Here is a 72,089-nt window from a genome sequence, read left to right as displayed (position 1 = left end):
CAGGCGGTTAAGCCAAGGCCCTCCCACACCTTCTACCCGCGAGACTTGACGACAGACAGTAGAAGGTGCCTGGTTTAAATGTCTTGGTGCAATTCCCTGGCCACTACAGCCAGAGACAAGACAATGAGTGAGATGCTTCTTGGACCGAGCCAAAGTGCTAGAGGAGATTCTGCCAGCACCTGACAAGGAGCTTCCCCACCAACGACAAGGTCTTGCATCTCCTAGGGGAAGACTATATTAGTTAAAAACTAAGAAACTCATATCAAATTTAAGTTTTGCGATACTTTTTATCGTTGACTTATACTTTTTACAAAATCTGAACACATTTTAAAAGAAAAAAAGTTTTTGATAATATTTGTGTAGATTGACTACAAGTTGTATAACATAAATTTCTACGACCGGTCTACCTAGTGGTCTGCAACATCGCCTTGTGGTGCAAACGTGGGCCTGTTAATCTGTGGCGTGACGCCAAGAAAAACAGAAGCATGGCTGGAATTTAGTAATTAAAAAGTCTTTTTAGATACAGTAGTAGGTATTAAAAGTTTTGTGTTTAAATGGGCTTTGCCTTTAACAGTTAAAATTATATCGTAAATTGTAACTTTCCGTAAATTCTTTATCTGTCATTAATCATGAATACAATAGCATTATTATTATTGATAATGTTTTATTTAATTTTAACATTACTACTTTTTCAGTGAATCTTTAAATCTGTTGTTTTTTGTTAAGTTCGTTATTTAAACATATGTATGTAATACACTCATATTAACACTAATCATATTTTTACGTTTTTATTCATCATTTTCAATGCCCCCCCGGTTGCATCTTTGTAAAGGACTGTGAATTTTTTGAAAATGTCCACTACCTCAAGTCGGACAGTGATTCTTGGTTTTGGTTATAAAGGGAACATATAAATTGTTCAATTTTAGAAAAAAACTGATTCTTTAATCTCTTCGGTTTCACCCAAAGATGTGAAGTTTTTCAGAGTGGCTCAGCTGTCGGCTACTGGAATTGTTTCCAAAATGTGGTTTTGAGTATCCTCTTAAGAACCCGTTACATCACCATAGACAATGCATGCAAACCAGGAAGCGCTGCAGCTTTTAGAGAACCTAGTTTATTGTAGATGGCCTGCAGTAGGAAGCTCGAGGAGTTTGAACCTGTTTGCTGAGGCGGATCATATCCAGGAGAAAAATCTTATTTTAGTTGCCCCCTTACCAGACGCTTGTATTACATGAAATAACATTATTGGCGCATCCACCTCTTCATTGGCTGCTTTTTAAAAATGGCATGTCCCCGGGGTTTTTTGTTGGTAAGCTTAATCTCTGATCTATATGAACAAACTACTGTGACTTGAATGGAAGTGTTTTCCCACTTTAGTTTTTTTAGAAGTATGGTAAAGCTTATCTTTTATAGTTGTATGCGATAATATTGTTTTTTGTTAAGGTTTTTTACACTAGTTCTGTCATGGACATTGTATTTTACTGGATCTACACCCTTTTGTCTTCTAGTCCGTTCAAAAGACTTCAAGGAATTTTCATTGTAGGAACCAAAAACTACATGAATTTCATTAAACATTCCATACTTGAAAAAAATTCTGGTTACAAATGCGTCTGCAAAATTTGAAAGAAATTTCATATTGTTTAAGGATATCATTTGGACTTCTGCCATTCCGTCTATGATTGCAACAGAAGATGTTAAATTTAAGACATCACACACATAATCCAGAAGGTGTTTCTATATCATCTTCTATAATTTCGGCCAAATGGGACATTACTTTTTGCAGAACACTTAATTAATGATCCATCAGAATAAAATAGACAACGAGGAAGAGCAGATAACTCATAGGTTCCGATTATACTTTTTAAATCAACATCGTCCCGACTACGACAGACAAGGACACATCTAGTAAAAATATTTTGATGCTTGTCTGTAATTCTGACCATTTGGTATTGACTTTAACTTTTTCATAGAACACTACATAGTTTCAATTTTACTGTCTTTACCGGATCCCAAAAACCAGCCTCATTTGTTTTAATTCTGCTCTTAAAAAATATATCAGCCTCGGTCTTTCCTATCTCGGGCATATCTTGAACGTCATGACGAACGTCCTCACTAGCTATGCGATTGGTAATTAATCAAATTGTTATCTTCGCACTGGAAAGGATTGACGTAGTTCTCAAAAGTTTCTTTCGTTGATTTAGATGACACTTGCCTTTCAGAGGTGGATTTATTATATTACTGGTGCCTTTCCTTATTGTATCGGAAAGAGTGCCTATAACCATGTCATATATTTGATTAAGATGTGGAGCACATAAAAAGTACTTGACCAATGCCTCAGGATTAAGCGTAATTCCAGTATGTCCTCCAGAAACTGTTAGTTTCCGATTTTCTTGTTCTAAAGCTTCATCAGCACCTAGAGAACAAAATCCGTTCCCGTATTTATACCATTAAAGGCCAGAAGATAGGTATTCCCAAGTAACAGGATCTTCTTTTTTACTGACACTGATTTCTGCAAGATGGTGACATATCATGGATGCGTAATTCCTTAAGTCAAGTGCAAAGAAATATTTTTGAAACTCGTTTAAGGTAGCAAGTCGTAGCTCCCAATTCCTACTTCGCACAGCACTTATAAATGAGAGCATTGTGAGAGCCGTATTTAAGTACTGAACTGCAAAGGTAAAAGTTGAGTTGTTCTCAGAAATATAAGCATTGCATTTAGAATATTTCTCGTATAAACTTGATTCATCAACACATTAGATTTTCAAAATTATCCAACAAAAACTTGTCATATGTAAAAATTTTAAAACAATTATCCAACTTAATTTGTCATATGTAATTTTTAATGTGTACTTTACAAAATATTACTACCAATTACTACTCTTCAATATATTCGAAAAAAAAAAAAAAAAATTTGTTTTTAATAAAATCAGAAATACCCACTTCAAAAGACGAGCAGTGTATGTTCTCATCTGGTTTTTTAAAAATTGATCTCATATTTAGAATTTTTAGAAGCCTGAAGTTATGAAACACGACACCAATATCAATATTTTACGTCTATAACAACTTTTTCGAAATTGGACCCCGCCTAACTAGGGGAGGGGGTATTTCTTCGCTCTGACATGGATGCGGGGCTGGTACCAAAAAAATCGTCGTCACAGATGATACTTCCCATTTTGGTATCTCACATTGCCTCTTTGAAATTGCAAGCGATCTATGTATTTTGACAAATTGGCCCTTGACTAATATATGATGAGTTGAAGGCTGTAGACGAGCTATAACTCAAAAAATTATGAAATATAAATTTGGGAACTTTTTTTAATTCATTATATTTTTTTCTACAAAAAAAATATGTTTCTGTTGAAACTTTGGCATAAAATGGTATCAAATTTATGATTTCAGTCTAATGTTGAAAATTTAATAACTAATTTCTAACTATCTTGTCAATATGGTTTATTTTTGTCAATGGTGACATGTATTGTTTATTTATATTCTAAATATCTTGAAAACCATTACTCCTAGTGTATGATTTTTTTTAAGAGATTTTTTTTTACCTAAAGAACGGCGAAAATGTATATTTTTTCACTAATTAGTTTTCTACAGCTACGGATGAGAAGTTACTACTCTTCAAACCAGTTAAAAATATGTAGGTGGCGCCGCCTACAAGTAGGAGCCATATTGGCATGGAAATAAAATTTCCCATGTCAAAAAACAATCAGACACCAATATTCATAGAAATATCGACGTGAGTTTAGATAATATTTGGAAAATATCGAAATAAAAATGATTCTTCTACATCCTGTATCTTCGAAACGAAGCATTTTAGAACATACATTTATAGGAACTTTTATTCTTATATGTAGAATGTGCTGGCCGAAGTTTGCCGAATACAATTCAGTCTACCCTGGAGAACGATAATAATTTTAGTATTTCATGTTCTTTTTATATAAAAAACTAAAATGGCTATTTTAAGCGATATTTTTAATTATTTAAATTGATATTTTTCCTCACATAAGCTGACTTTTTCAGTATCTCAAGAGCTACTTGACTCCTATCACTAACTTTTCATATAAATAGCCGTAGAAAATAAATCTTAATTTGTTGTTTCAGTATTCTCAAAACAATGAAAGGTGTTGTGTTGGTTAGTTTTTTTGTAGTTGCCGTCAGTGCCCACTCTTTGCTTGAGCAGGATGGGATCAAATTCCAGTCTTTCAAGGTAAGGCTATTTCAATAAAAAATATAAATATAAAAAATAACTATTCCCGGAAATAGGTGTCCAAAGCCGTGAGCAGTCTTGAGCATGCCTGTGCATTCGCAACATCTGAAATTATGCGTAATAGCTAGTGTTTCCGCAACCGGAGTTGTTTTTCAGAACCAGGAATTTCCGTATCGCTTTTAGGAACCGGGATTTCCCGTTTTTTTCGGTACTTTCGGTATTAACTAATTTTTGTTCAATGATGGTGCAGTTCATTAATTAGAATGCAAGGGGTGCTTTTTCAAATTAAAATCGATAAAAAATATTGAGATTTTTAATAAAAGTTATATCAAATTATTGTAAAATACACAAGCAAAGAAAAAATTATAGGTAACTTAAAATTCACATCAAACAAAATAAACCAAATATCTATTAAAATATAACATAAAATTTAACTCATACATTGAACAACATTATGACATAAATGACATTATATCAAACTTCAAAATTAACAAGTACTACCTGATGATAACAATTACTTAGTAAGGTAAAACCAAAAAGCTTCAAACTTTGTGTATGATTATTTTTAAATTTGTTTTAAATTTTTACTTATAGTATGTTAATTCATGTTATGTTCTTTAAAATCGAAGAAGCGATTGCCATATATTACTAATCTCTACAGATGTATGACCAATACATTTATTTTTATTAGATTGTATTAAAAACCCTCTTTAATTTTTCTTTTAGAGGCTATCGCTTCTTTCACTGTAATTTTTGCGTTGTTACAATCTACTCTGTGTACCCTGTGTCCCTGGGACTGGATAAAGTGCTGACAAATTTTAGATTTGTGAAAATCACCCTTTCTTAAATCGCCTTTATATTCTTCAATTCGAACATTTAAGGGTCTAGATCTTTCACCATTATAAAATTTACCACATTCACATGGTATTTTGTATATTAGATTTATTGTTTACTGTCCAGTGTTCATTGGTTTAGTGTCGGTTAAAATTGATATAAATGTATTTTGTATTTTAAAAGATGTCCGTTGTCATATTGTTTTCCTATCCTTCTTATTTTTTCCGAAACGCCTTGTACGTTGTATTAAACCAAAACAGAGATATATTTAAATTTAATATCAAACCACAGTATATGTGTAACAAAAGATGTTATAAAAAGTTAAATATATATATATATATATATATATATATATATATATATATATATATATATATATATATATATATATATATATATATATATATATATATATATATATATATATTGTGATATTAAATTTAAATATATCTCTGTTTTGGTTTAATACAACGTACAAGGCGTTTCGGAAAAAATAAGAAGGATAGGAAAACAATATGACAACGGACATCTTTAAAATACAAAATACATTTATATCAATTTTGTTTTTTTGAATACGTTAAAATATATATATATATATATATATATATATATATATATATATATATATATATATATATATATATATATATATATATATATATTTTAACTTTTTATAACATCTTTTGTTACACATATACTGTGGTTTGATATTAAATTTAAATATATCTCTGTTTTGGTTTACTGCAGACATCTAAAATTAGTTTATTTTGAAATTTTAACACTGAAACATCAGGAAATGGTAAACGATTATCTCTCTCTACTTCCAACGTACATTTTATGGTTTGTTCGCGAGAATTTATATAATTCTATGTAAAAAATGTCTCTTTCAGAAACGTTATGTTGCCATATTGCAAAAATATCATCAACATACTGCAGCCATATTACAGGCTTTTTTGAAAATATATTTATTGTATTATTTTCAAAATCTTCAATAAAAATATTAATAAAATAACATATTTAAAATTCAATAATTGCTAATAAAAATTATAGGAACTTCAAAACTAGTAATAAAGTTTAATTAATAAATATTTAAAAATTTAAAGTATGACTAATTTGTACGCATAGTTGGAGCATGGCAAAACCTACCAAAATCCAGCCGAGGAAACCGCTCGCTTTGCTATCTTCAGAGACAACCTTCGTTCTATTGAAAGACATAATGCTCGTTACGAACAAGGCCTTGAAACCTATACACAAGGTACATCCCTTTATATTCCAATTATTATAACTTATTACATAAAATCATTTCAAAATTATATTAACTTAAATATTTGTTTTAAACAGGTATCAACAAATTCGCTGACATGACCCACGCTGAATTTAAGGCCATGCTTAAACTGCAGTACCGCGGTAAACCTGCCATGAAATCCACCAAAAATTTCGAACTTCCCAAAGAAGCTACCGTACCCGACTCCATTGACTGGAGAGAGAAGAACGCCGTAACCGAAATCAAAAATCAGGGATTTTGTGGAGCATGCTGGGCTTTTGCCGTTGTAAGTACACTTAAAAAAAATTGGACTTGGCATATTTGAACTTCAAATTTTGAAGTGAAATTTCTTCTTACATCCGTCTGTCTGCTGTCCGTCTGAGGACTCCATTCGGGTATCTCCATCCATGTGCCGAGTTTGATTCCAATCGACCCATAATTAAGAAAAATCCTGATGATTTAGTCGATTTAGAGGCAACGGTTCGAAACGTCGAGGGCGTCATCCTGTAGCCCGTCCCCAATTATGCCGAAATCGACCCACATTTTTCTTCAATATCAAATCGTGAGTCCCACCCTGATGAAGATGTAAACGAAATGTCATATCCAACTTTGTAGGGTGGGAGGGTATGCACCGTCGCTCGCACAGCTTACCCACCAAATTTGATCGCGATCGGACGACTTCAACTTTTGACGTTCCTTACTTCAAAACTAACTGTCACAGTGACACGTGTCGTACGCGGTCAAGTTGACCTTGGTCCAATCTATCGACATACCAAATTTCATTTAAATTTTAATGGTACAATTTGGACTCTTCGAGCACCATCTACATTCAGAGTTTCAGCCCTCTAACTCACATATGGCCCGAGATACGACGCTCCAAGATCGTTACAACTTTTCCTCCCGCGTTTCGTGTGTCATGTCCTTGCAGGGTTGGCAAGTTTTGAATATAACGGTCGAAACCAATGCTTTTAACCAGGTTTTAACCGTCCTGGTCAAAACAATTTTGGACAGAGTGGACAAAACTGCACAGAGTGGACAAAATCACGTTGCATATATAAATATTTTAACAAAATAAAAATGTAAAACAGTAACAAAACAAGAAGGTAATTTAAAAACCACAAAACAAAAGTAAGAAGTAATTTAAAGTCTTAAAAGACCAACTTAGTTGTTTTCTTCATTACCACTATAATCGTTACAGTCTTCATAATGAGATTTAGAAGGTTTCGAAATTTTCAACATTCTGTACACTGACACCAACTCTTCGCATTTTTTCATGCCTTATAACTTATTTCTTAATTTTGACTGTATAAAGCTAAAGTTGGAAAATATTCTTCTATTCCATTTGAATTGATGTCTGAAGACACAGATATATTACCAAAAATTTGGTATCTATTGCCTTTTAGTTAGACTTTGGCGCATCTCCTTTATTCTTCTTTCCAAATTATTCAGCAGATAGCTGTTTAACCACCGCCCTGATCAAAACTAAGAAAAGGTGTTTTTTGCCAATCCTGCGGCCATGTCGGCACGTATGTCAAGGCTTACAATTTTTACTCCCATCGCGCGTCAAGAAGTTTCACTTCAAAAAAAAAAAATAGTTATTAATCGCGTTTAGTTAGCTCAGTTTCTTTAGTGAAAACAGATTTATATTAACCCTTAACCGACGTCGTGAGGTCTCTGAACCCCGTTCGTTGGGTCCTAAATATGATTTAATGTTTTTAACCATTTTCTCCCCCGTCATTTTTTATTTACCCCGTACAGCACCTTCCTGTTATGGAGTAATCTATCATATCTCAAAAGAGCGTCACTTAAATTAATGCAGCGACAATCCAACTGTCATCCTCGGGTCCAAAAGACCGCATGACGTAGTTATTGTAACGTTTTTCCATATTTTGATAGCATCGTCAAAACGTCTTTAAAGAACTATAGGATAATGAGGAAAATACTAATTTTTAATAGTCAAGACGGAGGTAGACTCTGCAAAAATATAGAACAAAAGCACTGCGAGCGCTCATAGATACTGAAGCTTCGGAAGGAAGATGATAAATCAATCCGAATGAAGGTTGATTCTCACTATTCCTTCCATATCAGCTCACTTCCGTTTTCACAATCCACACACTGTCCGTTCCGTTTCCCTTCCATTCCATAGCCTTTCATTCCATACATTTTTTTTACCGGACGGATTGAAGCCTATCGGAAACAGCGTTGTCAAGTTCTTACATTTGTACCAGCTCTGTTAAAATTTTGCTGATATTTATTTATTCTTTAGCCTCTTAATTAAATATAATATTACCTTTTTTAAAAGATACAAATCTTTAAAATAAAAGTTTCGTAATGATATAAATTGTACAATAAAAAGTATGGAACTGATACGGTAGAACGGCAGCTTACGTCTAGCTTACAGTGTTACTTATATAACAGTGGATTTGCCATTAAATTTCCATTTCAAAATACCATAATGTCATATACTATACCCAGTGGTTTTTGGAATATAACCGTTTTTATACTAAATTTACTGCTTATACAAAGCCCTCTCAAAATTATTGTAAATTCGAAGAATTTTAATTTTTTTTTAAGTACTGTTATAATAGAATATTCTTTAAAATTCAGTCTTTCAAAATTTGCCATCTTGTTTGATATATACCGGGTGCGTCTCAAAAGTGGCTCACCCCTATAACCTTTATATGTTTTCAGATAAAAAATCGAGATTTGGTATGTTAGTATATAACATAAAATAGGATTGATTGACGTATTCAATTGTTTTCGGTCACTTCCTGTTTCACCGGAAATGACTACAACTTTTGATTTTTAAACTACACCCTCGGTATGTTGTTACTTAATTCGCTAGAAAATCACACCTTGAATAGAATGACATATCATATGTCAACTTTTGACATTTTCGAAAATGGTTTATTTAAAATAGCAACATGCGATTCATAAAGACAATTTGACCCCAAATAACAAGTGTGCTGTACCAAATTATTCGTAAAAAATTGCTTTTTTGAATATGCTAATGAGCCACCCTCGTTCCATTTGAAAACATTGAGATATGATTAAAAATACGATTTGGACATGTTTTAATCGACCAGGACAAGACACTAAAAACGTTAGACGATCAAATCTATTTTTCCAAGGCATCTTGATTAAAAATTATTTTTTCAACACAGCCATGGCACTCTAGATTGAAATTTAAAATACAATTTTGTTTTAAGCGAAAATGTCAAAAGTTGACATGATATGACATTCTAGCCAGAGTGTCATTTTCTATCGAATAAAGTAAAAAAATACCGAGGGTGCCTTTTAGAAATCAAAAGTTGTAGTCATTTCCGTTGAAACAGGAAGTGGCCGTAAACAATTGAATACGTCAATCAATCCTAATTTATGTCATATACAAACACACCAAATTTCGTTTTTTTTATATGAAAAAATAAAATAGTTATAGGGTGAGCCACTTTTGAGACGCACCCGGTATAGGGTGAGTCAAAACTAAATGTATTTTTCTCCACTATTTTCAATAAAATACCTTGTATTTTAAGAAATGTCTATACTTTGTATTTTGTATCACATTCGAACATTTTGTATCGTATATCAACTTTGTATTTTGAACTCATTCGAACGAGTTTTGTTTAATCTTTTTTGTTTTATTCTAAGCTGAAAATATATGTTGTCTCATATATTTGTAGGAAATTCAATTCTCTACAAAAAAAATATCTAACAATTTTTTGTAAACCTCACCGTTCGAAAGTTATTAAAGGCTCTTCTTCTTAAAATGCCGTGCAGATTCCTGGTGTACATCTTTTTCTTCCTCATCAGATTGGAAAGATCCTCATTGGAAGTCCTGTATGCCTGTCCAATGACGACTATTTCTCAGCCAGGATAGCTTCCTTCGGCCTATTCCCCTTTTGCCCCCTCGATTTTACCCTGGAGAATTAGACGCTAAAAGTGATAGCGTTCTCCACGTAGTATATGTGTCCCAAATAGGCTATTTTCCTCTTCTTGATGATTTCGAAGAGTTCACGTTCTTCTAGACCAGCTCTTCTGAGAATGTCTTCATTCCTCATCAATTAAAGGTTTATTCAAATCAATATTAAGGTAATCAAAACAATCAAATAATTTATTTGACGAAAAATTGTTATTATTAGCTATTCCACGCTAGTTTATATGTGCAGAATTATTGCACAAGTAAATCAAAAATATCAATAACTCACAGCCATCTTATCTAAAAGCTACAGAAATTCATTTTCAGTGCCGTTTCTTAAGATGACACGATTGAACGCAAAATTATATGGTTAAATTAAATTAAATAAAATAATAATACTCTTTTAAACTAGGTTTATTTATGTTAAAAAATTAATAACCCCAACTAGCATTGTACAACTGATTTACTTAAATATTAATACATTTAAGTGGCTCCGGGCAGTAATCCGGGCGCCTGGATAATCCGGGTGCTTGCCGAAAGTGTCCGGACTACTGAAGTTATACTGTACTTATGTTTACACACTTCTAAAATTCAATAAAATTTCAGACAGGAACAACCGAAGGTGCCTATGCCATCAAGACAGGAAACCTTACCTCCCTTTCTGAACAACAACTCATTGACTGCGCCCTTGAAATGAATATAGGTTGCCAAGGTGGGCAGTTGGAAGAAAACTTTCCCTACATTGAGGAATATGGTCTTGAATCCGAAGCAGATTATCCATTCGAAGGTATATACAGGCCCTGAACCGAATTATAACCTAGAAACCTCCTCATTATACAGGGTGGTCCAAACTGTATTCATTATATAAGTAGAAAAGTTCCTATAAATGTATGTCCTAAAATGCTTAGTTTCATACAGGATGTGGAAGTTTTATTTTTATTTCGATTTTTCAAACTGAACATTGAATACGAAAAATCAAATGCAATAAAATAATATAAAATTGTTAATATAAATATAATATAATATAAACAATGAAATCATTTTCCCGGAAGATGGATTGGCAATGGTAGAGCAGTATAATGTCCAGCGAGTTTCCTGGACCTATCGCCAAGGGGCTACCTTATTTGACGTCATTTGTAAAAAAGTTAAATTAATTCATCTCAACATTTACCATAAAGAGTACAAAATGCATTCGGAAGTGTAAGAAGAAAGTTCAAAGAGCTATAAATAAAATTGAGCGAAAAATAAATTTGTTCAATAGGGAGAGTGGTAATTCTTTCGAACATGTAGAACATTAGAAACTAGTTTGTAGAAGTTGATTTATTTATAATAACTACGATTAATATTATGTATATCATTAGATCGCACACTGAGATTCACAATAAAAAAGTTAAAAATAATATCTTTAAATTTCTGACCTGGATATTATTTATTTGAATCTTCCAATGGGCTCGATTTTTCTTATTCAATGTTAGTTAGCGCTAAGCATTATTGTTGCGATGAATATATTAAGATTAAATAATTTAAGAAACTAGAGTCGGACTTATTATTTTAAATAATAATTAAATAGTTTTGTTGCTGTAAAGGTATCCAAAACAAAAAAGTATAAAGTGTGGCATATCATTGTATTCAGGAGACCGAGTTCTTTCAAAACCTGAAATAAAAAATGCAGGTCCGTATTTAAAAAAAATTAATTGGCCTCTGTGTCTCACAAATTATCAGCTAATTTGAAAATTTAAAAATACTGTCGGAATGCCCTAGTAAAGTGGCTATGAGAATGTACAATTAGTTTTTTGATTTTCTAAAAAGTAACGACAGGAAAAAATAAAATTGATTTTCAAAAAAATCCGTTTTTTTCCGAAAAACTCAGCAATCCATGAAATTTTTAAATCTTTTTTGATGGCATCTTGGTGAACATCCATATACGCAACTTTTGTCCCAATTTAACCATGTTCGTATCTATTACGGTTACCGAGATACCAATGCTCGTACCTCGAATTTGTAGCACCCTTTATACTATTCATTTTTCCATAGCTGTAAAAAGTGCCTTATATCTATCAAAAATACTAGATAAAATAGTACTTTAACCGCAAGGGTAAATTAAATGATACTTTAACAGCGAGGATAGGCTAAAAACTCTATTTCTTCTCGCACGTTTTTTAATGCTTCCATTTTTGAAAATTTTTGTATTCCTCTTCATCAGTTATTCGAGATTTAAATGGAAGTAGGTAGTTTGGATATGGCGTTTGTCGCCTCAGCCTGAATATCTGTTGGTAATTTACTTATTTCGTTTTGAGCCATTCCTGGCTCCAATTCAATGAGCAATCGAGATGAAAGAGAATTAAAAAATATTGACTCAAAACTGACAACTAAAGAGACAGCTTTATTTATTTGTCGAATTACATAGAAACCAACGCCAACGTAATAAATTCCTTGAAATAATAATTTCTAAATATTTTTTAAAATGTATCTCGCTATGGAAAAAAATATTGTTTTATACACGACGATAAAATTGTATTACCTTCTTATAAAATACAATTTTATCGTCTTGTATAAAAAAATAACTATTAGTGATCAATTTATTAAAAAAAATATACTTTTTACTAACATCTACATGAGCCACACTAAAGAATATAAAAACCTCTGCAAAAGTACAAAAGAAATACTCAGATGTTTTAAGAACATGATGTGATGCATAACATTAAACTTAGACTAAAATAAAAATAATTTATAGGTACTGACGGCACTTGCAGATATGACTCTACTAAAGTTGTAACCTACGTTAGCTCTTATGTCGCCTTCAATGGTAGTGAAGACAAATTGAAAGAAGCTGTTGGTACTGCAGGTCCAGTAGCTGTTGGTATAGACGCTGATTACATCCAACTCTACGAAAGTGGTGAGTTTATACAGTGTGTCCCAATATTCCGTGGACACAGAACTACTACTTATTTTTTGAATCAAAATAAATAATTGCACACAATTTACTTCTATACAAAAATGCTTCGTTTGTCCGCTAGAGGGCATCAAAATAAAAGGATGGAGGACTACAGTGGCGGATACAGAGGAGGGCATAAGGGGCCCGCCCCCCCTAAAATCTGCAAACTGTGTTAAATATTAGATTTTTGGGTTAAAACTGGCGCCCTAAAAAGCATATTCTATTTTACTTTTTATTTGCCCCCCCCCTAAAATAAATTCCTGTATCCGCCCCTGGAGAACTATGTTTTGCTAAGTGGCTTTAACATTTGACTTTTACAAAAATCAAGACAAAGTACTGGAAGGGTGAAAACTACCCCCAGTCCTACCGACATACTTTCTTTTCGTAAAATGGTCCATCTAGTATTTACTACATTTTTTGTTTCTTGTAAAAAACGCCATATCGTAGTTTTTGAGAAAAAAAAATGGAGAATTTATTTTCAAAGCATACCTACAAAATACCTATACAAGGAGTCAATGGACATAGAAAAACTACGTATCTTTTGAATCAAAATAAATAATTGCTCATAATTTACATTTATACAAAAGTGCTTCGTTTGTCCTTAGAGGGCATGAAGAAAAAATAAACCTAGATAACTGGTACTATAAATAATCGCTTCATAATCTTCAGTAAATTTTGAATATCTTTTGTTAAAACCATTTTTCCCTATCTGCCAAAATAAAGTGGTGGGGAAGGTTAGATGTGTTTTATTTAAATATTAAAAACTCCGGATTGTATAAAGGGAATCCAACAAACGGGGGCTCGTTTAAAAGAGGGTTTCTTACTCTGTAGTATACCGTATAAACAATAATAATAAGCTTTAGGATGTAGACGCTAGGGGGCGCGATCTTACAATTTAACAAATATTGTGGGTTTTTTTTCATAAAAATTACATGCGATAGTACCTATATGAAATTTTAGCTGATGATAATGAGCAATAAAATCTTAAAAAGTCAGCGAAAACCGCATCTTGATATTCTCTTTCAAACCGAAGATATTAGGAAAATTATAATAAATACGAAAAAATAAGCCCTTAATTACCCTATTTTTATAACACGGTTTCAATAGCCCATAGTATTATTACCATTCTAATAAAAAATAAGATAGAAACGATTAGCTTATTCTAAAATAGACAATACACCAGAATGCCATAATACCAGATATATTAATATCAAATGATTAAGATCAGTGACAGTGAATATGAAACGACGCGACGCCTCACTGGAGTGATGGTAGGCTTTGGAAAAAATTGCTTTTGACGTAATAGTTAAACGTCAAAGTGTTATTATATTAACATTTTGATAGTCTTAGCAGCTTTTTTTATCTTTTGAAGAAAGGCATTTTTAGAAAAACAATCAAAAGTTGATATAACATTTTGATGTATAAACTATCCCTTTAAAAGCAACTTTTTTCCAGAGCCTGCCATGAATTCACTGAGGCGTCATTTCTGTCATTGATGTCTTAATTATTAGATATTAACACACTTAGTATTATAGTATTCTGGTACATTGTCGATTTTTTGAATAAAATAGTCTTTATCTTGTTTTTTTATTAGAATGGTCATAATCAAGAATCAAGAGGGCTACCGTATTAGAAAAATAAGGTAATTAAGGGCTTATTTTTTCGTATTTATTATAATTTTGCTAATAACTTTGGTTTGGTTAAGCTTGTATTGCTCTTTAGTATCAGCTAAAATTACATATACTATCGCATTTAACTTTTTTGAAAAAACGCGTAATGTTTGTTAAGTTGTAAGACAGCGCCCCCTAGCGTCTACGGTCAAAAACTTATTTTTATTGTTTATATTGTATAATATGATACGCTTTTTTAAACGAGCTCTCACTGGTTGGATTCCGATCATCCAGAGAGAGTCCGGAGTTATTAACATTTAAATAATAACAGATCTATCTTTCCCCCACCACTTTATTTTAGCAGATAAGCAAAAATGGTTCCAACAAAAAGATCCAAAATTTACTGAAGATTGTGGAACTGTTATTTATAATACACCTTATCTAGGCAAAACTTCGTAAAAATTCCATTTTCTTATTTTCAATAGCAGTTGCGCCCTCTAGCGACCGTGCTACAAACTTGAAGATAATTTCCGGCAATTTTTCATGGTCTTTTAAGCTATAAATATTTTTTTCCGCAAGTCCTACGACTAATACTTTTCGAGATACAGCCGAGAGCTATTCTTAGTGGGACACCCTGTAGATTATTTATTTTCCTAAATATTTTCATTATTTTTTATTAAGAGGTTATTCGTTTTCCAGGAATATTCAGCGACTCCGATTGTAACCCTAAAGCCTTAGACCATGCCGTCTTAGTTGTTGGATACGGAACTGAAAATGGTACTGACTACTGGCTCATCAAAAATTCATGGGGCGCTTCTTGGGGTGAATCTGGATATTTCAGATTCTTGCGTGGAGTTAACCAATGTGGCATTCAAGCCGATAACACATACCCCATCATATAAATTGTTTTTATATTTAACATATTTTGTAAATTTTGTACAAAATAAATTGTTAATCATTATGTGACATGCAATTAATAAATATTTTAATATTAGTTTTACGTCTTAATTTGTATTAAAAAACATTATTTACATATTACGAAAGACGGAAAAAAAAACAGTTAACGAGGAAGTAGTGGTTAACGCCATAAGTCAGGAAACATACTTTGAAAATTTGTATGATAACAACGAAAATAATGATGAATTAGAAATCGAGAACCCACCATCTCTATACGATCAAGAGGAAAACATTACACTAGAAGGATTACAAACAGCCATAAACAAATTGAAGAACAGAAAATCGCTAGGTATAGATAATATTCCAAATGAATTGCTTAAGTACGGAGGTCCAGAAATCGATAAAGAACTAACACGGCTATACGAAAAAATAAAACGAACTGGATTAATACCTGAAGAATGGAAAATCAACATAACTCTACCTATATATAAAGAAGGCTCAAAATGGGAAGAGTTATAGAGGCACCTATAACGATACTTAGTAATGTACTAAAACTATTAACAAAAATACTAGTAATTAAAATAAGTACTAAGGTAGGAATCTCCGAAGAGCAGCAACGTTTCCGCCCAAATAGATCGACGGTAGATGCAATATTCATATTACGCCAACTGATGAGAAATCCGTAGAATTCAATAAACCCAAGTATAAATGCTTCGTAGATCTAAAGCAAGCACTTGATAGAGTAAAACTTAAAGATGTGATTTATTGATTAAACCAAAATGGTGTTAAGTACCACACAAACTTAGTAAAGCAGCTCAATATAAATAATAAAACAAGTATACCAACAAAATGTGGCTCAACAAGAGAACTCGAAGTCTTATAATATGGACAGGGAGCCTTATGGAAAAATAAATACATGAGTACAGAGAGTAAGACCCGAATTTATAAGACCTGTACAAGAGCCATACTGACTTACGCTGCTGACAGAGCAGAACAAGAGCAGAAACATCAGAAACAAAAAATACGGCTCAACAGAATACGCAACGCAGACACGCTAAGAGAGTTGGAAGTACAGAACGTTGTCAGATGGGTAAGAGCAAGGCGCCGCTGTTGTAGAGACCACGTAGACAGGATGGGTCCAGATCGAATAGCCAAATGGACCAAAAGACAAGACGCCAAGTAGGTAGGCCCACAAAGCCTTGGTATGACAGCTGGACATCAACACCACAAGAGGACAATAATTGACAGGACCTCATTCTATTACAAGATGAAGAAGAAAAGTTAATCAACTTTAATCTTAATTTTTGTAAACCTGTTGTTATCTCTCTACATTACTAATTTAATATTAGTTCTGATTTATTATTATTTACCTATCATGTCATGTGTCTTCATTTTACACCTACTTCCAAAAATGTGTAACAGTCAAATTTCCTCGCTACCACCTCTATGTGCTAGCTCATGAATTATAGGAAATAACTAATTTTGACCTTCACGTTTACTATAATTTTATCGTTAAATATTATTTTATTTTTGTATTTTATGATTATGCAACCGGATATACACCTTGATAATATACAGCTACACAGCAATGTCATTCGATGCCGCCATTAGCAGTAGGATGCCGCTATTAGCAGTAGGATCACTTGTCACTGTCAGGTCAAATCAGTTATTCATTCTTTTGTTTTTATTTTAGAATCTTAATAATATCTAATTAAAAATTGTTCGAAATATGGGTTTATTTGTGGGTTTACTCTGTTAAGTTCGTGCATTGACCGGATATAGGATTCGGCATTGGAAAATTGTTCTAGAACATTGTTTTTTTTATTTATGCAAATATGTGAGAGGAACTTGACTAATGTATATTTCTCTATCTATATCCTGCAGGGAGATTTCCGGTCGTGACGTGATTTTGTTAAAGGAAATCCAATTCTGGTGACTTCTCTCGTATCCGCCGTGTGTGCATCACGCTTGGAGATTTGGCTGCCGCTCCAGAGGCGTTCTACCTGTGGGTTGTTAATATGTCTTCGTAGGAAGAAATTAGAGTTTCTGGGAACGAACTATGGTCAGAGGTGGTTGGATTTGGTTGTAATAGGATGAACCGCAGACCGTATTCCGTATGGGATTAAAATAGCCAAATCTTATTTGGTCGTTCGTAATTGTAGAGTAAGAAGCCGTTCCAGAGCCGTACAGCACCGAACATTCCTACTAGTTCCTCCCTATTGCCCGTGTAGAGTTTACCCGTTGGATATCATAAACTCTCGTTGAGGTAAACTTCAGATCTAATTAGTCCTTTTTGTACAAAAGCTATCTGCATATTTAACTCATATATGTTGTGATAGTCCTTGTTCTATATTGAGGCTCTTTTCTAAGACAACCAATATTATTTAGGGTTTTTTTTTTGTTCACCATTTGAACACCTGTCCTGCATCTATCCGTCTATTAACAACCGTAAGGCAGTTTAAATAAGTTTAGATTGTTGTTATATCTCCCCAGCAATGTATTTTAGATTAAGTTAGATAAGGGGGATGACGTCTTAGTTTTAGTCATTCACTTCTCATATTCATTCGCTTTAATATTCATTCATTTCAATTTATATATAATATTTAAATAAATTTTTATTTTATATAATATATAATTATAGGATATTTTAATAAATTGTTTAAATATATTTACTTGCTTTATTTACAGTCGAGTCTCATAGTTAGTTAAAGTCACTAAAGTTAAAAAGTAGTTAGTAATATTTCAAGTTCATGGTAGTACTCGGCAGTTCGAGGTTAGTGTTGGATTTTTGCTTGAAATTCTATCTTTTGATCTTTGGACCCCTACCACCCCGCTGTTAAAATTAAAAAGCTAGTTGCCTCTATGTAACACATCCTGCCTTAAGTAAACTTTGTGTTTTATTGCACTTCGAATTTAAAAAGACGCCTCAAATGATCCCCATATTTTCCAACCGTGAATTACTGTTGTTTGAAACTAAAAGAATTTCGCACTTCCAACAAACCAAACCAAACCGTACTTTTTCTTGATTTTTGTTAAAGCCAAATGTTAAAGCACTTAGCAAAACAGACACCCAAAATCTCATTCAAATTAAGTTAGAATAAGAATAACGGTTAGAAGTTAGAATAACGGTTCTTAAAATATCCGAAAAAATGTGTTTAATTTTTTAAAGTTTAAAGCCCCCTAGCGGACAAACAAAGCACTTTTGTATAGAGGTAAATTGTGTCCAATAAACTTGTTTTGTTTCCAAAAATACGTAGTAGTTCTATGTCCACGAAATATTGGGACACCCTGTACAACATTTATTTATTCGTCTTGCAGAAGGAAATAAATTGCCTGACATTATTTGACAATAATTAATGCTACTACCACTGCCATTACTCGCTGACGAATATTTGACACGCACCAGAAGATAGTTACGCAAGGCGTTTTCTTTCATGTGATTTTCTGTGACTGAAAAACCCGATACGTGATGTTATCTCTCTTCCGCACTCCGGACATTCAAAAATCTCATTATTTTGTTGCCTCTTTACTTTTTGGTTGTCGTTGTTAACTGAGTTTACAATTCTTCTCCATTGCATTCTATTGTACGCTGCTTCTTCCCACTGATTCTACATGCTTTTCCCGTTTAAGTTTTCATGAAAAATATCCTTGTATCTTTTGAGTTGTCCATCCGGTTTCCTCTTACCCTATACAAGCTCACCGCAAAGAAGATATTTTGGTAGGCGGTTTTCTTGCATCTTGCATACGTGGCCAGCCCATCTTAAGCGGGATTTAGTAATCATACTTCAGCGCTCTCGCAGCTAGCTTTTTCAAGAACTGCTACGTTTGAGACATGGTGGTACCATTTGATTCTTAACAGTTGTCTAAGGTGTCTCTGTTGCAACTTGTTTAATGCATTCGTGTGCCGGTGGCGGCGCGCGGCGCGGCGGTACAGCACCCAGGTTACGCTTCTATAATGGGAATTATTAATGCTGCTATAACTAAATAAAACAAAGAAAAAATATAATTTAAAACTAAATAGAAAGAATTTATTGTTTCTCTATATATAAGTAGCTCTGTTTATTGTTATAAATCAACAACTTTAACATATCATAATTAAGAATTAATAAATAATTTCTTAAATTCGTACAATTCTAAATATAAAAAATACACAAATTATCTTTAACTTAAACTGATGCTATTCTCGGGAAAGTGTTTTCTGCGATGATACCGCATTGATTAACACCGCGCAAAAATCTGATGTAGCCAGATTCACCCCAAGAACTGCCCCACGAGTTTTTGAGGATCCAGTAGTCAGTACCATTTTCAATACCGTATCCAACGGCCAAAACGGCATGATCCAATTTGTTAGGGTTGCAGGTGGTGTCATCATAGATTCCTAGAAAAATAGTAATGTAGTATTAGTAATTAAATAGTGAAATATTCGCATTCAATTAAGTTTCAGTCACATCCTGTTTCACCGGAAAAAAAACTTTAAGTTTTAAATGGTACCTTCGGTATTTTTGACTTTATTATGTAGAAAATGACAATATGAATAGAATGACATATCATATGTCCACTTTTGACATTTTCGCTCAGAAAATAGTATTTTACATTTCAAACTAGAGTGCGACGATATCAATTAAATGTTTAGTTACGTAATCAAGGGCGCGAAGTGTACAATATAGCTTAATTGTCATTGCAAAAAACTCATCGCAACCTTATTAGAACATTTTGAACGGTAAAGCTATAATAATGGCCCTTTATGTCCCTTAAGTGCTATTAAGGAGGTGATTTTTGTTGATGTAAATAATAACTGTTTATATAAATATATTTTTCGTATTTTTGGGATTTTGGTTCTAGGTTTAATTTGAAATTATACTATTTAAGTTAACGTTTTTTATTTTATTTTACGCCAATTTTTTATTTGAGGCATCATTTATTAATTTCAAGTGAACTAACATTTATTAAGGTTGATTCCCACTATACTTTCCATATCAGCTCCCTTGTAGAGGAGAGTAGAGAGAGATAGTATATTATCAGCTTGTAGAAGAGAGAAGAGAGAGATACGAAGGGACATCAAAACTAGAGGCAAGAGGCATACTGATGAATGAATGGCAAAAGGAGTGGGATCTAGATAGATATGGCAGATGGACACATGATCTCATATCAGACATTACTACCTGGTTAGACAGAAGCTTTGGAGAGACGGACTATTTTCTAACTCAGGCATTGACAGTGCACGGATGCTTTAACAACTATTTATATAAAAGGGAAAGATCCACCTCAAATTTGTGCATGTATTGCAAGGAAGTTAATAGTGTCGAACACACACTATTCCTCTGCAATGAAAGGAAGCAGTTTAGAGAGTCATTCCAACGGGACAGTGGCGGACAAGTCTTTAATGCTAAAAATATGATGCAAGGCCTGCTAAGCGGTGAAACATCATGGAAAATTACATATAGACGCATTCGAAAAATAATACAAATCAAAGAAAATAGAATGCGGAAAAGAAAATAATATATACCGCATAGACAGCCTACCAGCTGAAGTAATGCGTAAGCGTTTTCCAGCTGGATAGAGCTTTAGAATGCGAGGAGGGTTTTTTTTCGTCCGTAGGAATCCGACACTACCCAACGGTGTCATTTGCAAGATTTTTCCCTCCTCCTCAAAAAAAAAAAAATATCAGCTCCCTTCCGTTTACATAAAATATATCAGAAAAAACTCAAAATTTAAGTGAGGATGCGGTTTTTTCCTTAACTTGGTCAGTCACGACTAACCTGCTATTTTTAAAATATATCATGTAAATGAATAGGACAATGCACACTATCTATTCCGTTTGTACCAGCTTTGTTAACATTATGTATTGCCCTTTTCAAACGATACAAATTTTTAAAATAAAACTTTCGTAATGATATAAGTTGTACAATAAAAAGTATGTTACTGATACGGGACGGAAGCTTACGATACGGAATGGAAGATTTTTATTGTATTGACGCTTTACAATACAATAAAAAATACCGAACGAATATGGAATGGAAACGGAATAGTGACAATCAACCTTTAAGTGCGTATTTATTTTACTACTATGAGTTCACGAAATCAAATGTTAATGTTCCTTCGTGACCTCTGGATTATACGCATAAAAATTTGCACAAAGGATCATTTAAAAGACATGAGTTAATTATTTGGACAAAGTGAATTTATGAAATTCATACCCTTAGGGAGTAGAATAGGGAATGAAAGTTTGGCTGTACGAAAATGCATTACTATAACTTCTAAAATTATAAAATTTTATAAAAGGGTTTATTTACTGACATCAGTAATACGAACGAAATATTTCTTCTTCAAAACATCCTTCTAGGAATAAAAAATTACGTATAAAGCGTGTATTAGTGCTCTTGAAAAATAAAAAAATTAGTGGAGTATATCAAGAAAAGCGACAATTGAAAACTTCAATTATTTAATTGAAAACTTTATATGTCAGGGCTATTTATTTTAGTAATACAGTTTATATTATGGGACCATAGGTAGAGGGTACATAAACATTGCACTATTTATGTTTTTCCAGAGATTTTCTTTTTTCAGATTTAGCAAAATGTCTTCTTTGGTTTTAGTCAAAAATAACAAAATCGATTATTTGAAAGGATATACAGGAAGAGTCTTAGGTAAGTGCAATTATTTTTAGCGGTAGTATAATATTTTGACCCCAGAAAAACAATTATGAAATTTTTTGCGATATTTTTTTTGGAAAATTTGGAATTTTTTGAAAAACTTTTTTTTAGTTTTTATTTAAAAACCAAAATTTCTTAATAATATGGTAACATAGGTAGTAGAATAAATTTACCAGACAGAAAAACCCGAAAAGCTCCAGTGGTTCCCAAAATTTAAGCAAATTAAAGCAAATTTTTTTTTTAATTTTTGAAAGTAAAATAACTCGGATATTTTGGAGTTATTAAAAAACGGTAAAGAGAAAATATGCTTCTTTTATCGAGATCTACCAGCTCTGAAAATACTTACACTTATTCAAGACTCGCACTGTATAATACCCAGAAAATCGACAATTTCTAACTTTCATATGAAATACGAGTAGCTCTAAAACTCTTAAAAACATAGTTTAAATAGTGCATTTGTAAGGTTCACTAGCTCTGTCTATTATAAAGAGTCAAACAATCATTTAAACCAATGAATGAACGATTCGAGGTGTAACGCGAACGTAGTCGCGGGAAAAAGCTAATAACTGTTTATACAGGGTGCCGCACCTCATTCGCCTCGGTTGATTATACGAAAACGGAAAGATGTAGAAACAAAATATTTTATGGGTATATGCCGGGAGGGAATGTGCACAATTTAAAATTATTTTGAAATGTACAGGGTGTTTCAGAACTAAGATCCATACCAAAGTTATATTTTTTCTTATGGAACACCCGGTATTTTATTTCGTTTTTGGATTCTTGGGCCCAAAAAAAGGTATTTATTATACGGGTTAATTATCCTGTATAATTTACGATTTTCATATTTATAGCAAATTAAGTACAGACCATCTAAAGTAAGTACTTAATATAGTTTTGATTTCAGAACAGTTCTTGTATTTTTAATAATTTTTTTAAGAATGGGCTGAAAAATATATATTTTTGATTTATTTTTTAATATCTCTGAAACTATCGAAATATATTTATTCATATCTTAGGGTTATGTAAAGTGATCTGAAAGGAAACCAAAAATGTAATAATATACAGGGTGTTCCATTTAAAAAAATCATCAATGTCCACTCACACTTTTTTGAGCCACCCTATAGAAGTTAAAATATTTTCCTGAAATACATCCTGATGCATACTTTAGGTTTGCACTTAAACAAAATGCTCAAGTTTTTTATTCTAGGAGCTACAGATGCCCGACGCTCTATTGCCGGACCCTGTATGAACATAATATCGGAAAATTATTAAGACATTTTCCGATCATAAAAAAAAACGATTAAAAAGTTCGAAAACCTAATTTACAAAGATCTATCTGTCAACCTTCAACGCTGGTGTCACACGATTAGCTGACAAACAATTGAAACGTCAGTCTGTAAATCGTAATATAAACAAGATGAAACTTAGAGAAAAATCAACTATAATCAGGTAAAACCAATTGATTACACACAGGAAAAATACATAATAAAATCCTTAACCCATATGTATATTGCAGACCCAACATTCCCACTTGTTGCGTTGAAAATAGACCAAAGATAATCACATCAAGTCTATGTTCAAGAATCCCCCGAAGAAATATGCCAAGAATTATCCTAACACAAGCATAAGTCTAAATAAAGAATGAGTAACCACTGTATAAAGAAAGGTAGGTTTTAAACAGACAAATTGATATTTTATTAATGAGGTTTTATATTACAGTTATCGGAGACAACTCCATCCCAAGAAATTGTTGTGGTGAAGAGACTTAATAGATAAGATATTATTAGATGTTATATGTACAGTTAAGAAGTAAGCTAATTAAACGTTATTATTCTAGTTATTCAAGTAAGTTTTAGTTTTATTCCTAAAAATAAGCAAAATAAGTAAATTTTAAACCGTAACAATTTATAACCAAATATATGTTTTTACAAGACTTTGACAGTTAAAACAACAAATTACAACATATTATATATTGAATATTATATGACTTGAAACACCACGGCACTGGAATTAAGTTTTATGTGACCTTGAACAGATTAGTTCACATGGTAGCGACCGATGAATCACTCCCAAACATTCGTGGCGTTTACTATAGTACCCTTGGTATTTCTTTACTTTATTTGATAGAAAATTACCTTCTCCATAGAATTACATATACCTATGTCAACCTTTGATACCTTTGCATAAAAAACTACTATTTTAAATTTCTACCTAAAGTACCATGATGTTCACAACGACAGTGACTGGAAATACAAAGTTTGTGGTACCAAATTATTCGTAAATATATGCTTTTGCCAAATATCCTAATAAGCCACCTACATTCCATTTGAAAACGAGTTTTGATTAAAAATACGATGTGAGCATCTTTAACCGACAGGGAAAAGACACATTTGACATTGTTACAGTTACATCGAAAATATTTGACGACCAAATCTATTTAGAAGCCTTGAATCCTTAATTAGAAATTAGTATTTTCTTTAACAAAACCATGGAACTCTAAGCGAGAATGTCAAAAGTTAACATATGATATGTCATTCTATTCAGAGTATCATTTTCTATGGAATAAAGTAAAACAAAAATACGAGGCTGCCGTTCCAAAATCAAAAGTTGTAATTTTCGGTGGAACTTAACTACACGGTACTTACTTAAAGTACTAGTTTTTTATTTGAAAATGCCAAAAGTTGGCATATGATATGCCATCCTATTTAGAATGTCACTTCCTATGAAATAAAAAAAATTACTGAAGTTGCCATTTAAAAATCAAAAGTTGTAGTCATCTGCGGAGAGACAGAAAGTGATTGAAACTAACTGAATACGTTAATCAGTACAGATTTCATTCATATACCAAATCTCATTTTTTTTGAAAAAATAAAAACTTTGGGGGATGAGCTACTTTTGAAAAACACCCGGCATAATATACTACCTTTGCTTATAGAAATATAAGTAAAATATCGATTTAATATAAAATAAATTGACTATGTTGGTAAATATTGTGTTAATAGGATAGATTATGAAGTAATTACCACTGGCGTAGAATTGTATGTAATCTCCATCGATAGCAACTGCTACTGGTCCATCAGTAGCTACAGATACTTTCAATGCGTCTTCGCTACCACTGAAATAGACATAGGATTCAATGTGGGTTGCAATTTTGGAAGAGTTATATTGGCAGGTACTATTGGCACCTACAATAAAAACATCACTTTTAGTCTTAAATATTAGTACCGCATAACGTCCTAACTAAATCTAAGTTTACCGAATGACGTTTATCCAGTAAACCTTGACAAAATTATTCTTAACAAAATCAACAAAAAGAGGAAATTATGATATTAAAAGTACCGCATTAAAAACAGGGTTGTTCACCACATACGACACGGAGTATTGTGGCTAAATTTTTAGGAATTGTAAGTTTTGGGTTCATTGAAGGACTATTAGAGCTACAATTTAAAAATATTTTTACAAGATACAGAGTGTTCCAAATAAGTAAAAAATACTATAGTTGTATTTTGTAAAAATATTATAGATTTATTATATATTATTCTATTTTTAGATTCTACGATTGAAATAAAGGTAAATTTGATTAAGGTTTATCACACTTAAACCTTACCGTTTTTGAAATATTCTCAATTTTATGAAATTGCAGTAAAGATTTTAAGGCTTCATTTCTCCAAGAGTATCAAATTTTTTAATACTAAATATTTACCCAAATTTATTTATTGACCGCATATTATGTTGCAATAATAAACAAAATACTACCTTATACAGATTGTCTAAAAATTTATATTAAATAATTACTAGCTTTAAACGGCAATAACTTGTTTAATTTAAATGGAACACCCTGTATATCTTACGGGAATTAGATGCACAATTTAATTGTCTATCAAAGTGTATTAAACCATTATTTACCTATCTCTTCAAGTTTTCGTAGACAATGCATTTTTTATAATTTAGACCTTATTTATCACTATACCCATGGAATATTGACATTTTAGATAATTTTTAAAAATTTTAATTATAAGAAAATGCATTTTGTTTGAATCGTATGTTGACAAAAATATTTTCAAAATATGCCATTACCAATTACCCCTACATTATGTAAAAAAAAATGAAATGAAATTCGCAAACCCAAAACCTAATATTGAGCTTTTTCGGAAGTCTGAATCACCCTTACCAGGTACTGGTAAGTACTATATCTATACCTTCGTATGGATAATCTGATTCATATTGCAAACCATATGCTTCAATGTAGGAGAACGTATCAGTCAAATATCCACCTTGGCAGCCCAAATTGCCAAAGTCTCCTGTACAGTCGACTAGTTGTTGTTCGGAGTATTTGCTTAGATTTCCAGTTTTGATAGCATAGGCAGCTTCAGTAGCTCCAACCTAGAATTAGATTGATAAATTCGTCAATAATATCTAATTTAACAAATAATTTGTAGAACTGATTAACACAAATTTAACCAAACGAAGATCAAAATTGAAAATACAGAGTGGCGCCTCTCATATGACGCGGAGGCTCTAAAGAGAACGACTTTTATGTTTTTAGCCTTCAAAATAATGTTCAGTAATTTACGGAATGCTCTACATATGATGCTATATAATAATGACGTCACCAATCTCTTTCATCTGGTTGTCAAGTGAAAGTAAGAGTTCGACAACATATGACGTGACGGTGAACGATTCCTAAACATTTTGCAGGGTAGAGCACAAAAATACATTCGCCTCGGTTGATTATACGAAAACGGAACGATTTAGAAACAAAATACTTTATGGATATATAAGGGGAGGCAATGTGTACAATTTAAAATTATTTTAAATATACAGGGTTTCAGAACTAAGATCGATACCAATTATATATTTTCTTATGGAACACCCGGTATTTTATTTCATTTTGGGATTCTTGGGCCCAAAATCTTAAAATCTTTGGGTTTTGAAATATTTAGAGATATTTAAATATAGATACTTTCAATGCGTCTTTTTATTGGCATATACTAATTTTTGTGCTGAGTTTAAAGGCAGGGAAATAATTTTTACTGAAAATTTTATTGCTTCCTCAAATTTATACAGGGGTACCAAAAATTGCTGATCCATTTTAAATATTTATTTTACATAAAAACTTTGTTATTTCAAATGCAACATCCTGTATTTTTTTAAATAAATCGAAGCAGATTTAAATGTTCTTTCGAACTCTATTATGGTTTCCTATACCTATCTAGCTCAAATTTTGAATAAAAAACGATTTTCAATAAAATGGCAATCAAGATGGCTAGTGTCTCATGGCAATTTTTTAGTGACAGTTAGTAACTATTTTTAAAATTGACATTAGTTTACGGACATTAATATTTAGATTTATAAGAGTTTACTTAAAGACAGTTTACTTACAATAGTATAATAAGTAAGTGTTCAATATTTTGTCAAGAAAAATAAAGCAGGATGTGCTAGCGGAACGAATGAATATGTTACTAGTGATTTTATTTTGTGAGGAAAATTGCTTCTTGGCCTAAAGGGTTTATGCTCAAAGATATCCAAATAAGAATCTTCCTGATAAGCGCTCATTTTAAAAACGAATTTTCCTATTTCGCAGAGCTAGTAGTATTTATAAAAAAACTATTAGGCAGAAACCTGTCGTTGAAAGTGTGTAAGAAAAAATGAATTTGCCGTAATTGGTTCTATTATAGAAAATCCATATATCTACAAGTCATCGTAAAATAAATCAAATAATTACTTCTTCGTTTTTCTTGATATAAGAAATACATATTTATTAAATATTATTTATTAAACTATTGTAGGGACCTAAATTAAATAAAAGTAAATTGCGATAAATTTTAAATAAACTCCATAAACTAATTTCGATTTTGAATATAGCTACTAACTGTCATTAGAAACTTGCCATGACGACGATGAAAAATTGCTCTTTATTCAAAATCTGATCTAGATAGGTATAGGAAACCCTAATATAGTTTGAAAGATCATTTGAATCTGCTTCGATTAATTTAAAAAAAATACAGGGTATTGTATTTGAAGCAATCAAATTTTTCAGTAAAGTTTATTTCTCTGGCTTAAAAGTCAGCACAAGAATTAATTCTGAAAAGCAATGTACAAGGTGTTGACAATTTTTTTATTATAGTCTGTATATTTAAATATATTTAAATATCTCAAAAACGGAAGTTTGTAAACATATTTAACCCTTATAATAAATGCTTTATTTTGTGCCAAAGGATCCAACAAAGGATCCAAATATAAAATAAAATACCGTTCCATAAGAACAAATAAACTTTGGTGTGGATTTTAGTTCTGACATACCCTGTACATTTAAACATAGTTTTAAATTATGCTTATTGCTTTCCCACATATACCCATAAAATATGTTGTTTTTACATCTTTGCGTTATAATCAACCGAGACGAATGAGGTGCGCCACCCTGTATAAATGTGTGTACATTTCAATACAAACCTCCTTTGGGCCTCCACGTCGTATGAGAGGCGTTGTCCTGTGGGTTCATAATTACACAAAATATAATAAAACTTACAAGAGTAAAAGCCCAACAGGCTCCGCAAGTTCCTTGATCCTGGACGGGGTTAATGACGTTCTTCTCTCTCCAATCAAATGAGTCGGGAATGATTGTATTTCCTACAGGTAAGTCGATTTTTTTGTTGGAATTGAAGGCGGGCTTAGTGGAAAGTTGTAAAGCAAGCATGGCTTTGAATTCAGCGGGCGTCATGTCAGCGAACTGATTGATACCTGGTTTAAATTTAGACTTAGTATTGTCTTTCAGTTTTAAACAATTACATACCCTGGGTGTAGGATTCCAGTCCTTGGTCGAATCGAGCGTTGTGGCTTTGAATGGTACGAAGATTTTCTCTGAAGATGGCAAAACGAGCAGATTCTTCGACATGGTTGTTGTAAGTCTTACCATGCTCCAACTACACAAAGCAACTAATAATATATTGTTTTATTAGGAGTAAAAATTATACTCTTTGTGGCGAGGCTGTATGTTTTTCGTTACTCGCAAAGCACAAAAATTATTTTTTACTTTGAATAACATAATTACTAATAATAATTACTAATCAAAAATAGTTATTTTTAAACAATTTCACAAGTCAGAAATAATATGAGAAGTAATACCATGTAATTAATTTTATGTAGAGTGAGCAACAATGGGTCATAGATAAAGGAAACAAGTTTAGTTACATTGGAATTAGGGGATGCAATCCCGCACCAAAATCTCAATCCCGCAAACCCGCGGGATTAAAGTAACCAATCCCGCGGATCCGCAAATTTGCGGGATTGTAAACAATAAATGCTCTTCTTTTCTCTCTCCGATTTTGGGATGCGGTTTGGACCAGGTCTTAGACGCATCTACTGTGATTAAGATGCTATGTGGTTTTCGAAAATATATTTAGCGAATTCTCATATACAGGGTGTTTTATAATAGTGTACAAACAATTTTTGTACAAACAAGAATCTTTTTTACCGAAAATTTACAATTTTTGAAAAATCGAAATTTTGACTGTGTACGACTAATCTGTATTAAAATTAGAAAAAACAGTTTGGTGTTTTTTTTTAAATTTTTTGTATTAAGGAAAATACGTTTTTTTTTTTCGAAAAATATGCATTTAGAGTCATAGATTTGGTCCTAAATGGTAAAAAAGGCATTGTAAATTTTGTATAGGCCCACAAAATAGTGATAAAGCGTGTATCTTAATCTATCTGTACAAAAATTTGGAGCGATGTATACAGGGTGTTCAAAAAATATATTTAATATTAAATAAACTTAAATTTTATTATATTTTATCTACTTATTTTATAAATAAAAATATTGTTCTGATGTTGAAGTTTTTTTAACTTCTAAGTTATCTGCTTTTAGATACACTCTATATCAATAATTTTTTGGCATATGCAGAATGTACAAAGCTTTTTGTCCCATTTAGGACCATCGTAAAAAAACGTCGTATTTTCCTTAAAACAAAAAAAATAAAAAACCGATCAAATTGTTTTTTTCTAATTTCAATACAGATCAGTCGTACTTGGTAAAAATTTCGATTTTTAAAAAATTGTAAATTTGCGGTAAAAAGATTCTTAACCAAATTTTCACTCTTATTAAACACCCTGTATACGAGAATTCGCTAAATATATTTTCATATTTTCGAAAACCACATTATCTTCATTGCAATACATGCATCTAAAACCTAGTCCAAACCGCATCACAAAATCTTTTTTAGTTCATTTTAGATTTTAAAGAAATGGCGAATGTTCCAGGTTTGATAAAACAATAAACTAAATTCAAGAACTGTTTCTAAAATTACAATATTAAGCCCAAAATAAATAAAATTAGAAAAGAAATCTATGAGAATATAAATCCCGTAACATTATGTCTAAAGAAATCTAACAATTAACCTGTTTGTTTCACTTATTTTTAATGGCCAAGCTGCAAGGGGAATCCCCTGGTGTCGATCCCGCAAATCCCGCACGGTAAATCCCGCAACTTTAATCCCGCGGAATCACAGAGGGATCCCCCATTTGCGGGATTGCATTCCCTAATTGGAATGCTCGACTTGCCGTCAAAACTTATATTATAATATAAACTCGACTTGTTTTGGGGTGCATACGTTTACGTTGTACGGGATCTGGCGCTGCTATAGCGGTTTCTAAGAACAACCGTAAACAAGAACAGAAATAATTTTCTCTTGTATAAGTAAAATCTTTAAAAATTATAAAATCTTGCTAAAATTTAAACTGCCCTCATTTAAAAAATAACGAAAAGTGTTTGAAGCGTCCATTTTCAAAGTAATTATTGCTATCTTGTGAGTTTAGTGAATTATTGCTATCTTGTGAGTGATAATTGTGAAAAAGTGGCATTAAAAACTTAAAAAGCTGTGTGAATTGCAAAAACCATCGTGGATCGTGGCATAACGTCGGTTTCTAATGTTTCATAGGTATTTCATACATGTCCTTATATAAAATAAAGTTTCTTATATGCAACACACTGTATTTTATTTAAAAAATTAAAAGAAAATAATAAATTTCAATAAATAATATTTGGCGACATAAGTCCGGAAAAAACCGAACCGCTCCGAAGTTATCAAAAACATCGGAGAGCGACCGTTGTTAGAATAGCGCCAAATAGTATTTTCATTGTCCTTATGGGCACTTTCCAATTTAAACTTGTTTCGTTTGTCTATGACTGACATTAAGTATCAAAAATCAAATGTACAGGGTAGTCGAAATTGGTCTGTTTTAACAGAGAAAACCTTTTTCCTGACTAGATTGCTCTAACCTAACCGCCATAGATGTCATGGGCTCGATTTCTGAGACACGTTTAATAGCGTAAACCGCCTGTTGATATTTTCACTGTCAACTGAGATACGGGGTCTTTTTGATTTTTTTACCATTTGTAAAAACCTTTTTAAGGCACTTTTTTAAGCAGAATCCAGTTTTTCTATACTGCTCTTTTTGTCAGAAATAATAAAAAATATAATTTTTTAAATGGATATCGTAGTTGGATATGAACTTCAAAAAAATGCTGGCGTTTAACCCTTTCCAACGATATAAAGTTATGTGTATTTATTTCTAAAAATGAGAGAAATATTAAGTTTTTTATCTTTGTATCGAAGCAGGCAATGATTTTGTGTTCACCTATTGCCTAATTATTTGTTATCACAATTAAATATACTATATTATTATTTATCTCTGCATAAATTAAAAACTTCGTCACTCAGAAAAATACGTTTTTTTAATTTTGTTCTTTGTTTAGTGTATCGATTTATCTTTTTAAACGTCTTTAATTATGCAGATAAATAATAATATAGAATATTAAATTGTGATAAAAGATAATTAGGCAAATAGGTCAACACAAAATGAAAGCTCGCTTCGATATAAAGATAAAAAACTTATATTTCTCTCATTTTTAGAAATAAATACACATAATTTTATATCGTTGGAACGCCAGCATTTTTTTTAAGTTCATAGCCAACTATGATTTCCATTTAAAAAATTGTTTTTTATTATTTCTGACAAAAAGAGCAAGCATAGAAAAAAACTGACTACGCCACTGGATTGTGCTTAAAAAGTGCCTTAAGAACGTCTGCCTTAAGAACGAATTTTATTATTCCGCGAAATAAAAAAGTTATGAGCAATTTTTCAAAAAGATCCCGTATCTCAGTTGACAGTGAAAATATCAACAGGCGGTTTATTCCATTAAACGTGTCTCAGGAATCGAGCCCATGACATCTATATCGGTTTTGCTCTATCTAGTCAGGAAATAGGTTTCCTCTGTTAAAACAGACCAATTTCGACCACCCTGTATACATTGTTGCTCAATATACATATAATTAATTAGAAGGTATTACTTCTTATATTATTTGTGATTTGTGAAATTGTTTAAAAAAATATTTTTGATTTTTGAAATAAACTATCAGGTTCCATTCGGAGTAAAAATGAACTTTTTGTGCCTCGCCAGTAATGGCAAACGTACAGCCTTGCCACAAAAAGTATAATTTTTACTACTTTACGTTTGACAAAGCAGCGTTAGCGAGTCTGACATACAGCTGAGGCACAAAAAGTTATTTTTACTCCGAATAGAACATGCTATTTTTTTTTCAAACGCCACAAATAAGTTTTTAAACAATTTCAAACGTTCCAAATGATAAATAATATCAAAAATATTTAAAACTCATACCTTCTACGTAGTTTTATATCAACAAACTATGGTTACGGCTCGTTGAGTTTAATCATATATTTTCGTACTTTTAATGCCTAGGCGTTAAAATGAGTTTTTTATATTGTCAATCACGTCGCAAAAATTAATACTTTTGTGACGTTTGAAAAAAATATACTACTTTTATGCTAAGTGGATATTTTCAAGTTACAAAAATAAAATCTCACTTTGAACGATTGAAATAGGGCGGCATCCTGCTCAAGCTGAGAAGAAGCACTGACGGCAACTATCAAACAACTAGCTAAGATAAAAACTCTCATTTTTACCGTTGGGTGGATCTTGGAACAATAAATCATTGACTTTTCATGTACTGTATTTATAAGTAAATGTAATTAGGACCTATAAAAAGATTAAATAGCCCTTGGAAATACCAACAGTCTAATTCTCGAATGGAGATATATACAAATATGTACTACACTAAAAAGTCGTTGATTACTGTCTATAGTTACACAGTGTTCGAAAAATTTACCAGATTAATGGCTTATAATATTTATTTTTATTTTATATATTTTTAATCAAAATAGTACTGATGCAAAAGGATATTGCTAATGTATATGCTGAAAATTGCTCGGTGAATTGAAAAATGCATACAAAGATAGTTACTGTTACTTCAGACCTGGTAACAAAAAAATGTATTGCCATAGTAGTAGTCATTCAAAAAGAATAATGCATATGCTGAAAACTGTCTAACAGTTGCTATAAATATTGATAGCTAATTGATTAGAATTCCCCTTTTCCCTCTGGCTCTCGATATATCCCATGAATCCGGAAATTTCCCACGAGTTGGCATCACTGATCCCTCAAGTGGTAATGGGCCGAACGTCTGGTAAGAAGGACGGACAATAGATAGATCACAAGAATTACAGCATGGTGTTCATGATACCCACGAGGAATTAAGAGACCTAGAATAAGACCAAACCTGAGATGGAACCATGATATAACTTGAGCCCGCATAGCAAACAATAAACAATGGGCGCAACTACAAAGAGAGTATCTAAATATGTGAGGGAGGCTACACCATAATTGGCAATGGTTGAACAAGTTGAGAATGATAATGATGAATTGATTAGACAACAATTTTTAAAAACGTTCCTGTGTATAGGTACTTACATAGACACTAACTAAAACATACGACATAGTTTTACATAGGATCCCACAACTTTTTTTAGTAGATATTAAAAAGTTCTTGAAAATGTATGTATGCTGGAATAACCGAATTACAAATTTTGTCAAAAACTGTTTTGTTTCTTTTTATACTGCACATTTTTTGTTGTTTTCTGTAATATATTGTGATTGAATTGTTATGTTATAGACGTTGAATTATATCATACTGATAGAAGCTATTCATTCATATACTATACGATCGACACAAAAACGGTGTCAAAGTTGGCTGAGTAATGAAAATCGATGATAATTTTGGTGAATTGAAAATTGATAAAAATTTTAGAAAGTCAAGCCCTTGACGTCATTTAGTTGGCCGGTGCTCTTCTTTATATTTTATGGCACCTACTGCCATTTGGCCTTAAGAATATTGTAATTTATTTTTATATTGAGTAAAGGAACTTCTCTCTTTTTACTCTACGATTCCATCCTTTTTCAATCTTTCTACGATTAGTGTTAGTTTTTGACAAGTTTTATCTCAATTTTTATTTAATGGCGTCTAGAGATTGACCTAGATAATCTTATCACTGATTGTCACTCGCTACCTGTCTTTGACGCATTTTTTCGATCATGTGGTTCTAATTTATCACGCGTTATAATTTAGAATTTTATGTTTCAATCACCGAGTATCAATTAGGAATAATCTTGATTTTGGAGTACTTAAAAAAGCACCTACTCTGACTTTTAAGGTAAATAAAGTCGTCGATAAAGATAATTAGATCTAATATATAACAAGTATCAGCTACATCCTAGTACGCTAAAAAGAGTACTTTTGATAAAATTAATGTCTCACTTCAATTAAGAATAATCAAAAAGACATAAAATATAATGTAGCTGTAGTAACAAAATTCATGCAAAGATCAGGGCCCGTATTCTGTAACTTTGACGTAAAAACGTTACGCTTTCAAAGCGGTGAGCGCAAGTATTCGATCAGCGAAACGCAAGGCAGTCTATATTGGTATTCTCGTTGCCATTCTCACCACGTGTTCTGGATACGCGTTGAGCACATATTGGCAACATCACAATTTCTAATGTAGCTAATAGTCAAAAGTTGATAACTGACGGATGTAACAATGAAAAATGTCAATGTTACGTGAATTTCATAACTTATTGTTGAGTCACTGCCGTTCTTTAAAAGATCAGCCTGGGGGCGGACTTCTGTTTACTTCATCAGCTGTACATACTTAGATATTGGGTTAGATTCCGTTTCATATTTTGTCGGTTGATTTTTGGTTTTAACTCTATGATTTTTGGTATTATTTATTATTGTAGTGCAAAAAACTAATTATTTTGGTGTTTAAGTGACATAAACTACTACCAGATATATGGTCACTCTCGGTTTCGCATAAAAAAATAGAAAAATTGAAAAATGACACGTTGTGTAAGTGATTTAACCTAAAAGTGCCCATACATTTTTTACTTATCGTGATTTTTGTGTGTTTTTTAAGACTCTAACAATTCATCAATAAAGCTTAAGTGGAGTGTGTTTTTGGTGCTATGCCTCATCTTTGTTGTGTTCTTGGTGGAAAGGATAGTTATACTAGGCAGCCTAAAGTGTCCAGAAGAGCAAGAAAAGTGGGTACGAGTTATAAATCAAGAGAATTCTATTGAAAATATCTTTAATAAATTTAAAAATAATATTCTCCCATGATGGTATTAATGAAAACTGGACAATTATGTTTATTTATTCATATTGTTACGTTTTTTTCGTCAGTTCCGTGTGGATAGAAAGTCACAATTTATTTAAACACTATTTATTTAACACTAATGAACAAAAAATAATAACGATAAAAGACTTATAGAACTATTTACAAACGATTTATAACTAAGAATTTATTTTGAAATTTTAGCGCGTCAACTGTATATTTATAACTGCCCTCTCTAGGCCACTGCCGCCGGCTTTTATACCGACAGGTAAAAGAAATCTAGAATAGTCCAAAGATCGTTAGGCGCAAGAGAAGGTTTTCGAATGTTCTCGTATGTACGAGTCCATTCTAGTGGGTCTCGGTTCTTCTCGAACGAATGAATCATTGCGGTGTCTATGCGATGTTAAGGTCATCCGAGGGCGGGCCATATTGTGAGAGGTTAGGTCGAGTCCACACCGGCTCGCAACACTGCCCCTTCTTAGGCACATGCTCGTCCCGAGATGTATACGGTGAATGAAGGTATTTGCAAAGCTGGCCCCTGGTACATTGCGAAGTCTGGTAGAAATAGCAGTCTACAGTTTTCTCTCCCGATCTCAGCTTTGGGTTGTAGCAGCAAACGAGGATCTCGATTCCCGTAAATCTGAACAAGACTTCAATCATGTTCCGGATTGTACGCCAACTCAAACCATCGAGTCCACACGCCAGCTTCGGAATGGCTAATCGTGCAATGTTGTTGTTTAGCAGGGCTTCTCTCAGTTCAATCAGGGTCTTCCATAGATTGAGATAAGTCGGCTTACTCGGGGACCATTCCTTGGTGACCAGGTAGAAGATGTGCCTTGCTTGACCATGTGCATTGTCGGTTAGCCTCAAGACGCTTCCAACCTCTGGATCCTGTCGGCGTAGTTCTCCGACACGCCCAAACTTCTCATTGAACGTCGCAGCGATTCCTCTGGACATCCGCAAATCTCGAGCCACACAATGAGCGAGCGAATAATCAGGAGGCACGGAAAAGAGGTCTCGTTGATCTTCTTTGGTTACACCATAGCGAGCCTTCTCACTGCTGTTGTATCGGGCCATGAAATCGTCAAAGGACATCTCCGAATCAGGGGGATCAAAGCTGCAGGTTCTCACGGTCCCAGCACGATCTTCTATTTCGCCTTGGTAGGGGCTCAAACGGTTGAAATGGACTACCCTCGGTTTTCCTTTTGGCAATTTTCTGATACGGTATACGACGTCATTAATTCTATCCATGACTTCGTATGGCCCTTCCCACGAGGATTGTAGCTTCGGAGATAACCCACGACGTCTCTGCGGGTTATATAGCCACACCAACTTCCCTGGTTGGTATCCTCCATGCTCAGCTTGAATGTCGTAGTGTTCCTTCATTCGGTCACTAGCACTTTGAATATTTAGGCGGACTCTCTGATGAATGTCGTCCATCCTTTGACGTAGTGTGTGGACATAATCTTCTCCGGCGACTTCTTCTCCCGGTCGGCAACCAAATTTCAGATCACAGGGTAGGCGCACTTCCCGTCCCATAACGATGCTGGCTGGAGTTTGCCCTGTAGATTCTTGGACGGATGAACGGTAGGCCAACAGGAACAGGTGAAGAAATTTGTTCCAGTCTCTTGGTGGTCAGAGACTACTTTGGCCAGATAACGGTTGATAGTTCTGTCATGCGTTCAACCATCCCATCGGATTGTGGATGTAGAGCAGTCGTCCTGGTCTTGCGGATGTTCAGGACTTCACAGACGCCTTGGAACAGATTGGACTCAAAGTTTCTTCCCGGATCTGAATGAAGCTCCATGGGAACACCAAACCTGCAAATCCACTCTTTAACAAGGGCATCAGCAACGGTGGACGCTTCTTGATTTGGCAACGCGTAGGCCTCGACCCATTTGCTGAAGTAATCCATTACTACCACAATGTATTTGTTGCCATCGTTCGTCTCCGGGAAAGGACCAGCCACGTCGATCGCTATTCGTTCGAAGAGACTGCCGACATTGTACTGGCGCATAGGGGCTTTACCACGCTTTTGTGGCCCATTGATGGCTGCGCAAATGTCACATTTCTTACATCAGGCCCTCACATCAAGTTCATCCAGTAGAACCGTTCACGCAGCTTGCCAAGTGTTTTGGTAACACCCAGATGTCCACCGCTGGTTCCATTGTGAACTTCCTCCAAGACTTCTGGGACCCTCTTCTTTGGAATGACGATCTGCCTTTTCTCTTCTTGTCCCTCCGGTCTCTCGATCACACGGCGAAGTAGTCCGTTATCTATTACCAAGGAATTCCACTGGGCCCAGTACGACTTTACGTTCGGCGAATATCTGCAAACTTCTTCCCACGTTGGTCTTTGGCCTGTGTTTTTCCAGTTAATTACTAAACCTAATTCTGGGTCACTGGTTTGGTCATTTGCAAGATCTTCGGGTTGCCAACTATCATTAACCACAGTTGTTCTTAGGAGTTTCACTTCTTTCTCTTCTGCTCGGGAACAATGCTTACAGTCCTTAGCGCAAGGTCTTCTGGAAAGTGCGTCGGCATTTCGATGGATTGCCCCAGCTCGATGTTCTGTGTCGAAGTCAAATTCTTGTAATCGTTCAATCCATCTAGCTACCTGCCCTTCAGGATTCTTAAACTGCAACAGCCATTTCAAAGCAGCATGGTCTGTTCTTAACAAGAACTTTCTTCCATAGAGATACTTGTAGAAGTGTTCCACTGCTTTAACTACTGCTAGTAATTCTCGTCTGGTTACACAGTAGTTCCTTTCCGGTTTTGACAAGGTCTTACTAAAATAACCAATGACTTTTTCTTGACCATCCTGGATCTGAGACAGAACAGCGCCTATCCAACATTGCTAGCGTCGGTATCTAATATAAAGTTTCCGTTGCCAAGAGGATAGCTAAGTACAGGCGCACTAGTCAGGGCTTTCTTCTATCTTCGGAATGCCTCGTCAGAATCTGAGTCCCAAGAGAAACGCCTCTCGCCTTCGGTAAGTCTGGTCAATGGTTTTGCGATGGTGGTGAAACCCTGTACATAACGGCGATAATATGTGCATAGCCCCAAAAAGCTTCTGAGTTCATGTTTGTCTTTGGGTATCGGTCACTCTTCCACTGTCTTGGTCTTCTGTGGATCTACCGCAACTCCTTGGGAGGAGACTACATGGCCCAAGTAGTGTACCTTTTCTTGACACAGATGACATTTCTTGGGGCTAAGTTTCAAACCAGAGCTCGCAAGTCGCTTGAAAACTTCTTCCAAATTCTTCAGATGATCGTCGAAGGATTTCCCCATCACTATAATGTCATCCAGGTACACTAAACAGGTGGTCCAGGATAGTCCCTTTAACACAGACTCCATTAGTCTTTCTAAGGTAGCTGGCGCGTTGCACAATCCAAAAGGCATGACGGTAAATTGCCACAGTCCGGAGCCCACCGAGAACGCTGTCTTCTCCCTGTCTTTAGGCGCCATGTCGACTTGCCAATATCCAGTCTTCAGATCCAAGGTAGAGAATATTGTCGATCCCGCCAACGTGTCTAGAGTATCGTCTATCCTCGGCAGGGGATAACTATCCTTCTTGGTAACATTATTGAGCTGCCGATAATCAACACAGAACCTGGTGGTACCGTCTTTCTTCTTTACTAGTACTACCGGCGATGTCCACGGGCTGTTAGATGGTTCGATGACACCTCTTCTTTCATTTCTCGAAGGATTTTATCAGCTTCTTCACGTTTGGCGAGCGGAAGTCTTCTCGGATTTTGTTTGATTGGTCGTGCATCTCCGGTATCAATTTTGTGTTGTACTAAATTGGTACGACCTCTCTGTCCTGCTTCTCCTTTATCAAACACATCTTGATACTTGATTATCAGGTTTCTCAATTTTCTTCTATTTTCGGGAGATAATCCTTTAACGTTTACTAACTCCTTCACCATTTTGTCCGGAATTTTTGAAGTCGAAACTTTGGAGGCTTCCACGCTTCGAACGACTGAGGAGACCGAACAACAGTACCCTAAGAGGGTTCCCTTCTTCAAGGATACAGAATAATAATTCGTGTTCATTACTCTCACCGGTACAGTTTTCTTCGCTCGTAGCAGGGCTTTTCCAACAGCGATCCCTCGTCCTATTTCGCTGTCATGGTTCCTTGGCTCCAACAGAATAATACTCCCATTATTCATTTTACCTTCTAGGCAACCATCCAAAAATATCTCACAGCGCTCAGGGATCGAAACATCTTCTGCTACCACCACGCGAAGCGTCTCCTCACATTTTCGATGCAGAACCACTTCTTCTTCATTTATTTTCAAAATTCCTTGTTTGAGGTTTAGCTCAAAACCTCTAGTGGTCATGATGTCCATTCCGAGAATAAGTTCATCTTCGATATCTGCTACTAACACTGGATGTTCAAAACTGGTGCTCCCAATAACAAAATTAAGGTTTACTTCTCCATGGACAGCAGCGGAGCCCCCGTGGCAGTACGTAGTCGCCATTGTGTTGTTTTAACCTTCTTCGATGTTTTAAGAATGTCCGGTCTGATGATAGTTTTCGTCGCACCTGTATCCAACAGCATGGTCCGGAACTTTCCATCAACAAAACCATCCACAAAATGCTGTTGAATTTGTGTTGTAGCGAGGCGACTTGGGCAGTTTTCGTTGGGGCATGTTGGGTACAGGTCGACGTGCCCCTTCATTTCGACCCTTAGTAGTTTTCCGACCTCGACGAAGCCGGTTCTTCGTTCTTCTCCTTACAACGGCTTCGCACGTGTCCCACCTGTCCCGCAGTTCCAGCAACGAATCGGTCCCTTCTTGCCCATGTACTGGTCCATTACCTTCCGAACAATCCCTTCCACGGATTCGTCGGAACATTCGTCGATGGCCCGTACTCTTCCTAAAGACCGAGAACTTTGTTTCGCGGCCTCAAATTCTAGGGCACGTGCTAAAAGCATCCACCAAGTGCGTTGGGTGGGCTAGGAGAAGTGCTTGTCTTGTCTCGTTGTCACGTAAGCCGTCGGAGAATGCCTGTACTGCCAACCGCTCCATAACATTCTCTGGCGTAGCAGGGTACGCAAGGCGAACGAGGGCGGGCTACGTCGGCTTCAAACTCCTGCAGAGACTCATTTGACTTTTGAATGCGATTTTTAGCTGGGAATGATAGACATGTTCCAAATGAGCTTGGCCGTACCTCATTTCTAAATGTCGTACCAATTGCTGATAATCTCCCTGTTCCGATGGTGACAATGTCTGCAGGATATCAGTCGCATCTCCTCGCAGTGCGACAGTCAAAGCGGTAGCCTTTTCAGCGATTGTCCATCCGTTCGCTCTCGCAGCGGCCTCAAACTGGCAAAAATAATTGGCCCAAGCGGTTTTTCCGTCAAACTGTGGAGGCTTAATAACTGACTTTGAGATATACTTATTTTCGACTAGTTTCGGTGCCTCCGATGTTTCTTGACATTTTGGTGAATTGGCCTTTTCTATTTCTTGTTTTAAAATTTCGATTTTTCTATTTACATCTTCCTCAATCTCCGTTATTTTGTCTTGTAGTTCCGTAGAATTCTCTATAATCTTATTGTTTAAACTTTCTTCTAAATTAAGTATTTTGTCATTGAAACTGGCTTGTAGATCTTTAGAATTTTCTATGATTTTATCCTCTAAAATATTAATTAAATCCTGGGAATTTTCCATAATTTTATCTTTCAAACTGTCTTCTAATTTTTGAGAATTCTCTGTGATTTTATCTTCTAAATTAACTTCCAAGTCAATTATTTTACTATTCAAATTGTCGTTTAAATTGTCTTGCAATTCCCGGGAATTTTCTGTAATTTTGTCATTCAAACTGTCTTCTAATTTTTGAGAGTTTTCCGTCATTTTAGCTTCTAATTTTTGTAGGCACGAGTCAAGGTCACCTTCGAACTCAAAGCAAAATGTGTCCGGATCCTCGCCTTCCTCCCTTAAAACGTCTCTCAGTCTGGTTTGCAAAATGCTTTTCTTTCCATCTGTCTCGCACTCTCTCTCTTCCAATATGGATTTCAGTTCGGACACTTTCAAGTCTTTCAACAATTTCTTCGCAGCCATTGTTAGTCTTTTTATTTTTCTAGTCTATCACACACGCCACACTTGACACCAATTGTTACGTTTTTTCGTCGGTTCCGTGTGGATAGAAAGTCACAATTTATTTAAACACTATTTATTTAACACTAATTAACAAAAACAATAACGATAAAAGACTTATAGAACTATTTACAAACGATTTATAACTAAGAATTTATTTTGAATTTTAGCGCGTCAACTGTATATTTTTAACTGCCCTCTCTAGGCCACTGCCGCCGGCTTTTATACCGACAGGTAAAAGAAATCTAGAATAGTCCAAAGATCGTTAGGCGCATAGAGAAGGTTTTCGAATGTTCTCGTATGTACTACTAGTCCATTCTAGTGGGTCTCGATTCTTCTCGAACGAATGAATCATTGCGGTGTCTATGTGATGTTAAGGTCATCCGAGGGCGGGCCATATTGTGAGGTTAGGTCGAGTCCACACCGGCTCGCTGTAACAATATTGTGGAATCTCCACTCCAAGTGTTGTTGGTTCAGCTTCGATAGATTCAAACACGTAAGTAGGTATTATGATCTAGGGAAAATAAAGAATATGTGTATTAAAGATCATGAAAAAGAATATTATTTTGAGTTCAAATTTTAAAAAAGTTTTTGTAAAGACAAGACTGATACAGTTTAAAAGAAGAATGTGTTTTGTTTGATAATATATAATATATGTCAAGTTGTCAAGCATAACATATAGGTATTTTTGTTCAGTAATTTTTAATGAATAGTGTTGATTATTTATAATACCAAATTAATATCAAATATTTAAGTGATGCCTGAATACAATATGAATAAAATAGCAATAAAATTGGTATATTTGCATAATACAAAATTAAGTTAATAAAGGTGTTACTAAAAATACTAAAGAAGTTCATATTTCTTTGTTTTAATTGGTCTAATGTTATTTACATTTTACGTAAAATTATACCGTATCATCGAAAAATCGGCGTCTAGTTGGCTTGGAAATGAACATCGATGACATTCCCTAAATAACTGTACACATAAAATAATTAACTAGAATTTTACAATCTTGGAAAATTTGATATTCTTGAACCTTGTTTCTAAATATTCTAAATTTTTTGATTTTCTTGGGATTTAGGTTCGGGAAAAAATGCTGATTAAGTTTCATTTGGTTTTCATTATTTTTATTTGGCTTAATAAAAAACATTTCGGCTAACATTATAGCCTTCATCAGTGTTGTGTCATATATGAAAAAATAGTGTCGAATATAATCCAAAAATTACATATAAAATATTCACACCACGCACATAATGTTTACTGCGTACTCCATAGTCAATGTAGATAATTTTAGTGTTAAGAATAATAATTTTTAAAAAATATGTGGTCATCTTTTGATAAGTTTATATTAGTTTATTAATTGCAGTAAACATTATGAGGTGTGAATTATATTGTATATGTAATTTTTGGATTATATCGACACTATTTTCATATGACACAACACTGATGAAGGCTATAGTTAGCCCAAACGTTTTTCTAAACCAAATAAAAATAATGAAAACCCAAATGAAAACTTAAATCAGCGTTTTTTCCGAACCTAAAAATCCCAAGAAAATCAAAAATTTTAGAATAATTTTACTTATAAAATGCTTCTTCTTATAAAAAATGCTTTCTTATAAAATGCGATCTTCATTTCATAGCCATCGCTGATGCCTTTTTTTAGATAATATTGTATTGTTTGTAAATATAATTTTTCGAACATTGATACTTGCAAAATATACATATAAATTTTGTGAATGCAAATAATAATACATCACTATTAGTAGATATTGAATGTTTTTTGTTAAATTAGATCGATTTTCAAACCCCAAAATTTAAAATATATTTACATTTTACCCATTATCTTATGTACATTATGTACATTATTTGTACATTAATGAAACATTTGCTGCATTTGTATGGTTCATAGTTTATTTGCCAAAGTATTTATTACTATAAATAGGTATATATGTTGTAGTTATTAACTGTATATTATGTATATTTCATGTAAACTATATCATTTTTAAAATACAAACCAAAAATCTGAGGAATAATTATGTTTTCCATGGATTCTACAACATATTTATTAATCCGTTATATCTAACTAGCATGACGTCATACATCTCGCCCGTAGGCTGATCTTTTAATAGAAGGCACTGGTTGAGTTATGTCAAGCTATTTTTCTATGGATATGTCATTATTCTTATTATACGAGGGAAGTGTTGAAGTCGCTTCTCAGCATTTTCGATGTTTTGAACAATATTTATAACTGCCAAGTCGTAAATTATCAATTACTTATTGAGGAATTTATACAAGAATTAGTAATTTTCACTAAAGAGCAAGATAACGCACAAAATCACAATTTTTTCGATTTTCACTGACAGTTCGACAAGCAAAAGCAGAAAACGACAAGCAAAACGATCCTTTAAGGCAACCGTTTTCAAAGCGCTCAGCGCAATCAGTAAAGACGCTAAGCGCGTCAGACGAGAATACTGAAACCGTTAATTAAGTGCGCGCTCAGCGAAAATTAACGTCATATACGCTGAGCGTCTAAAAGCGCTTAGCGTTTTCAAAGTTACAGAATACGGGCCCTGGGTCCGAATTCGGCCACCTTAAAGGCGGCCACAGACCTCGTTGTTTTTAGCAGTGCTAATCGTCGATTAACACTGCTGGACTAGATAATTAAAACTGTCTTTGCACACACACTACGTCAGTGTAAACCGGTAAAGGCAGCCACAGACCTCGTTGTTTTTAGCAGTGCTAATCGTCGATTAACACTGCTGGACTAGATAATTAAAACTGTATTTGCACACACACTACGTGAGTGTAAAACGGTAACAAAATGAAACACGTCGATTTACTTGCAGTGGCGGCAGCTAAAGAAATACTAAAATTAAAAAAAAGGAGAAAAATAGAAAGAAGTGGGCTAAAGATTGGTTATTTAAAAGATACCAGAATCTCGCATCTTCTTTAATTCCTTGCGGAAATTGTTACGAAGAGCCTATTTTGTTTTTTACACTTTGTAGAGAAGCTTCCACATCCCCCTCCTTCATTTTTTCAAGTAGAATTTCATGAGCTTTATTTTTTTTTGTAATCATCGGTCTTAATTTTCCATAACCAGCCAAGAACCTATACGTCTATAAACTGTATTAAAAACTCTTTATTTAAATACTGTAAGTCCATGTTGGTTAAAATACTTTTTTTTGAAAAAGTTCCAGGCTTATAAAATCAGCCATACAAATGATACAACAACAACTAAATGTAACATGTACACGTGCACCAATGTGAAAGAACGCCGATTAAAAAGTATCGGCGCACACATTATCGGTTTTCACGAACATGGATGAACCGACGATTAAGATTTCAAGCAAAGGCAGAAATTTTCACCGACGCGACGATGATGATATCCGTGTTGTGCCATAGACTATCAGTTTTAACCGTCGTTGTTAATCGCGGCGATTAAAAATGACAAAAAAGAACGAAGTCTGTGGGGCCCTTAAAGGATTGTTTTGCTTGTCGAACTGTCACTAAAAATAGAAAAAATGGTGATTTTGTGCATTCCCTGCTTGCTCTTTAGTGAAAACTACCTCTTCTTCCAGAAATTCCTCAATAAGTAAAAAAAAACTAGGCAGCTATAAGTATTGTACAAAACATCGAGAAGCGTCTTCAACAAAAATAGATGGACATAACTCAACAATAGGTTATCAAATTCACGTAATATTGACATTTTCATTGTTTTATCCACATTTTACTATTAGATACCTAAGAAACTCTAGGAACGGAAACCAAATCACCGTCCTTGAACATTGATACCTACGTCAAAATTGGCAAGGTCTAGATTAAATCAATAAATTATAATGGCTAATCGAAAAAAAAAACATTTTAACCCCCTGTAGTTGACATAAAAAATAAATTTGATTTTTACGTGATGAATCTCACCACTAAAGATGGCGTATGTTTATGAAACACCCTGTATAATAAACGTACTTATACCGTATGATCGAAAAGAAAATGGCGTCAGCGATGTCTATGAAATATGAAATGAAGATCGCTGTCATTTTATATGTAAAGTTATATGGGAATGTCATTTGTCGTCATTTCCAAACCAACTGGACGCCGTTTTTTTCGACCATACGTTATTTCTATTGTATGCTGAAATCACACATTTTATTAATATTAATTCAACACCATATTTTTGATAGTTTGAATCGTTAAAATTTAGAGCCATTTTGTGACATGTTCTGTAACGTTTAAATTTAACCGATGATAACATCCCGATGATTATTCAAAATCACAAAAGCGAATTAGTACGTAATCCAATAAAAATTAAAATTGTTAAAAATAAATATAGACATTTACAAATTTTATCATTTATTTTTGTTCATAGAACCATCCTTTAAAAGTCTAGTGATTTTAGAAAGTGACTACTTAACCTTGTGTCAAAATATATTTAGTTACTAAACAATTATTTAATCAATATTCAAAAAGAAAGAAATATCTCAAGATGCCTACTTATTAAGTGATACGTGATAAGTAATTTAACTTGCTAAGTAGTATAGCCTTAGCAAGATGTCAAGTAAATGTCAAATATCATCACTAGTAACCATGTATTGCCTTCGTAAGTACTTGATAGATATCACGTGATAAGTAGGGCCACTTAATACAATAATATTATTAATACCAACAAAAATAATACACTGTTATAAGATAAATTATTAATTAATATGAAAGAATGAATTAATTTAAAATTCTACATACAGGGTGGTCCGAACTGTATTCCGGAAACTTCAACAGCATATTCTGCACATAAAATAAGTAAAAAAGTTCTTATAAATATATGGCCTAAAATGCGTAGTTTCGGAGATACAGGGTGTAGAAGTTTCATTTTTATTTCGATTTTTTTCCAAATAATTTCTGAAGTAACATCAATATTTGGATGAAAATTGGTGTTTGGGAGTTTGTTGAAATGAGAAATTTGATTTTGATGTCAATATGACTCTTATAGAGGGTGCCATCTACATATTTTTTAATTGGTTTGAAGAGTAATACTTTGCGTTCATACCTGTATAAAACTACCGAGTAAAAAAATATACATTCACGATTTTTCAGTAAAAAAGGTCTCTTGGTAAAAATCACTACGAGTAATGGTTCTCGAGATATTCGAAATCGAAATTGTCAATACCTGTCCTCATTGACATAAATTAAATATGTTGACTAAATAGTTGTTATTAGACTGAAATTAGAAATTAGAAATGTTTTTGTGTCAAATGTCCAACAGAAACTGTTTTATCATAATTTTATCGAAGAAAATTTAAATTTATTTAAAAAAAAGTTCCCAAATTTATCATTTCAGTCAAATAACTATCTACTCAACATGTTTATTTTTTTGTCAATAATGAGATGTATTGACTATTTCCCTTCTAAATATCATGAGAACGGTTGCCCGTAGCGATTTTTACCAAGAGACATTTTTTACGTGGAAAATCACGGAAATTTGTATTTTTTCACTTAGTAGTTTTATACAGGTTCGGACGAAAAGTTATTACTCTTCAAAACAGTTAAAACACATGTAAGTGGCGCCCCCTACAAATTAGAGTCATATTGACATGAAAATGAAATTTCTGAAGTCAAAAAACTACCAGACACTAATTTTCATCCAAATATTGACGTTACTTCAGAAATTATTTGGAAAAAATCGAAATAAAAATGAAACTTCTACACCCTGTATCTCCGAAACTAAGCATTTTACGACATACATTTATACGAAGTTTTTTACTTATTTTTTTCAGCAGAATGTGCTACCGAAGTTTCCGAAATACAGTTCGGACCACCATAGAATTTTTTATTATGTGTTTATTATTTATACAGGGTGAGTTTTCTACGATGTTCTCTATGGGTATCTCGGAAACTACTGGAGATAGAGAGTCGGTTAAATGGGGAAAGAATTGCAGTTTTGTGGGGTCATAAATATGCGCCTTTCAGATTTTTGAAAAATATCATGGCTTACTAGATATTTCGAAAAAAAAACAAATTTCGGCTATTTTAAAAATTGTCCCTAATTCCATTATAACCTATTTTAGACAAAAAGTTTTTATTTTCAGATAAAAGTTGCAGATAATCACATCCTTAATGAGACTGTGTCCTCCATTTTTTCCTAAAGCCTGTCATTTTTGACATATGACACAAACATAGGTTTTTTTAAATGGAAACCATAGTTGGCCATGACTTCATAAAAAGCGCCATTTTTTATGCTTTTTAGTGATATAAGCTTTTATATATTTTCTTCGAAAAATTACTGAGTTATAGCCAATTCTTATGATTTTTAAACAAATTTACTTAGTTAGCCATGGAAACAAGTTCAATCGCTGTTGCTCTCAGAGATGTAAAGCTGTCACATCCAAACTTTGTAAATTAAAATAAACAAAAATTGTAAATATGAATTTTTCAAATGAAGAAAAGCGTGTAGATACTCGCGCATCAATAGAGTGATTCCAACATGATCTTCCATTATGACACACCACCCGCCGCCCACCCCCCATAATGAGAGCAATGTTAAAAATTATTTATATCATAATTATACAAACGCAGGGATAGGAAGAGGTGGAATAATTGCATGGGCCTCCCCGATCACCTGAACTATCCATTTTAGAAGTTTTTATGCGGTATAGTTAACAATAAGGTTTACAAAAGAACTTATGAATTAAGAGAGACACTAGAAGTGGCGGTACGAGAAAAGTTTAATTAAGTCAGTTACAGTTTTACAAAGATGCAACTCAAAATAATGGCGGAATATTTGAACATTTTCTAAAATAACTTAAAGTGTATGTAGTGATATTATTTTTTTAAGTTTTAGTTTGTGTAATGTAAATTGCAAAGAACCGTAAGAGCAACGGTGATTGAACTTGTTTTTATGGCTAACTAAGTGAATTTGTTTAAAAATGATAAGAATTGGCTATAACTCAGTAATTTTTCGAAGAAAAGATATTATAGCTTATATCACTAAAAAGTTTAAAAAATGGCGCTTTTTATGAAGTCATGGCCAACTATGGTTTCCATTTAAAAAAGCATATATTTGTGTCATATGTCAAAAATGACAGGCGTTAGAAAAAAACGGAGGACACAGTCTCAATAAGGATGTGATTATCTACAACTTTTATCTGAAAACTTTTTGTTTAAAATAGCTTATAATGGAATTAGGGACAATTTTTAAAATAGCCGAAATTTGTTTTTTTCGAAATATCTAGTAAGCCATGAACTTTTTCAAAAATCTGAAAGGCGCATATTTATGACCCCATAAAACTGCAATTCTTTCCCCATTTAACCGACTCTCTATCTCCAGTAGTTTCCGAGATACCCATAGAGAACATCGTAGGAAACTCACCCTGTAGATTATAATGTGGAATGTTTAGGTGGGCGGTTAATCACCGCGACCTTACAGATCCATTGTGTGTTCTCCTTTTTTGATACAAACGAGTTATAATTCATACAATCTCGGGGCTTTGACAAAAGCCAGTATCTGAGACAGCTCCACAGAGGCCAGCTTTCCATCTCCGACATCAGCCGTACCAAAGTTTAGGACATGAACGGTTGTCGTCTCGGTGTACTCAATGTTCAGATGTTTCCCCATGTTCCACACAGCTTCAAACACCTGAGGTGTCCGTTAAGAAGATAGTGTCCTGTTAGAAACCCCGTGACAATCCGAAGATTGTTCTTACTTAAATCAAGGAACATCTTTGATTTTTCTGGACTGTAAGTTCTGACAAACTTTCGAGTATTTTGACCGTTGGGGGATTCCCATTCCAGGTTATGGATGGAGTCTTCCAGGTTCTTGAGTTCCGTTTTAAGTTGGTTTCCGTCTGGAAAATAGAACGTTCCTGGTTCAGTTAGCGGAGTGTTCGCTCCTTTTCTATCCAGATCGTTTGTTTTTTCATTGCCTTCTATCCCTTGGTGAGCGGGTACGCAGAGTAGGATAACCTGTCACATTTTTATTATAAATGTTAATTATTCTACTATTTATTGTTCTACAATATGTTTATATTATATTCTTTGTTAATTCTTGAAATACTTAACACCAGCAATTTGAATTTCCTTTTATTTTTGGAATTAATAATTAAAAATCAGTAAGCGATCTTTTGTTGTTCATGTTGTTCATATTGCCTAACTGACAAAAATTGTATAAGGCTTCAGCAGGTGTATCTCCTTCAGTCGTCAAAAGCAAAAATCAAAAAGAAAAGGAAAACTATATTTTAAATGTCTAAATACAACTATTCAAGAACACTTTAGTTTACCATTGACGTTTTCTGTCGGTTAGGCAAATTTGTTTTACTAGTAAACAGCCACTGAGAAGTTGGTTTCCTTTTGTATTGAACGCCGTGATATTTACAAAAAATAACTTGATTATTTTTTACATTTCTGTTCCAGTGACGAAAAACCTAGACATTCCCAATATAAGGAAGTTATTTTTTTAAAGGCCTATTACCAACTTTTAGTAGCCTATAAAGCTAATACCTTTGATGCTGTAATGTCAATGCAACATAAGGATACATTTTTCTACTTTTTTTATGATTGATATACTTAGTGACATACCCCACTGGCAAGCGAAACCTTTGGTCGGTGTTTACATGTCTAGTATTGTATGGCTTTGGTTATCTAGTAAGTCGGAGAGAGCAAAGATGTTAAGTATTATGTTAAATAACCACTTAATCTGAGGCTAGATTTCATGCACTTGGGAAAATACTGGCTCTTCTTTCTTTTTTCAGTATCTTATTGTAATGAGCGTATTGAACGTACTCTCTTCGTCCACACGAAAATATATTATTAATGAAAATACTATTTGTAGTAAAATTTACATTTAATCAGTATAATATATATATAATATCACGAAAACAGAAATTTAAGGATTCACGCCATTATTTACAAATAAATATACTGCATGACTTAGTAGGTACAAAATAAGCACCAAGACATTAATACAAAAATATTCACATATTAATTTAATTCATATTATATAACTACTAACAAGGTGTTTATTTAATATTCCATTTAATATACAATTTACTGTTAATAAAAATGATTATTTATATTATAGGGTAGGTATTTTCAGTGATTATGCCACACTGGTTCACTCCACGCGCAAATCTAATGAATCCAGATTCACCCCAGGCAGTGCCCCATGAGTTTTTGATAATCCAGTAATCAGACCCATCTTCAGAGCCATATCCAATAACCAAAACTGCATGGTCTAAGCTTGCGGAATCTTGAGGACATCCTGATTCAGTAAATATTCCTGAAAACAGCAAGATTTCATAATAAAACAGAAGATTGAAGGAAAACGTGGCATCGGAAGAAAGAAGTATTCTTGGCTTAAGAACATCAGAGACTGGACTGGTCTCGATGCCCATTCACTCTTTAGAGTCGCCCAAGATCGAGACGAATTTGCCAGAATTGTCGCCAACATTCATTAAATGAATACGGCACACTAAGAAGAAGAAGAAATATTGTGTCCAGTGGCTGCAACTAGACATGCACTTTAGGGGCGCTCAAATATTTTTTTGGGGGGGCCTTAGGTCACGTATAAGATAATATTAATTTGAGCTTAAACCTAATTTTAAACGATTAGTAAATGCACCGTGTAGGGAAGGCGAGGGGCACACATCAGCCCCCTTCTAATTGCGCCACTGACTGACTGTGCCAGTTATTTCAGAGATATACATTTACAGTTGTTTTTTAATATTTGTTTGAATGTGGGCAAAATAGAACTCAGGTTTTTTACTTAGTGCTTGGTCGACGTTTTGACAAATATATTCTCTTCCTTAGGACTACAATTATTTAAAACGCTTTGTCAGATTATTTCAACAAGTGACCCATTTTGACCCACATCGAGACAAATAAAAACAACTTTAATTATTTTGGGGCCATTAAACAACGAAATTTAAATTTACCATTACTGTAGTACTTCATGTAATCAGCATCGATACCAACAACTACTGGTCCTGCAGTTCCAACAGCTTCTTTCAATACTTCTTCACTACCATTGAAGTACACATAGGAGGTGATTTTGGTTACAACTTTGGAAGAGTCATATGTGCAATTGCCGTCCTCACCTATAAATATATTTTCAGTTTTAGTCTAAGATTAACGAGGTGGTGTTGATCTAATTAACGCTGCTAAAATATAACATACTTTAAAAATATACCTTACCCTGGTATGGGTAGTCTGCTTCGGATTCAAGTCCATTTTGTTGAATGTAAGGGAATGTTGGTTCCAACATTCCACCACTGCAACCAAAATTGATGTCAGTAGTACAGTCAATAAGTTGTTGTTCTGATAAGGAAGTTACATTTCCAGTTTTAAGTGCTAATGCAGATTCGGTAGATCCAACCTAAAAGTTGAATAAAACTTAGAAATAGATAGAACAAATATTAAACATCTAAAAATGTTTATACCTCTGTGGCGGATTTATCACTCCAAAAAAGTGCTATGGGTATTGTGCCACTGTAAGAAAATATACAAAATAAAAGAGTTATGTTGTGTAAACATTGCTGCGTTAATCCAACGGAGACTAATTGTCAGCAGTGGATTACTAATAAACAAATTTGCCTAACGGACAAAAAAATGCTTAACGTTTTGGAAAGTATATCTCTTTCCGTTGTTGGAAGCAAAGAAAAATACAAAGAATAAAGAAAAAACTATTTAAAATATCTAAATGCAACTGTTCGAGAACACTTTAGTTTTTTTAAACTGATATCTCTAAAAAAACCGTTGACGTTCTGTTGAAATGACATTATATCAAGTTAAACTTCAAAATTAACCTAAATTCTTATTAATAATTTTTTTAAAAAATTGTCCATTAGACAAATTTGTTTATTAATAACCCACTGCTCAGACAAATTAGTCTCCGTTGGTTGGTCACCAGTGTTTACAAAAAATAATTATTTTATTTTGTCGATTTTCTCACAGCGGCGAAATACCCATAAGACTATTTTGAAGAGACTAAACATCTAAAAATCGTATACAGTAAAATAGCATAAAACTAATTTCAAATAGAGGTACATAAAACAACTTACAAGTGCAAAAGCCCAGCAAGATCCACATGACGCTTGATTTTTGATGGGACCGACAACGTTCTTTTCTCTCCAGTCAATGGAATCGGGAGCAGAAGCCCCTTCAGGAAGTTGGAATTTACTATTGTCGTTGAAGTTAGGCTTATTGGCGTACTGAAGAGCAAGCATGGCTTTGAATTCAGCGTCTGTCATGTCAGCAAATTGGTTGATACCTAGTTGAAACATGAAATTAGCTATGAATTGAACTTTAAATTAATTGCATACCTTGGGTGTAAGTTTCAAGACCTTGTTCAAATCGGGCATTGTGGCTTTCAATAGAACGAAGGTTGTCCCTGAAGATAGCAAAACGGGACGCTTCTTCGGCTTGGTTTTTGTAGGTCTTACCATGTTGCAACTGCGCGATGTACAGAAATATATAAATTTTGATGACAAAGACAACAAAGACGGCAGGGGAATGACAATCGATGATAATCTTAGCGAGGACAATCTCTAGACATCATTGGCTAAAACTTGCCAAAAATTAGTACTGATTATTGAAAGGTTTAAAAGACAGAACGTTTCCAGACACACAAATCTATTTCCAAAAAAAATGCTAGAATTTTAAAGTATACACCATTTAAAACCATTTTTACTAAATATAAAAATAAATTACCACCATTTTAAGGTCAACTGGCAGTAAGCGCCATTAAAAAAAAAAGAAGAGTATAAGTCAAGTAAATGACGTTCAGGTTTGAGCTGGCCAAAATTATCATCGATTGTCAGGAGTCTTTTTTTTCTATCGCATAGTAGTTCCAAGTACAAAACAAATTACCTTGAATGCTTGGAATTTGGCGCCATCCTGCTGAAACAGTGAAGAAGCACTGACGGCAACCACCAAAAAACTAGCCAAGATAAAGCCTTTCATTTTTGTGGTTTGAATGATACTGCAACAATAAATTACTAATTTTTTCAAACAATATATATATATATAGTCAAAATACTACAGATGATTAGAGATTAAGTGGCCACAGGAAATACCAACTTAAGTATTAAAGTTAATCTAATTATTTAAAATTATGAATAAAAAGCCTGCCATATTAAGTGCAAAATTATATAATACACGGTGTGCCAAAAAGTAAATAGATTAAAAGATTTAGTAGATAATATTCATAATCAATAATTATTCAAAGATGAAAATATACATAGTGAGTTTTCTACGATATTCTCTATGGGTGTCTCGGAAACTACTGGAGCTAGAGAGTCGGTTAAATGGGGAAAGAATTGCAGTTTTGTTAGGACAAACAGATACGTCTTTCCGATTTTTGAAAAGAAAAATATGGCTTACTAGATATTTCGAAAAAAAAAAATTCGGCTAATTTAAAAATGCTGGGAATTCCGTTATAAGCTATTTAAGACAAAAAGACTTCAGACGAAAGTTGTAGATAATCACATCCTTAATGAAAATGGAAATCATAGTTGACCACGCTTTTCGGTGATATAAGCTATAATATCTTTTTTTGGAGAAATTACTGAGTTACAGCCAATTCTTATAGTTTTTGACTAATTTCACTTAGTTAGCCATGGAAACAAGTTCAATCGTCGCCGTCGTTGCTTTCAGAGATGTCAAACTGTTACATCCAAACAAAAGTATTTTATCGAGACGCAACTAAATTATTGTAAATGTTTCAAATGAAGAAAAGCGTATAGGATTCTTGGGCCATTCATTTTCGAGGATACATTAACCGGTGAACGTTACTTATGCTCTTTAGAGAACGGTTTTCAAGACATGTTAGAAAAATTGAGTATAGAGTATAAACATGACTAGAGTGGTTCGAACATGCCTTTCAATTGTTTGATATTGATGTTTCTCCCTATTTTCCGCCCTAGCATTCAATCGTTTTCCCTGTTCTCGCGATATAGCTTTTGATGTTTTTGGCTAGGGCTCATAAGGTACGCTGTACCAGGTATTCTTTTTAAATAAAACAGCATATTATGGGATAAACATATATTTATTAAGGATAAAAAGATCATACTATATAAAATAAATTGAATGGGGAAATTGCATTTTTTTATTTATGAGTATACAGAAGTTTTAACATATATACTTACATGGATTTAATTATCACTCTGACTAACTAAATAACTAATAACTGCCAAGCTACAAGACTAACTCAAGAACTACCAGCGCTATCTTCTCTATACTATTTTACATCAGTTTTGTCGTCGGCGGTTACTTAGTTAATCAATCTATATATAAAAATGAATCCTTATGTCCCCTGGTTAGGTTGCACGTCATAACTTGAAAACGATCTTGTAGAATGTAGAATGAGCTGAATGGGGGGGAATCATTGCGACCTTAAGTATCTATTTTGTTTTGGTTTGGTTTGGTTTGGTTGAATGGGGGGGTAATCACTGCGACCTTAAGTATCTATTTTGTCCCCCTTTCTTGAGCTATAACTCATCATTCAGTCCATAACTCATTGTACATGGGAACCTTCCTGTTATAGGGTATTTCCCATCGTTCTCTGACAACAGATCTTCATCCCCCGAGGAGTGTATATCTACCTACTACAAGGGTATACACCTTCCCACGGTTGCGACGTGCCGTTCACAGTCGATGACCTTATCTCCAGCTGATGTACTCGTGAGGTGGAGGCTGGCGGATCAGTCTCCATTTTCTCTACCTCTTTAACTTCGTCTCTTCTTAGACCTGATACCGGTGCTGTCCCGAATCTACAATGGAGGAGAGGATATCTCTCTCTCTCTCTCTTTCTCAATTGCCTCCTTAGATTTGAGTTGATGACTCGCCAACTCGATGTCCCTACATTAGAGCTCTGGCAAACCTGGTGATACGTTCCTGCTTGCCTCCCGGTGTAAGACGACTTTTCATCCTGACTTTTTCTCTCCTTGCCGGAGCAGAAGTGAGAGGTTTCTCTGGAGTAAATCCTTCGTAGAGCACTCGGAGGTACCTCCGTACTTGGCTGAGATCTACTCTCAGGGGTCGCCTAGCCTGTCTGGTTGACCCAGGCCGGTAGACGAAACAGTTGCTTATGTATCTTCTTGGATGTAGACTTAAACTCCCGACCTTTAGAGGATGTGGTAACTTGTGTGCCACTTGTGGAAGCTGGTCTCGCGCAAGTATCAGCTGCCTCTTCTCTAGTTTTTTTTTGGGGTTGGTCCATTGGAACTTGCACTCTTAATGTTCTCATTGTTGCTAGGGGTTTTCCCTCTAGCTTAGCAGATATTTGCAAGAGTTAGTCGGTCCACTTCTACAGAGCCCCGCAAGTAGAAGTAGGAGGTACCAACTACCATAAATACAATGGGTTACCCCCTAGTGTCCCGAAGGTTGAGACCAGTATATAGGCTAGTCTTCTATCTAGCCACGCATTTCTTTGATCTGGTCCCGCCATCGTAGGATTTGGTTTTTTTGGTGAGGAGGTCTCCTCTTGGTCCAGGCGCTAAGTCAAGACTATCTGCCCATGTGACATGATCACAGACAGTAGAAGGTGCCTGGTATGACGGACAGGGTAGTCACATACGGCATCGTTGTATGTCTTGGTGTAATTCCCTGGCCACGGCACTACAGCAAGGGACAAGACAGGAAGATGCTCCATAGATCCATCCAAAGTGCCCCAGGGGATTACCCCTAGCACCTGCCTAGGAGCTTTGCCACCAACGACAAGGTCTTGCATCTTCCAGGGGATGGAGAACAACCTTATAATTGCATTATTTTTTTTGTTTAAGTTTTTTAATACTTTATAGAAGGTTCTTACGGAAGGAAAAATTAAGAAAATTGAACAGAATATGGTGAAATTTCAGAAAACTTAACCCGACTATGTTCTTCCTCACATATCGTTTAACAACTCAATTTGTCGGCATATATCATAGACTGTTCTCATTGGCATCTCTCGATCAAAATTAATATATTATGAAATGTTATAGTATGAATTCATCTATTCATTTCTAAGTGCGCAGTCAATCGGGACGTTTATTTCGTTTTCGGTTTGTTCAGTGATTTTTTTGAGAAATGTTTGTTCATCAGCAATCCACGCCTCATATTAAAAGTTTAATTTAATACGGATTTTTGGTAAGCTTTGATAGACTCACACGTGGTATACATGGTTATACAGAAACATTAAACGAGTTTTTATTTTCTTTTTCCGTTAAATTTGAATTCTTAATAAATCCACCAATTAGATATTATCAATTTAGATTGCAGTATTTTAGTTGCCAATTAGATATTATCAATTTAGGTATGCAAATTAGGTTGCATTTTATTTGCAGTTGCAAAGAAAATTATACAGGAAATAATTTTTAAATAAAGTAGGTTTGGAACTTTGCTAGTTTCCGCTATTGACAACTGTATGTAGCATATTCAAATTTAGAGAGATGTTGAAATATATATAAAATACTTACAGAGAGCAAATGACAACAACTATCAAATTCACTGGTCTCAGTCATGATCCCAGATCATTCGGTCAAGCATCCGTATCACAAAATTGAAAGAAAATATCGTGACGACGCACGTCTTGATATAGCTAGATAAAGTATGGATTTTCTCCAAGGAGTTGGCGTTTATGTTTTGCCGCTAGACATTCCGTTCGCCAGATTTCAATCTCATATCTCGTTGACTATTATATTATTATGCTATATGATGTGGTCGGCCGTAGCGCAAGCAGTTAGTGTGTCGATCTGCGGTGCGAGAGATAGGATGGTACTGGGTTTGATCCTCAGTCAGTACGGTCGCTTTATTTATTTAAATAAAAATATTGGTTTATCTAAATAGAGCGACCAGCGAGCCGCCACCTCAAGGAAGGCAATGGCAAACCACCTTGAGTATATTTGTCTTGTACAGCCTTTCAAATAGTGCCGTTCGGATTCGGCGATAAACTGTAGGTCCCGTGTACTTGTGAAACACCGATGACACACATCACAAGTACGTGCGAGAGGTAGCCGACGCTCTGTATAGAGTATGGCATTGTAAGAAGAATGCTATATGATGTGGTAGAAACTGCCCACTTTGTACCACCCTGTATGGATTATTTACAGTTAATTTACTATGTACAATTTACAGAAGAGAGAGTATTACAAGCAGATATTTGTCATCTCTTTTTGTCGAGGACTAGAGGTCTACAGGGGATATCATTTCTAAAGCCACTGGGTACACTGGTTACAGCTAGACATTGTCGAGGCTAGATTGAGGGCAGACAACATTTTCCGAAAGAATTTCGCTGCCTGTTAGGGGAGCGATGGAACTCTTGAGGAGATGTCTGTACAATTCTTCGTGTTCAGTGATCCTTCTAACCGAAATATTCTGTTAATCAAAATAATTAAAGACAATGAAAGTCTGAAACTCTTTTATTTTCAATAAATACCAATATTCCATGGCGTACAAAAATATCACAATTTTTTTTACTATTTACCACAAAATATCAATCAAAAATATTAATCTAATTATTATAAATAATCTAGATGTCGGCGAGACCCCATTATTGTTGAATGAGGAAACGTTGGAGAGAGTGGCGAAGTTTAAATATCTAGGCTGTTGGATTAACCAACATATCGATCCTTCATGCGAAATCAGATTTCGTATACAACAAGCAAAAAATACATTTCAGAAGTTTAAGTCGCTGCTCTGAAATAGTTCACTAATCATCAAAATACGGGAGAAGTTTACAAAGTGTTATGTGTGGTCGATTCTTTTGTATGGATGTGAGATGTGGACACTTAATAAAGCAACAATAAATAAAATCGAAGCATTTGAAATGTGGACATACAGAAGAATGCTTAGAATATCTTGGACCACCAGAACCAGAAATGAAGAAGTTCTTCGAAGAATGGAGCACGACAGACAACTTCTGAATATTATCAAGCGACGAAAACTTGAATACTTTGGCCATATAACCAGAGGACCTCGATATGAATTTCTCCGACTGATCCTTAACGAAAAAATCGAAGAAAAGAAGTGGATTGGGCGCAAGAGGCTTTCGTGGTTGAGGAACTTGCGGCAATGGACAGGCTTAAGTGCGGATGAATTACTCCATGTAGCGCAAGATCGAGAGCGGTACAGAGATGTTGTTAACATGGCAGTCGTCAACGTTCACTAAGAACATGACACTTGAAGAAGAAGAAGAAGTACCAAAAATAATATAATATTTATTGTTTTCATATTATTTATACATTAATTACGGCATAATTATTTTAATACATGATTTCAGTATACTTTATTTATAAAACGGGATATGAGTTTTCAGCTGCTATGCCACATTGGTTAACTCCACGCGCAAGTCTGATGTATCCAGATTCACCCCAAGTCTCGCCCCACGTGTTTTTGACGATCCAGTAGTCGGTGCCATTTTCAGCGCCGTATCCGACAACCAAGACAGCATGGTCTAAGGAACCAGATGTTTGAGGACAACTGGTATCATTATAAATTCCTAAAAATACAAAAATAAATTATTAAATTTAATAATAATGATTTGTGGAGCAAATAAGAAAATGAAAAATTACATACAGGGTCCGGCAGTAGTGCGTCGGGCATCTGTAGCTCCTAGAATAAAAAACTTGGTAATTTTGGTTAAGTGTAAACAAAAGAAGTAAAAATAAAGTATGCACGAGGATGTATTTCTAGAATTTCGCTATAAATATGGTAATCGTAAATCACACAGGATATTCAAAATTCTACACCAAACTTTCTAAAATATAAAATACTTTTTCTTCCTTTTTTAAATGGAACACCTTTTATATTATTTTTTTAAAAGATGGAGAATTAAAAAATGAACATATATTGCATTTAGAGTATTTCAAAAATTTTAACAGTTTTGCAAATATTCGCCGTTTTATATTTCATATGGCATTTTCCATAGTAAATTTTTATCAAAGCCACCCAATGATTTTTCTCTCGTATTTTACCGTTGAGAGAGCCATATGAAATAATACTGCGTGTATCTGCGAATCCATTAAAATTTTTGAAATACTTTAAATACAAAAAATGTTCGTTTTATAATTCTCCATCTAATAAAAAAATAATATACAGGCTGTTCCATTAAAAAAACAAAGAAAAATTATTTTATATTTTAGAAAGTTTGGCGTAGAATCTTGAACACCCTGTATGATTAACGATTACGATATTTATAGCAAAATTAAGTATAGACCATCTAAAATAAATACGTAATATAGTTTTGATTTCAGGACATTTCATGTATTTTTAATATTTTTTTTTAAAAGGCTGAAAAAAATATATGTTTTATTTATTTATTAATGTCTCTGAAACTATCGAAACATTAAAAAAAAAACTCATAATTAGGATAATGTAACGTGATCTGAAAGGAAGCCAAAAATGCAATAATATACAGGGTGTGCCATTTAAAAAAATTATCCCGATCCACTGACATTTTTTGAGCCACCCTATAGAAGTTAAAATATTTTCCTGAAATACATCCTATGTTCTTTCGGTTTGCACTTAAACAAAATTCTGAAGTTTTTTATTGTAGGAAATACAGATGCCCGACGCACTATTGCCGGCCCCTGTATATATTAAATGCAAACAAAAATAAAATTTTATTTGTGAAATTGCGTTGCTAAATACTTTATTAGTCGGATATTATATAATTTTTGCAAACTTACCACTCTTGTAATACCTTATGGTGTCAGCATCGATACCAGCAACTACCGGTCCCACAGTTCCCACAACTTCTTTCAATGTGTCTTCATTGTCACTGAAGCTGACATAAGCACTGATTTTCGTTACAACTTTGGAAGCGTTATACTGGCAAGTACCGTCAGCATCTAGAAAATATACATTCACATTTAATCTTAAGTCATGGTTAGATATCTCATTTTCGTTCTGCTCAAAATAAAATGTTTCAAAATACATATTTCATACCCGCGTATGGATAGTCTTCTTCAGATAGAAGACCACTTTCTTCAATGTAAGGAGGTCTGTTCCAACAGTCCACCGTTGCAGCCCAAGTTGAGAGTGATAGTACAATCGATGATTTGCTGTTTGGACAATTCGGTTAGGTTTCCAGTTTTAATTGCGTACGCAGATTCGACAGAACCAACCTAAAATGTGATTAAAACTTTGATGCGAATAAAACCTCTAAATTAAATTAGACTACAGAGCACTCAATGTTAATTTATTACGTCTATTGGCTGTCAATGAACTATCGCGACACAAGTTCCAGCAGTAGTTTAGAGGGTGATTTCATTATTATGTACAATATCTAAACAAAAAGAAATGCGTGAGAACAAAAAGAGAAAATCTTGGATTCATAACATTAATATAAAAAGAAATGCGTACGGAGAATATACCTTAACTCAAATTTGAAGAAGACGAAAGCTGGAAGGCGAAAGCAAAGCTTTCAAGTATTATGGAATGACCAACGAAAAATTTACTGAACTTCTTTCTTTGTTAAGACCAGCTATAGAGCGTCAAAATTCTAGATTTCGTTTAGTAAGTAGATAACGTTTAGTAAATAGAAAATATTTTATTTGTGATCTAAAAATAGCAATAATAGCTTAATTTCTCCACAGATATTGGCTCGTCCCAATTGGTTCTGGTAATTTGGGTCCCTAACATCATATAACTCTTTGTAGCTCTGTATAATCAAAATGAATGTTTCATCATCCATGATCTCAATAATTAAATTACAAGAAACAAATTCAAACAAAACAAACCGGTTCTTGACTAAACATTCATCATTAATCCGAAGACACCCAAAATAAATTCCGAAAATGAGCGAAAACAAAGGAAGTTTCCGTTGATCGCCGCGCACTAGGACACGCGAAGCGCGCCTAACAGAGTTTCTTCGCTTTGGATTCCAGGTCTGCAACAAACGTCGTTTCGGCGCGCGGCTGGCTCACCTGTTGTCTTGCGAGCAGTTGCCTCGCTTGAGTCAGCGGACGTACATTAAATAATATAAATGTAATCCTTGCACAGTTTTTCGCCGCGCTTCGGCATAAGTGCGCGATATGCTTAAGCCCATTTCGATATAAACCCAAGGAAATCGTTCAGGTAACGTTAATCTAGACATGTTTCTAGACATGCTATATTCTTCTTTACGTGCCATCTCTTTCGTGGAGGTTGTCGATCAAATTGGCAAATTCTTCACAAATCTCGGCTTTTCTTATGAGTTCTTCAAAAGTAAGGTCCTATTTCTGATGTTTCTCAACCAATATAGTTTCTTCCTGCGATTCCTCGTTTCTCAATATATGCCTTAAATACGATGTTTTTCTTACTTTTAGGCAGTTATAAATATACAGTTGACGCGCTAAAATTCAAAATAAATTCTTAGTTATAAATCTTTTGTAAATAGTTCTATAAGTCTTTTATCGTTATTATTTTTGTTAATTAGTGTTAAATAAATAGTGTTTAAATAAATTGTGACTTTCTATCCACACGGAACCGACGAAAAACGTAACAATATAAATATATAAACAAGGGATATATCCATGTTTCGAACGATCCGAGGCGATTCATCTCTTGAACTTTCAGTATCCATGTTCCTGCTCCGTATTATAGGATTGAGACCGAACATAACTACTGACGAGCCTAGTTCTCAACTCAAGGTCCAATCTAATAGTCTAAGAGTTAGCAACGTTTTCGAAAAAGTATTTTAAGAAAGCTGGCTCATTGATATATCTTTTACTATGCTCTCTGGAACAGCATGCGGTCCATCTGGCTGCCGATACCCGTTGCGTTCACTACTGCGCATCGGAAGAAGATCCTATATATTTTTTTATTTAGTCCGTTATATTCTAGTATTGAATATAAATCGAACAAGTCTCCATAGCGCAGCGCGTAGAGTTTCCAACTACGAACCGAGGATTCAGAGTTCGAGACTGGGTCAGGGCAAAAACTTTTTTATTTTATATTCGTTTATATTCTGATAGCAAAGTATTAAATAACTCTCGTCACCAACTCTGACTCCTCGCTTGATAGGCGGAACCTCTACGCGCTGAGCAATGGAGACTCGCTCGGTTTTTATTCAATACTAGAATTTCAAGGACTAAGAAAAATATAGAATCTTCTTTCAATGCGCAGTAGGGAACGAAACGTTTACCGGCAGCTAGACGGGCCGCATGCTGTTTCAGAGAGCCTAGTAAACGATATATTAAAGAGCCAGCTTTCTTAAAATACTTGTTTTCCCGACGTTGCTAGCTCTCTTTTTATAAGGTTCTGGAAAACGTTCTTCATTTTTAAAAATATATTTCTGGTTTGGTCCATTCTGGTTTTTATTTCCACGTCGTTGTTCAAGGTGTTAACTCTCCAGGACTCCAAATATTTAAACTTATAGACCTGTTCTGAGATATTGCCATCTATTTTAATGGGTACGTTTTGGTTCTTTCCAAATATCATGACTTTGGTTTTAGAGGAATTGATCTTCATCCCGTATTTCTTACAGGAGCCTTCAAGTCGCTACACTAAATTCTGGAGTCCAATATCAGAGTTGACAATAAGAACTGTGTCATTTTTGTTCGTGATTTTCTAGTTTATTTAATATTTATACGAATTTGATTGCTTCAAATGTGTGTGTGATGTGTCTTGGGTTAAAACCTATGGTTAAAATCACCCGTAGCGTTAAATAGTTCCAAAAATAGATTAAAATATTTTGAAATTTAATGCATATAACCCGCATTTATTTTTATTTAAAATTACTATTAAAAATGTCTACTTTTTGATCAAAACAGAAAAAATCAAATATCATGTGTCTGGATAGTTCACTGGTCCCCGTTTATTGATACAAAATAGAAGAAAGACTTAAATGATTAAAAAATCGATTTCTGGGTAGATATAGAATACTTACAAGTGCGAACGCATACGAAGACCCACATTTACCTTGATTTTTGATTGGAACAACAGCGTTCCGTTCTCTCCAATCAATGGAGTCGGGAACGGAATCTCCTACTGGAAGATTAAGCTTGTTCTTTTTGCTAAGGATAGGTTTGCGGTTAATGTGAAGTCCAAGCATAGCTTTAAATTCAGCGGGTGTCATGTCGGCGAATTTGTTGATACCTATTTGAAACCTGAACTTACCCACTAATTTTTATTTAATATGATAACATACCTTGCGTATATGTTTCAAGACCTTGTTCGAAACGGGCATTATGCAATTCAATAGAATGAAGGTTGTCTCTGAAGATGGCAAACCGTTTGGTTTCTTCGGCTTGATTCTTGTAAGTCTTGCCATGTTCTAACTGCAAATTTTAGAGAAATAGTTACAATTATAATCATCGTTATAAAATACGGTATGGTCCGCTAAGCATGCAACATATGGATTTTTTTAAATAATCCTATGAAAATTGGGATACTGTCAAGTTAGTGCATGTCCAATAACCATATCAGCGGTACTGCAAATCAAACAACCTACAGTTAGTGCGGCCTTGAATTTATCAAAGGAATTTTGAGGCGTCCTCGTATAGTGCTTTTTTATGTTCACGAATACTAGTGTTGGAGTTAACTAAAACCAGAGAAATGTTAATTATTTTGCCAATGACGGAGCAAGGCCCTTACAATCTACAGAGAGTTTTTTTCTACAATTACGTATGTTATTCTTGAGGGGGGACTAAATTTATGTTTAGGATTTTCCTATGCCAGGTACTTAACTAATTCAAGCTCAATATGTGAAAAATAGTTGTACAAACCTTCCAGTTCATTCGTTTTTACCTTGACACAAGCGAAATTACGTACGTTTTTTGGCCCATCATGTAGGTTGTTTCATTTGTAGTCATTCTAAGTACCGCTGATACTGTTATCGGACATGCACTAACTTTTGACAATTTTCCCATTTGGATAGGACTTAAAAAATCATATATGTTGCATATTAAGTGGACAACACTGTACAAAAAGTTTAGCATTACCATTATGTGCTGATTTTTAATAGTGCGCAAATTAGTTTGCGCATGGCGTTATCGTAACATAAGAATATGAAAAAATGTGTTACTTCATATACCGGTTGTTTTTTAAAATGGTTCACTCCTATAACTTAACTTACTACCTGTTTCACCGGAAATAACTACAACTTTGGATTTTTAAATTGAATCCTCCATATTTTTCAAATTTTTTCGATAGAAAATAAAATTCTGAGTAGAATGACATCTAATATGTCAACATTTCTCTTAAAACATTACTTATACATTAACAGTGCCGTAGTTGTGTTAAAATCATTCATTTTTAATCAAGGAGCTGTTTAAGTGTGTTTTCCTGGCCAGTTAAAATTTTCCCAAATCATATTTTTAATCATAACTCATTTTTTTTAAATGGAAAGAGGGGTGTATATTTGGAAAATGCATTTTTCATGAATAATTTGCTACCATATACTTGGTATTTTTTTCAAACTAACATTTTCGGTGGCACACTAGATTGAAATTTAAAATACAATATATTTTAAGAAAAGATGTCAAAAGTTGACACATTATAAGTCATTCTATTTAGAATGCCATTTTCTATCCAAGTATGGTAAAAAATACCGACGGTACTATTTAAAAACCAAAAGTTCTAATACATTCTGGTGAAACAGGAAGTGAACGAAACTAATTGAATACCCCAATCAATCCTCCTTTATGTTATATACTAACATACCAAATTTCGTTTTTAATCTGAAAAAAAAGTTATAGGGGTGACTCACTTTTGAAAATCACCCGGTATTGTTATCAATGTGCAAACCTCGTCATTTTTTAACGTTTAAAGTAAAGATATATTTTTATAGCAAATAGTTCATGAAAAAAATATTTACCTTAAAAGCTTGAAACTTGGCGCCATCCTGCTCAAGCAGAGAAGAACTCACTGCAACTATTAAAAAGCTAGCCAACAGAAAACCTTTCATTTTTGATGATCGAAAGATATTGGAATAATCAATTGTTCAATTTTTCAAAGTGTATTTATAGTAATAAATATTAGAGACAATTTAAGATAAAGTGGCTCTTGAAAATAAGGATAACTTAAATTTTAAAACAAAAAATGTCCCATTAAAAAGCATACAACAAAATAAAGTAGTATATTACTAGGTAATAAAGTTCCAAAAATTCCCCCAACAGTTGATTCTCACTTCACTAATATTTATCATATAAATTATTAAAATATACGAGGAGCAAACTTTCTAGATGCATTTTATACATTTTTTCGAATTTTGACAAAGAAAAAAAAATAGTACAGCTATATGTGAAAAATCTAGTTTTGATAATTGTGAAAAAATTGAAATAAAAAACTGTTGACTGTCCTTTAGACGTTTAAAATGTATCTTTATTTTTCTGCTACCACGGTAGTATTATTCAAAAAATAGAGAAGTTGTAGTATAAAAATAACTCTTCATCTGGTAATGACAAGCAAACAGCAGTGTGTAGTATGTAGCACACAAGGACATATTTTTGTTTGTTTGTCTACCGCCAATAGACACACAGCACATAGAAAGTCTAAGCACAGTTTAAAGAATATTTATGTTCTTTAAACTGCGGTCTAAGGTATTTTCGCTATTTAATTCTAATGGGGTAAAATGTATTTAACATTTCGTTTCTGGCATCATATTGTAAATCTGTGTATGTAGTTTGAAATGCCACTTTTGGTTGAAAAGCTTAAAAAATGGACAAACTGCATTTAAAAACTAACTAAAAACTGACTTGGCATAACCTTTGAATAGAGGTTGCTAAAAATAATCTTGTTGCTGAGTTGCAGGATATACAGGGTCGCTTTGTGTATGGAAACGGTCGATTATTAGGTAAAATATAGGAGGTACCGCAAAAAGTTAAATATAAAAGTTATAGGGTTTATAAATCTCTATTGGCGGGTAATAAATTTAAGTATACAGGGTCGGTCATAAACTCGTGGCACAAAAAAGTTTTTTTTTAATACAGCCTTCTGTATATTGTTACATATTTCGGTTCTTCCTTCAATTCTAAGCAAAAATAGAGATACAAACAATGTACCTCAAACCAACCGTTTCCGAGTTATTGACTTTTGAAAATATCACTTAAACAATTTGATTAAATTAATTTCGATATGTTCAGTTTCATTTAACAATGCCATTTTGCCTAAACTGTGATACTTAATAATATTTAACATTAGTTCTCAAGTTAGCATTTATAGATGTATAAAATAAGAGTATAGCAAGAAGCAAGTCTGGAAATTACAAAATTTTCGTTTAAAATTGCAATTCTTTAATTTATCTACATTGAACAATTAAACATACATTACAATTAAACACAGTTTAGGCAAAATGGCATCGTTAAATCAAACAAAACACATCGAAATTAATTAAATAGAACAGTTTAAGTGATATTTTCAAAAGTCAATAACTCGGAAACGGTTGGTTTGTGGTACATTGTATGTATCTCGATTTTTGCTTAGAAATGAAGGAAGAATTGAAATACGTAATAATATACAGGGGGTTCTATTTAAAAAAATGAAACTTTGATGTGCCACGACTTTATGAACAAGCCTTTATACTTAAATTTATTATTCGCTAATAGATATTTAAAAATCCTATAACTTTTGTATTTAACTTTTTGCGGTACCTCCTATATTTTACCTAATAATCGACCGTTTCCATACATAAAAGCGACTCTGTATATAGCAATCACTATAATCTTATATTATAGATCATATAACGGAGAAATAAGGTATAGTAAAGCAGGGGAGGAAGGGGTACAAAGGACAGGTGACGGCGCCGGTGCGGCGGGGTACATATTCAGTCAATTTACTTATTTACAATTTATTAATGGAGTCCTATCTTTTAGTGGATCGATAAAAAACAGATCAAAACGAGTGTTTTCTTTCTTATATCAGTAATGCACATGTCGTGGTAAGTCTTCTGTAGATATACCTATCATCAAGAAAATTTGTCATTGGAAATTGTTATTATTTTTTAACTTATTTACATTAAAATTGCTCTGTTGTATGCATCTAAAAAGCAAAATAAAACATCACCACAATACACCAAAAGTTATTATCGTTAGCGAAATGCGCGTGCAGTGTAAAAGTAAAAAGTGTTTTGGTGTATTGTGGTGATTTAGTGTTTTATTTTGCTGTGTAACACAAAATGTTCCAACCTCCAACTGTAATGCATTTAAAATATATTAACTTAAAATTAGTGCTGTAGAAAATAAGTTTAGAGACTCATACCTATATTAATATTAAAAAAAATCCTAATCCTACAAATCTAGGTATGTATCGTATACTGACTATAGATAGTATGCAGACTAGCGATGGGAACTATCGAATGAATTAGACTATCGAATGGTTAATGAATGAATGATTTCAACTATCGAATGGTTTTATTCGAATAAAATCATTCATTCATTTGTAAACTAAAGCATATGTGACAATCTAGCCGTGCGACTAAATGTTTATCGTTGAGCCACGACTATCGAATGCTTTTGATAAATGAAATTTAGTATTCGTTTGATTTTTGTATGCGTCAGTGCATTATTGGTTCTTCCAAATTTTTATAACTTCGCCGTATAAATACTGTGCTATTTTTGCATTTATTAAAATAGTTAAAATACTAAAATAGTAGTTACTTTTTAATTTTATTTATTGACGATTGTGAGCATGTGCAGGTGGTCAAAATTTTTCCGATAATTTATGTGGTTTTCCGTAGTCTGGTCTTTCAATTATTTAATTTTATATGGTATATGGTCTATTTTTTAATGAGAAATTTTGGAAATAGCAATTTTTAAGAGAGATGAGATGAACTTACAATTAATTTTAAAAATACATATTTGTATTTTAGATGTTTTAATAATATGAATTAGTTGAACTTAATAATTATATATAAGTAATGTGGTTAAATAAATGGTTATCGAACTCAAACTATGGGGTGAGAAAATTAAAATGAAAGTTTTACACGTGCCAATTTAAAAAAAAAGTTAACGATGTTTGTATTTTGTTTATGGTAATTCTCTTACATGTAGTTTTTTGCGAAGAAATATTTCATTTATTTTTTAAAGTAAATGCCAGTAAAAGTAAATATAATTTTTAAATAGTAATATAAATCACCTACCAAACCAAAATATGGCAACAGCGCCCTTCATAATGTATTTTCTGTGTAAATACTAGCACCTCAATAAAAAAAAATAATGTGTCCTTATCTAGATCTGCCACCTGATAATTGCCACCGACCGCTGTCGGGTTTCTCGGAAAGAAACCTACGTCCCCGGGCGACAACTAAAATTCAGTTAATCGATCCTGACGAATAAATGAATTTCATAAATGAATGAATTTTATAAATGAATGGTTTTTGCTGCCGAATTACTAGAATATAATATTTCAAGACAGATGACGGATCTATTCGATAATTTTTATTCGAATAGTTTTCAACGAATGTTTTCTTACTAACTATCGAATTATTCGAATGAATTGCAACTATCGAATGTTTCGATAGTATTCATTCGATAGTTCCCACTACCAATGCAGACACTACCAGAGAACACATTATTTCAGTGTCAATGGTTCCATGTACAATGTCAAACACCAAAAGATTGCGTTAGGAAACTTATTTTTTCTGTAGGTTACAGTGAGTTCCAATAATTTTAATAATGCAATAAAACTGGGATCTTATGATTCAGTCACATAGTATCACTTAGGAAAAATTAATATATCGCAGACACTGCATACATATTATCTTTTTAGTATCCGTGAGAGCTTAAAATACATTACTCAAGTTCAGATAAATGAGGTTCTCGAAGGAAAAGTTTAGATCCAGGATACAAATATCACTTAAATACTAGAACATTAAAGAGCACTTGTAGATAAATTAACGAATAAAAACTAACTAGGTACGTATTTTAGAATATTACAACGCGACAGCGTGATACTTAACTTCTATAATTACATATCGAAGTTAAGTAAATAAAAACGCATCACGTGTTGTTCGACACAATATAATATCGGTTTTTTGCAAGGACATGCAACGTCACGTCAGAGAATTTATTAATATAGCAGATATAGGCATCTTCCTCTTACATGTCTCTAATCTAGTTGATTAGATTATATTTTTGGAGGTGGCTATGTTAACATTATTGCTGTTTGACCTTTTCAGATCTATTTTGGCTCTGTTCTGATCTCTAGGTCACGTTCTCCATCAGTCCTATCATTTTCAAAACGTCTTGCATCTTCGAGACAGAACCCACTAAAAAGCTCTTTGTCAATGGCCAGTGCATAGTACAAGACTGAGAGAAAAAACGTTGTAAAATTAAAAATAATGAGAATGAATCAAATAAATTCAAATATATTTTGGCCTCATTAATGGTCATAATTGAATTAATAAGACATCTATTGATTTTATGCATATATTCATACATATAAAACATACATGATCATTGTCATTGTTAGTAGATTTAGAATAAAAATGCTGCCTATTTGGTTTAAAGAAATATATATTTGTTTATTAGTTAGTTTTTCTTTTGTTTTTCAAATACATTCTTTTTATTTCACGCCTTTCTTTATATTTTGAAGTGCAATGCTTAATGATTTAATAATATGTCACTTTGTTTAAAGTTTGGGTCGATTTTAATCGCATAGGATCAGTACTAACAATTTAAATGAAATAAATATCAAATTTATTTGGAAAATAACTTTATTTCGGAATTAATCTTTTGGCGATAAGTATGTAAATACAATTGAGTACCCCAGAATGAGAAGTCGGTAAAAACCACTTTTTACCAAAAGCGGTTTTTGCCTGATTTCCTTTCATATACACCCAATACAACTCTTAGATCGAGAACTAGACATAACCGCTTAATAGTTTTGCCAAAGGATGGCGCAAATATATATCCGATTCGGCAATTGAGAATGAAAATTAGGTATATCCGGTTTTTACCCAACTGTCATTCTCATATTTTCGTTTATTTACGTTTGACGTTTACTATGGCGACAGAGAGAGGATCCCGAGATAATGAGCGACGATTTAGATAATAGTGATAGTGTTGAAAGTGATACCGAGAGTGATGAAATTATTGAAGAGAACAAAACAAGGAAGAGAAAAAAAAATAAAAGTCTCTGGAAAAGTGTTCAGAGGAAACGTAACCTCAATAGCGGACTGGCATACATTTCCACAACCGGAAGAAATGTCCCTGCAAGGCAGGGTTATGAATGTAGCTGCAAAAATCAATGCACAAGTAAAATATCATTCGAAGAAAAAACAAGCATTCTTAGCAAATTCAACGATTTGGCTGTTAAAAATGTGCAAGATTCTTACCTATTTGGGCTAATAACTGTGAAGTCTGTTGCAAGGTAGCTAGATACTTCGGTATTTAATGTTTAAACTATTTAATATGAATAAAATAAATAGGAAAAAAAAACAAAACAAAACAAGGGAAATTTCCAATTTTTTTTTCAGAAGACGACCAGACATTATGAGAAAGCGGCTACGTGAAAAAGGTAATTCGAATGCAAATAATGCTGTGTCCGATGCCGATTTGATTGAAGCATCAAAACGAAACTCATCTTTTCATTACAAGGTAAGAACTTTTAGGAGGTATTGGCCGGCCGATTGTACTATGTTATTAACATAGTTTTTTATGTCGTAGGTAGGTTGTATTAGCATCAGTACGCGAACAAATTGTTTGCAAAAAAGCTTTCGCGGGACTTCATGGCATCAAGTTTGGTAGAATTGATCGAATAGGGCTAGCAAAGAAAAATAATTCCACTCCTCCGATTGACAAAAGAGGTTTATCAGAAGGATCTAGGGCACTAAAAAAATCAGAAGACCAAATCCGACAAATTACGTCACATATAAATTCGTTTCCCGTTCGCATCTCTCACTACACCAGAAATAAATCCGAATGAAAATATCTGTCGCCCGAATTGAGTATCATGAAAATGCACCAGGTGTATGTTGAAAGGTATGAACCTGAAAAATATATTCAATGGAAAGCTGATAAGAGCACAAAGTTTGAAATAAACTATGAATTTTACCTTCACATATTCAACAGTAAATTTAATCTTCGTTTGAAAACCTAAAATGGATGTCTGCACATGTAACAAATTCAAAAATCAAATAGATGTGGCGAAAATCCTGAAGAAAATCTAGATTAAATCGAGAGCACTCTACATCTAGCTAAAGCGCAAACATTTTAAGACGATCTGAATCAGTTGGCAAAAGCTAAAACGAACGAAACAGTGGA

General features: G+C 33.7%; 4 protein-coding genes across 4 annotated transcripts in view; 1 reads left to right on the top strand and 3 right to left on the bottom strand.

Moving 5' to 3' along the window:
- Positions 1–4,030: 4,030 nt before the first annotated feature.
- Positions 4,031–15,761, top strand: LOC115877395 (cathepsin L1-like). The gene is made up of 6 exons (XM_030893545.1): positions 4,031–4,210; positions 6,170–6,299; positions 6,386–6,594; positions 10,831–11,011; positions 12,959–13,120; positions 15,469–15,761. Exons 1-6 carry the CDS (start codon positions 4,118–4,120, stop codon positions 15,669–15,671), a joined length of 978 nt encoding a protein of 325 aa, XP_030749405.1. The 5' UTR covers positions 4,031–4,117; the 3' UTR covers positions 15,672–15,761.
- A 3,932-nt stretch (positions 15,762–19,693) lies between these two features.
- On the bottom strand, positions 19,694–33,494 carry LOC115877394 (cathepsin L-like proteinase). The gene is made up of 6 exons (XM_030893544.1): positions 33,204–33,494; positions 29,113–29,242; positions 28,849–29,060; positions 26,519–26,702; positions 25,343–25,504; positions 19,694–20,044 (listed from the first exon to the last, which is right to left on the bottom strand). Exons 1-6 carry the CDS (start codon positions 33,330–33,332, stop codon positions 19,833–19,835), a joined length of 1,029 nt encoding a protein of 342 aa, XP_030749404.1. The 5' UTR covers positions 33,333–33,494; the 3' UTR covers positions 19,694–19,832.
- A 17,411-nt stretch (positions 33,495–50,905) lies between these two features.
- Positions 50,906–53,937, bottom strand: LOC115877389 (cathepsin L-like proteinase). The gene is made up of 6 exons (XM_030893540.1): positions 53,800–53,937; positions 53,253–53,382; positions 52,992–53,200; positions 52,126–52,306; positions 51,867–52,028; positions 50,906–51,211 (listed from the first exon to the last, which is right to left on the bottom strand). The coding sequence occupies exons 1-6, from the start codon at positions 53,890–53,892 to the stop codon at positions 51,003–51,005; spliced, it is 984 nt and encodes a 327-aa protein (XP_030749400.1). The 5' UTR covers positions 53,893–53,937; the 3' UTR covers positions 50,906–51,002.
- A 5,166-nt stretch (positions 53,938–59,103) lies between these two features.
- Positions 59,104–72,089, bottom strand: part of LOC115877410 — a 20,033-nt gene continuing 7,047 nt past the window's right edge. Inside the window, 7 exon segments of the mRNA XM_030893563.1 lie at positions 59,104–59,404; positions 60,594–60,755; positions 60,853–60,905; positions 60,907–61,031; positions 63,776–63,984; positions 64,037–64,166; positions 65,705–65,827. Coding sequence (XP_030749423.1) covers positions 59,196–59,404; positions 60,594–60,755; positions 60,853–60,905; positions 60,907–61,031; positions 63,776–63,984; positions 64,037–64,166; positions 65,705–65,827 — 1,011 coding nt within the window. The 3' untranslated portion in view covers positions 59,104–59,195.

This window comes from Sitophilus oryzae, unplaced genomic scaffold, assembly GCF_002938485.1.
Source record: "Sitophilus oryzae breed Bouriz unplaced genomic scaffold, Soryzae_2.0 scaffold_1449_pilon_pilon, whole genome shotgun sequence".
Lineage (NCBI taxonomy): Eukaryota > Metazoa > Arthropoda > Insecta > Coleoptera > Curculionidae > Sitophilus > Sitophilus oryzae.
This window is presented reverse-complemented; position numbering and strand designations above follow the sequence as displayed.

Coding starts and splice junctions, on each gene's coding strand:
- LOC115877395 (XM_030893545.1), top strand. CDS start 4,118: ATGAAAGGTGTTGTGTTGGTTAGTTTTTTTGTAGTTGCCGTCAGTGCC. Junction 4,211..6,169: donor TCAAATTCCAGTCTTTCAAG/GTAAGGCTATTT, acceptor TTGTACGCATAG/TTGGAGCATGGCAAAACCTA. Junction 6,595..10,830: donor CATGCTGGGCTTTTGCCGTT/GTAAGTACACTT, acceptor ATAAAATTTCAG/ACAGGAACAACCGAAGGTGC.
- LOC115877394 (XM_030893544.1), bottom strand. CDS start 33,332: ATGATTTATTGTTCCAAGATCCACCCAACGGTAAAAATGAGAGTTTTT. Junction 29,243..33,203: donor CCCTATTTCAATCGTTCAAA/GTGAGATTTTAT, acceptor TGCTTTGTGTAG/TTGGAGCATGGTAAGACTTA. Junction 25,505..26,518: donor ATCAGATTATCCATACGAAG/GTATAGATATAG, acceptor TTTTTATTGTAG/GTGCCAATAGTACCTGCCAA.
- LOC115877389 (XM_030893540.1), bottom strand. CDS start 53,892: ATGAAAGGCTTTATCTTGGCTAGTTTTTTGGTGGTTGCCGTCAGTGCT. Junction 52,029..52,125: donor AGCAGACTACCCATACCAGG/GTAAGGTATATT, acceptor ATATATTTATAG/GTGAGGACGGCAATTGCACA. Junction 51,212..51,866: donor CATGAAGTACTACAGTAATG/GTAAATTTAAAT, acceptor TGCTGTTTTCAG/GAATATTTACTGAATCAGGA.